At 39.5% G+C, this 60948-nt stretch overlaps 1 protein-coding gene across 1 annotated transcript; it reads right to left on the minus strand.

Moving 5' to 3' along the window:
• Positions 1–15294: 15294 nt before the first annotated feature.
• SLC17A6 (solute carrier family 17 member 6) lies at positions 15295–54059 on the minus strand. Its single transcript, XM_024559033.4, has 12 exons — positions 53385–54059; positions 50429–50681; positions 48694–48812; positions 31864–31978; positions 30312–30399; positions 29711–29797; positions 26713–26855; positions 22032–22181; positions 19086–19218; positions 18583–18693; positions 17962–18089; positions 15295–17312 (listed from the first exon to the last, which is right to left on the minus strand). The coding sequence occupies exons 1-12, from the start codon at positions 53468–53470 to the stop codon at positions 16977–16979; spliced, it is 1749 nt and encodes a 582-aa protein (XP_024414801.1). The 5' UTR covers positions 53471–54059; the 3' UTR covers positions 15295–16976.
• Positions 54060–60948: the final 6889 nt, after the last annotated feature.

Below are 60948 nucleotides of genomic sequence, written 5' to 3' on the forward strand. Positions count from 1 at the left end.
TGTCTATGCTGCTTCCCCATGCAAACCTGGCTCTGTAGATACATATAAACACACATTTTAAATATACACACATATTTAAAGCAATGAATAGAAACATCTGGAAATTATGGCTTAAATAAAAGCAAATGTTAATTTGCTTTTCCACATTGTGTGGGGTAAGCTCAAAAATTTACACTGGTTATTTGATGATTAAGAAATAATCATCTTGGAATATATCCAAAGAAACCCAAAACACTAATTTGAAAGAACAAAATGCCCCTGTGTTCATTGCAGTGTTATTTACAATCACCAAGATACAGAAGCAGCCCAAGTCCATCAGTAGATGAGCAGATAAAACAATCATGGGATATTTGCACAATGGAATACTACTCAGCCATACAAAAGAAGTTGCATGCTTTGCAACAGCATGGATGGACTTGGAGAATATTATGCTGAGTGAAATAAGCCAGTCAGAGAAAGACAAATACCATATGATTTTACTAATATGTGGAATCTAATGAACAAACTGAACTAACAAGCAAAATAGAAATAGGCTCATAGATAGAGAGCAGGCTGACAGCTATGTGGGGGGAGAGGATGGAGGGATTGGGCAAAAAGGACATGGACAAGAGTGGTGATTGTTGGGAGGAGAGGAGTATAAGGGGGCTAAATGGTAATAGAAAAAATACAATAAAAATGGCCAAAAAAACCCCACTTTCTATTTATAACAAAGCCAAATAGTAAATTTCTCCATGGTTAGCCCTGACATCTTAAAAGATTAAACTCTAGTATATAATGTATGTGCCTTTGTGTTAATCAGAAACACTATTCTGAATATTAAAAATGCTCTGGTGCTTAAATATTTAGTTTACCTCACTATATCACCATGTGCAGTCTCTCTGATTTATGGAATTTCTTCTCCTTATTAAATGCTTTCCCCATAAATTCAAAGAAGAGACATATTGTTGAATTTTATTGTCACTGACACTGTCAGCAGACCTAGAGTCTTACAGAAATGAAAAGATAAGAAATCGAAGAAAATTGCTGTCATATCCAGGCTCAGGATGGACCTCAGGAACACTCTGAATTTGACAAGATCTTCTGAGCTCAGACTTAACCACCTTCCCATGATGTGCCTAATGTTCTGTTTTTCTCTCTCTTCCTTTTCTCAAAACTTAACTCTCAAAACTTACATTCTCATTCAGATTTTATTAACAGATAAAACTTGAAATTCTATCTTAAACAATGCATTCTAATACTCCATGTCCTTGAAGGACTCTTTATATGGGCCCATCAAAGACCCCCAAGAATCTTGTCACTTGTCACTGAATTTCCAAGTCATAGCACCATTTTATACTAATAACCTTTGTTTATTTAGTACTTAACTATACATCAGTCTCTACCCTAAATTGTTAGTGCAGTCTCTCATATTTAACCTTTATAACGACTCTCATATAGATGCTCCAGTTATCCCTGCTTCATGGAGGAAGTTTCTGAGGCACCAAAGAGGTGTTTTTCTCAAGTTCCATAGCTTTTCACTGAGCCAGCTGAAGGAGTATGGGCCTGCTTCACATCCGAAATGGTGCACGTAAGTCCTGGGTTGTCTCACGGTCCTCAGAAGGTTTCCCGTGCAGGTATATTTAGTACATAGATTTTAACCTCAATTACCGGTTCGTCCTGATTAAAAAAAAAAATCTGTGGAAACCCTTAGCTAGAAAATATTCTCTGTGCCAACAGGACCTGGACGTCTCTCCTTTATTCCTGTTGTTTTTGCAAAGAATGAAAGCGCCTTGTGAGCCAAGGGACTAATTGTGACAGTTCTCTTATCATCATTTTATAGGCAATGCCATTCACATCAAGCAGGTTTGAAAAATGCCTGAACTTTAAACTGTCTGTCTTAATCAAACCTTTCTTTTAAATATACACTCTTTTTCAGTATTTAAAGAGCACATATTGCTGTAGTTCTTGAGCTTATCAAAAGGTCAGACCAAGATAAATTGTAAGTGGAACAGGGGAGAAATGGCAAGGGAGAGGAGTAGGGGTTTAAAGCGGAGGGAAATGGCAGACCCAGCGGGAAGGTATTTGGATCAGTGGGGGACAGACAGGGCTGATGAATGGAGGGAAGAGAGCAATCTAATGTCTATAAATGACCATGTTTGTAGGACTGGAAGGGGCAGGTCCAAAGCACAGTCCCTCCAAGGAAGGCTTTCTTAAAGTTTAGGAAAAGGGCCTGCCTAAAAGGAGTCTGAGTCCTTGTCATAAGCCCTATCTGTCACTTACCAATGTCTGGCCTGGGGGGACCGCATCAAACCAGGATAGGAGGCAGCTTGGTATAAAAGGCCACAGAGGCCAGGAAGCAGCAGTCTCAACATCAGGGTGCTTCTCTTGTTTTATCTTTCTTGGCTACCTTTTATATTATGTGTTTGGGCCTCCTTACCTCCTAGACCAAAAAAAAGGGTGGGGGGAGTGAATGGTTGGCAGTTTCCAGATAGCCCATCTGCTCTCCATTTTACCAAACATATATCAGCTTTTGGACCTAATTAGATTTTGCAGGCTCAGATTTAGAATAGAAAATTCCTCACCAATAGTATTGTGAGAGGTTTAAGCAAGATTCCTCTTTGTCCCTCACCTCACAATCCAATCCCTCAGGGAATCTGTCAGCATTTCCTTAGGAATATTCAGGAACTCTAACAGCTTCTCATCTTTATTATGGCTGCTGTCTTAGTCCAAGGCCAGCGATCCATCAGCTGGATACTGCAGTCACCTAACCGGCCTCTTGCCTCTGTTCATGCTTCCCCTACAATTTATCCTCCACAAGGGAGCCTCAAAACTTACTCTGAAATTTAAGACACATCATATCACTTCTCACTTAAAATCTTATAATGAGTTTTCCATAGCACTTACCAAACTACGCACGCATGTCCGGGCTCCCACAAACTCCAGCTGCATTTCACCCCATGCTCCACGTTCCCACTGAGCCCCAGGAGCACGGGCCAAGCTCATTCCCATGATGCAGAGGGATACGTGCCTTTCCTTCTGCCTGAAGTCCTCTTCTTCCAGATATGTGCATGACTGGTTCTTTCAGACTTCCAAGGCCAAGATCAAATATCATCCCCAATAGTGAATTTGGTTGGTACCTACTCAGATCCCCATTGCTATGCTGATGGACCCATCCCCAGCTGTAAGATGTATTGGTTGTGAACAGCTCACAGCTGCCACCCTTTACTAAGAATTGTCCTCTAGGCTGAGGTTGTGTTCACCCCATTAGGGTTTGCACCACAGCCAATGACTGACTGACTGGCTGGGAGATACAAAGGGCCAGCCCTCTTGCTTCAAGATGGTACTAGCTGTGTGGTGTAATTAATGTTCTAGAGCTCCTGGTGGAGCCAGGCTTAAGGGACTCACAGCTGAGATCCCATCCCTGTTTTGCTTTCTTTTCCCTGCCCTCTTTTTTTATCTAGTTCCCCTTTACTTGAAAGCATAATTTCAATAAACCACTCAGGCATCCCCACCTCAGGCTCTGCTTCTAAAACACCTTACTTAAGCTTCCTCCTTGAAGAGGCTTTCTTGAGAGGGGATCTAAGGTGGAGCTCCACGCTCCACCATCCTTCTCTAACTCATCACCCTCTTTTGTTTTTGCCCTAACACCAGCATTCTTGAATTATCTTTTTTCATACTTTTCTTCATTTTATTAATTTTCATTAAAAATATAAAGGTTTTTTCCTATGTTTTTCTTTTTCATCAAATGTATCGGGGTGACATTGGTTAATAAATCATAAAGGTTTCAAATGCATGTTTCTATGGTACATGATCTGCATGTTGCAGCGTGCCCACCACCCAGTCAGATCATCTTCCGTCACCATGTCTTTGGCCCCATTTACCCTTTACTGTTGCCCACCTCCTTCCCTCTGGGAACCACCGTACTCTTGTCTGTATCTGAGTTTCACGTTTATCTTTCTTATTTATTTACTTTTTAAAAATCTGTCTTCTGGACATGTAGCAAATTCAATGACATACATACATATGCTTCGAAAAGTACCTCCCTATGTGCGGTCACACAGTCAATATCTGTTGAATGAATGGAATGCAGGCTTTAAACTTGCATTCCATGGATGCAGCCAAGGGGGGTGGGATTGAGGGTTGGAGGTGGGCATGGGTAGAGCAGGGGAAAGTGGTGGTGGGAAAATGGAGACAACTGTATTCAAATATCAATTTTAAAAAGGTTTAAAAAAGGGGAAAAAAGGAAAAGGAAAAAGGAAAAAAAAATTTCCAAATACTTGGATGAAGAAAGACATGCTTTCTGTCTCAGAACTGCGTGCTCTCTCTCTCTCTACCTCTCTCTCTCTCTCTCTCTCTCTCTCTCTCTCTCTCTCTCTCTCTCTCTCTCCCTTGGCCTCCAAGATGGGTAGGCGTCTGTGAGCACAGCTGCAGGTTGAGGAGAAAAGGTGATCTCCGCCGCCCTGGGGACAAAGGCTAAGAGCAGGGTGGGACATTATCCCTAGGTCTTGCCAGGAAATCAGACCTGCAACGACTGTGGAACATCCTATAAGAGATACCTCAGGAATTCCCAAGTCACACAGCCCTGGAAACTGCCAGCCCAGATTGTTCCCAAGTGTGAGCCTGAGGGCCAAACTGGCCTGGAGATCTTTTGTTTAGCTGACATTATTAAGTTGCTATTATGTTTGCTGACAAGGAAAAACAAAAAAAGCAGTTGTAAGATGTCACAGAAATACCTGGGTTTGCAACCTTTGTTGAAACAAAAGTGACATTATTTTCACATAGCTGCAGTCAGCTGGACTGAGGAGTTGCTGCCCCTTTGGGGCTGGGAATGAGTTCCAGGTTAGCCACATCCCCACTAGCCTTCCTCCTTCGTTTACATAATGTGCTCGGTCCCTGTAAACCCTCCAGGTTCTAATCCCAGCAGTGACCCGTTGAAAACCCCTGTACTGAATTCTTCTGTAAACTTGAATCCTGTCTTTGATAAACCTATATAGAATCTTCAGTTTGTCTTGAGCTGCGCTGTAACTAAAGGAAAGATTACAGTGGACACTAGAACAAAGGGACAGCCTGAGAGTTTGACACCCTCCAGAACTCTGCATGCCAGACAATGTACCCTGACACCAGTGACCAAAAAGAAAGGTGTCCCTTTCAAATCTCATCTGCCTCATTGTAAGTCATTGGCCAAGAGCTGGCCATATGTAGAAGCTAAGGCCGCAGGGGATCAACGCCCACTCAGATCAGAGTGGTGAGAGCGTGAAGAGTTGGCACTGGGACTTCTAGCAGCATTGGGTAGATCAGTTCTCTGGCACCAAATACAGCAGAAGCCGAGTCAGTGACTCAGAAGGATAGGACAGCCCAAGGGAAGCTCCCTAAAACCCGAGCTGGGCATTGAGTCAGGAGTAGGCTTTAGGTTTAACTGTTATGTGACTTCATTAAAATCCAGAAGCAGATGACTTAGTTTCATATCTTCAATACTTTGCAGATCTCACATTGAGATATACATTGTTGTTGAAGGAAGGGAGAAAGAGAGGGAGAGAAACATTGATGTGTGGTTGCCTCTCGTGCACCCAATACGGGGCACCTGGCCTACAACCCAGGCATGTGCCCTGACTGGGAATCGAACTGGTGACCATTTGGTTCACAGGCCAGCACTCAATCCACTGAGCCACACCAGCCAGGGTTGTTGTTGAGTCTTAAATAAATACTTACTCTAAATAAGAGCTCTACCTCCTGCAGTGACTGAGTTGCCATTATACTGAATTGCTTCACTGAATTTTCTGAGTGATGTGAAGCATAGACTAAGACACAAACTGCCAAGTGGAAGAAATCAAACTTGTGAGTGATTTGGGTTACCACTCACACAGCCAAGTACACTTGTTTTATGCCTTTGTCTTCAGTGCTCATTTTATTTCTTGCCCTTGATCTGGGACTTCTGCTGTCTGAGGGGATTGACAATGTGTCTTGTCAGACCACCTCCTTGTCAGCCGAATGGCCATACCACATTTCTGTAGTATCTTCCTTGCTGCCCAGAATGCGAATTCACTCTCCCATTTCCAGCTGTTAGTGGTGGGATGATGCTAAACCTACCTTCACAATAAGTCAAGTGTGACAACATTTTGCAAGAGTCTTATTACCCATAGTAAAGGGGAGAAAAAGAGAGATTATTAAGAATAGCTGCTTTCTAGTCACTAATCACACAAGCTTTTAAAAACTGAGAGCCTGGTAGTTTCTCATAAGACCAAAGGGAGGTTGCTATGGGTTGAATTGTGTGCCCCCCCAAATTTATACATTGAAGTTTGAACCCCCAGTACTTCAGAAGGTGGCCTTCTTTGGAAATAGGATTGCTGCAGATGTAATTAGTTAAGATGAGGTCACACTCAGCCAGTCCCTAAGCCAATATAGCTGCTGTCTTTATGAAAAAATGGCATGTAAACAGGCCGACATGCACACAGAGAGAAGAATGCCAGGCGGAGACTGGAGATAGGCTGCCATCAACCAAGGAAGTACCCAGAGCTGGGAGAGAGGCCTGGAACAGACCTTCAGCAAGACCATGACCCTGTCCACACCTTGATTTCAGACTTCTGACCTCCAGACTTGTGAGACAAGAAACTTCTGTTGTTCTAAGCCACCCACTTTACATACTTTATTATGACAGTCCTAGGAAACTAACACAGAGATGTTCTGAATTTCCCTCCACTTGGTTTGGTATTTATTATGTGAGAGGCATAGTTTGGGTTCTGTGGGAATTTAGGAAATAAAGTGAAATTTAGGAGATTCCTGCCTTCAGTGAGATTGTTGGGGAGCGCAAATTTAAGCACAAAGAATAAGACATTAATGATGAAGGGCTACATGGAAATAAAAGTAACTTGCAGTCAGTGAGCAGAGAATAGAATGACGTACCAGCCTTCCAGACCCACCCTCTTCCTTCTCAGGCTCCCTTTCCCCTCACCCCACACAGGGCTTCCATTAAGTCACGTGGCTGCTCCTGCCCATGTGGACCCAAGGGTGCCCCCACTAAACCCCCCTCCCTGAAGAGCTGTTCTTTCCAAAGACCACCCATCTTGGGATTTATTTCCCTTGGGTTTATCCCATCCAAGAATGAGTGCTGTGGGATATCTGATTAGCACTAGCCCTGGGTTCTAGCCCCAAATGGGACAAATCAAAGGCTACCACTAAGTCTTTATTTTTTATTTGAACAAAAATGACAATAGGGACCTTTCTCCATTCTATGTTACAGCACTAGAGTGAGGATAGGGAGGATGTCTGGAGGCATTTTGAAAGTGTAACATGTCATAAAACATTCATAGTTGCTAATGGCCTGCTATGTTTACATCCAGTTACACACTTCCATTTTACTGGGAGCGTCTTGCAGAGAGCTACTCCCTGCACCCAAATGGAAGAACTAGACATCTCGGCATTTGCGTGGCACCTTATAAAGATGTACAAAGCTTACAAACCCAATGATTTTACTTGCTGTTTCCCCCCATTCACGGCGCTATGCATTGTTACGCCTGTGTTGCAGATGAGGATGCTGAGCTGAAGAAATGAAGTCGTTTGCTCATAAGAGGTTAAAAGTGTGCCGTAAAGCCAAATCCAAGGTTCACCTCATTGTGCTTGGCAACCCTTAGTGAGGGGGATGTGTTCGATCACCCGTCCTTTCTATGTTTTTAAAAATAAATCCTTAACACAAGCAACCATAATGTCCATCATTACTGATGAAGACATGTGAGTTTGACTGTGACAGCCCTCTAGTGATACACAGATTTTATTTATGTTTCCAGACACATCATAAAGAACCATGTTTGGTCAAGAAAAGAGAAATAAATACAGTGGGGAAAAAGCACAAAAAAGTGATGGGTATATGGTCAGAGCTTAAGCTGAATCTACCATTAAGACGAGCCTATTGTTCCCTGGGTGAGGGCATTGATTTCCTTGAGGAAAAACTAACTTGCAGATACCTCTGCAATAAATATGTCCCTGGAGACAAGAAAGAAAACAAACTGAAAAACTGAGACACTTTTTTTTCTTCTTGTGTATAACCTTGAATTTCAGACTGGATTTTGAGAGAGAAGAAAGAAAAACTGTGTTATCTCATAAATATTGTGTGTGGTTGCTTCCGTAGAGTTTTGGAAGCCTGAGACAAGCGGATAACTCTGACATGGGATGATTATGCAAAGGGCAGAAAGCATAAATCATGTATTTGTGAATGTGTTTTAATATCCACATCGGCTCTTGGGTTTGAGTTGGGTAGGTGTGGAAGGAATGACTCTGCCAAACTCTTGTCTTGACATCTGGAAAGCACCATGCCTCCCAGGGCAACCATCACCTCCCCCCACCCAATGTTTCCATGGCAGTCTTGTACCAAACCAGCTTCCAGTCTCTCCCCTCTCCTTGCACCATTTTGCAAGACAGCTCTGATCTCAGGCCCCAGTAAAAATTTCTTTAATTTTAAGATAGCATCTGAACACTTGAGTCTGGCATTGAAGGCACTGCACTATCAGCTTAGTTGTCCCACCTAGCCTTATATATGCTCCTCAGCACACCTGACAGTCCACCATACCGCCTGCTCACACCTCCATGCACGCCATGGTAGCTACACCTCCATGCACGCCATGGTAGCTACACCTCCATGCTCTGCTGAGGATGTAGCCACTGCCTCAATGCCTTTCCTGTACTTAGAAGGTGGATGAACATCTATTTCACTTTCAAAGTCTAGTTCATGTCTTTTCTCTACCTTTCTCTGACTTCCCTACTGAAAAAAAGAATTAATTTAATAAGGAGGATAATATTATTGTGCTTGCATATCAAATATGGTCATGCATTCTTCCATTCCTTAGTTGTTGAATTTCTAATCTACGTTAAACTGTAGATATAGCATGAAGAACAAGAGATATTCTCATGGCATTTCCAGATTAATTGAAGAAAAAATATGTTAAAGTCATAAACAAATAAATGCCCAAACCATGCAAGTTATAATAAATTACATGTAAAAGAGCTCTGAAAACTCTAAAATGTAAAATATATGTTGATATGCAGAATTTGCCCAATGAGACTTTCTCTTTTATCTGCTCTGATGACATTCTATAATTATTTTATATTTATATTTCCTCAAAGCCATAAGTTTCTCAAGAGCAGAGACCATGGCTATTTTATTTTTGTATCTCCATAGTACAGTGAATAGGCCAGCACCTGGTTTAATAGATGCTGAATGAAGTAATGATGGGCAAATATTGTAGCTCTTGAAAGGATGTTTTAGTATGTTAGATTTAAGCTTAGCTGATTAACATTTTCATATAATAAATAAATCCCACTTGTTCTATCAACTAAGATTTGGGTAGTGTTAACACTAAAATACTTACGAGTTCTTCCTTCCCTGGGGTTTTGGCATATACCATTTCCTGTTTCTGAAACTCTTCCTGTCACGCTCTGCCAGGCTAATTCACACTCACCTTTGAGGTTTCACATTATATGTCACACCCCCAAGGAAATTTCTCTCAACCCATATTCTAGATCAAGTTCCCTTTTGAAATTCTCAAAGCACCTATGCTCCTCTTTCAAAGCATCTATCACAACTGTAATTTATTTTTCTGTTCATTTTTTACTGTCAGTCCTACTGCATGTACAGTTCTATGAAAGCAGGATCCATTTAAGCTTTTCCCCACTGTGTTCCTAGTACCTGCCACATAAAACATTCTCAATAAAACCTTATTGCTTGACAAACTCTCTAACTTACTGAATGAAAGAGTGGTTCTTAATTATCTCAAAAGCACTGTTGTGAATCCCAAGAAGTAATCTCCCACTATTCTGCTGCTGCTAACTAGCTGGGTAGACTTTAACAAGCCACTTTGCTTTTCTAGCTGCAGCTTCCCAACCTACAAAATGAAAAGGGCTGAGCACGTATTTCCATCCTTCTCAATTCCAGGACTGTAATATATCCCATTAAACTAGTAAAAGTTGAGTGTGACCTGTTATTAAAACTTCAACTCATGTTTTTCCCACACAGGGATTGCAGGGTATTTAGTTAATGAAGGATTCCATGAAATCCTCAAATCCAAAGTTCTATACGAATGTGTAAGGGGTTCCATACAAGTCCAGAAGAAAGGAGCAACACGGAAAGAAGCCCACCAGGACGAGGGGAGCCTCCAATTTTGTCCATCCTGTTAGCTATTGAGATGGATGGCTGATTAAAATAAAGTCTGTAGGAATGTAGGCAGAGAGTAAACATTTAGTCTTGTATTTAGGGGAATCCTGAGAACAATCATAATATTTCTTTAAATTGTCTTGAGGAACTTAGACGTTTGTTAGCAAGAATAAAGTTAGAAAATTTCAGAGCTTCAGAGCTGGGAGGATCGTTAGGAACCAGCAAGGCTCACCCCTGCCTTTATTTTCCAGATGGGAAGCTGAAGCCTAGAGAGCTGACCTACAGGGCGGTGGCAGATGCAGGGCTGAACCCCAGACAGTTCTGCTTTTTCTGCTATCCCATTGCAACTGGGATTGAGAGGGTTAATATTCCTTTAGACTAATGACAGTATAATAATTCCCACCCTGAACTGATGAATGAGACATTTCTCCCAGCACCCCCTTTTTAAGTCTTTGAGAAACAGCGCAATAGAGTCTGACAAGATCTGTCAGAAAGAAGGCTTTCATCTGTGACATTTATTCTCATGCAGACTTTTGTTGGCTTTGTGCAGAAGAACTTCATTTGGATTCATAACCCTTTTCATAAATGTGAAAAAATTTACCTTTACCTTGACTTCATAAAATAAAAACATCTTCCCAAAGCATTGCATTAAATTATACAGCTTCTGGAAACTGTCAAGTGGGCTTAAAGATTATGGCAATATCTTCATTGGTAGCCCAAATATTTAAAAAAAAAAACTGGAGAGAAATAAGACTTGTGTTATGTGGGGAAAATATTGGATTAGGTTTGTTCATTGTTGTATTTTACAATACAGAAAAGTACCATGAAAATATAATAAAAAGCCATATATGAATTCCTAGAATAAACCAATATTGACATTTCTCATATTTGCTTCATATCTTTTCAAAATTAAAAAATGATAATTTTGAAATTGATTTTATGCTTTCTCAAGTTTATTCTCTTCCTTCCTCTCCAGATGCAACTACTGTGAGCACTTTTGTATGTATCCTTTCAATCCATGTCTTTATCCTCTATGTATATATACACTATATAGTATTTTACATTTTTATAAATACATAGATTATATTTTACATATAGCATCTGTAAATATAACAAGTGTCTATTGTTCTGTGTCACATGAAATCTACAGTACACAATTGGAAAAATTGTGGTATCCAACCTGAGCAATTTTTCATAAGAATATAAACATCTCAAGACAGTTTCTAAAATGGCCCATTGTGATGAATCTGACATTGAAGTTATAATCGCAGGGTTCGTCCCTTATACTTATTTAGCATTATGGGGAAAAGGAAGGGGAAGTCACATTTGTTAAACTCTCATTAATGTGCAGGTGCTGAGCTGACCACGTGATATGTTATCTTATTTCATTGCAAAGCAACTACTAATTTGGCAGTAGAGTGCCATACTACAGGTGAGAAACAAACCGGTCCTCGGAGACAGTAAGTGAACTGACCAAAGTCACACAGCTTCTCAGAGACACTGATGAAGAGTACAAGATCCGGAGCCGGAAGGCTTGCGTTCACATTCTAAATTTACTCCACTAACTGTGTGGCTTTGAATAAGGTACTTAACTTCTCAGTGCCAAAGTGCAGTTAACAATAGTACCTAACACAAAGGGTTATTTCGAAGATTAAATGATAGAAGTATAAATATAAATCCCTGAGAACAGTGCCTGGCATTTCCTATGCTGTACATAAATGATTCTTCTTCTTATTATTGGATCCCTCTTTCACTTCCTCCTTTAAAATAAAATCAAAGGTAAATAACAACTAAACAAACAAACAATGAAAAACACAAACCGAATAGAACTAAGGAAGGGAGAGAAAAACTGCAACTGAGCCAAAGAGTGCATCTCTAAATCTCCTTGAGAAGGAGACAAAGGAGACAGGCGGCCTCCTTTCCTACCTACCTATCGACAGTGCTGTGGTGCATCCCGACAGCAGGCTTCAAACTCCTAGAAACGCAGGGATCTCTAACTACCGCGTATTGAACAAAGTAATAGAACAGGCCCTCGAATGTGATTTAACGAAACGAGAGAGGTTTTTCATTTTGCTTGTACTTGGTGAAAGCAAGGTGGAAGGTTTCATTCAACAAGAGCTGCTGAATTTGCTAACCAACAGGGTAATACGTCCGGATTAGGCAACTTTTAGGTGCCTGGCTGTATTCAAGGGGGATGATAGGGGGAAGTAGAGAAAAGCTCAAGTGTTTCAAGAGACTGAATAGTATAGATCGACCTACATAAATAAAGTGCATTTGACAGCAGTTGAATGAAAATTCAAGTTTGAGGTCTTGCATGAGGATGGAGAGAGAAGAAAAGCAAAGCTCTCCCTGGTCGTTGTATCTCTATAGTAAGAATGAAATCTCAATGATCACTATTGGTTGTTAAAGCTGAGGGAAGCAGCAGGTAGATCGAGGGTGAAAAAGTGGAAAGAGAAAATGTATATGTTAGTAGGAACGCAGGGGAGAAACAGAAACAGATGGCAATTGAAAGAACTGGGTGGAAAATGTGCCTAAGAAGTTCCGCCTATCTACCTCCCCCTCCTGCAGCTTCCGCCACTGGAGAAAGTTGTGGCTGATCTTTCCCCAAGGCCTAGACTCCCTGCAGCATAGGGATGTCTGAGGCTGAGAAAAGCTTCTTCCCCTGACACTATAGAAGGAAAAAAAATGACAGGAGCTGCAGCTCGATAGCAGCCCAATGTTGGGAGTTTGGGGATTAAGGAAAATCCTTTCTCAGGTTGGTTAGCATGGGCCCCATGTCCCAGATCCTCTTCTTTGTGGCCTGACTGGGCAGCTGAGCATGCTTCAAACACCTCAGGGAGGGGAACTGGACTTCAGGGTCCATGCTAGTAGAGACTGGATCTGTTCTCTCACCAGTGTATGCCCAGGGACTTCCAGAGTATAGGTGCTTAATAAACACTTATTAAGTGAATGAGTAAATCAATAAATGAATCCCAGAAAAGCCAATAGCCAATAGTACTCTCTGTAGACAAATATAGAAACAGTAAGCTACAGATATCATTTAAATACCCATCATTTACACATGTTAAACATGTATATATGTCTTTGCATTTCCTCAAAAGACCCACCCATGCAAAAAATAAAGAGAAAACAATGCAAAGAAGAAATGTTCTTAAGTAAGTTATTGGATAAATAAATACCTTAAATGTAGCAGAATATTAGGCTGCAGAAGTCTATTATTGAAATAGGAAAATACACAGGCTAAACTGTCAACTGGTAAAAGTACGTTGCAATAATAGATCGAGTATGACTTCAAATTTGCAAGTTACAAAGTATATGTGAGTTTCCTGTATATGCATTTTTTATAGAAAACATTCCAGAAATCTTTTAACAGTGATTATGTCTGGATGCCAAGGTCATTGATTACCTTTATTTTTTATTTTTTTTTACTGTTCTTTACCTAATAAAGGTCCCCTCTTACCCCATACTACATTTATAATCAGAAGAGTAATGATGTGAGTTAAAAGTGAAAATGAGTTCATCTCGTGCGGCAGCCAGATCGTTTGTATTCTTGTTCCATCCCTGAATCTTTAGGAATTACACCCCGATCCACTCCCTTTATTTGACAAATAGAAATACTAACATTACTACGTGGCCTTTCAATGTTATAAGGTAGACGTGTGAATGAGATGGGGTAATGCTAGACACATATAATGAACCAGATGGGGATGGGCATTGGGATGAGGAGGAAAATGCAGAAAGGGAGAGGAAAAGAAGGAGGAGAGGAAGATGAGTTTGCATGATTGAGAAAAGAGAAAATGAATATGACCAGTGGTCATGTGAGGAGACATCCTTAGAGCAATTTTCTTACAGGGAGTGTAAATGCTTGTGTTACAGAATTGGGGAAGTGTAAATGCTTGTGTTACAGAGTCAGGGAAGTTATATAGTGTTAGCTTCAGGACATTTTCATTCCTGCCATCAAGTTATGCAAAGATGACATGTGAGCCTCCTTAAGAATTAGGTTTGGTCTCTGGCTACTTTTTCTTTGTGCAGAGGAAAGCAGGAGGACAAAGATATACTCCCTGATCTCACCCCAAACGCTATGGCCACACACTGAAGTTGTGCGAGTGCTGGGTATGGGATAGTGGTTGAAGCAATACATATCCTTCAATTAATTTCTTAAATAAAAACCTGGTTTATGCCCTGGCTGGTGGCTCAGTTGGGTGGAGCGTCATCTGGGAGCATCATCCCATACACCAAAAGGGTTGTGGGTTCGAACCCAGACCGGGCACATACCTAGGTCGCACATTTGATCCCTGGTCGGGCACATGCGAAAGGCAACCCATGCATGTTTCTCTCTCTCTCTCCTCCCCACCTTCCTCTCTCTCTGAAATCAATAAAAAAATAAAATCCTCACGTTAGGATTCAAAAAATAATAATAATGACAACAATCTGGTTTAAAAAGAAAATAAAAACAATAATATAGCTAACCATAATAACTCCCTTCCAAATCCATAACATCCTCTGTGTCCTCTTGATCAAGTCAGTTTCTTTTATTGACCTTCATCATCCTCACTTGTTAAATAAGAGCGTCAATGAAATCATCCCATAAATCCCTTTGAGCTGACTGCCTGCCTTTTCGGCTTCGGTTCATTTGTAATCTGGAGTAAAGAGATTCTTCGGAGGGTCATTGTGGAGTGACATCAGGTGCTCTACATAAAATGGTTAGGACCGTGCCGAGCGAAAAGTATATGTGCAATCAAAAGTAGGCAGTATACTGACCTGACAAGTTTTTAACTTTTTCCTAAAATTTTCTTTAAGCTTAGCAGAAATTGTAGAAGACTGCCATTGAAAGATAGAGTTGGACTCACAGGCTTATTTCTTGATGTAAAACTCTCTGCAGAACCATATCCCACACAATCTGAAGAACGCCATGTTCTTCTAGTAAATCTCGGGTGGCTAAAAAAAATGTCATTCTTGAGCCTCAATTGGGCTTCTTTGGATCATACCCATCTTAAATTCACATTAAAGCTACCATCTACGTACCATAAACCCAAATTAAGGTACTGTTTTGTTTGGGTTTTTTTACAAAAGGATAAATAGAGCATTTTATTAACACTTTTTTGCAGCAACAAAAATGATAATCCACATTTTTTTCATTCAACACGACAAAAGCTATGATCACACTACATCACTTGGAGACACAAAGCAGAAGATATTTTTATTTTCTCAAGGTCAGGAATGGTCCGCATTTTCAAACAAACTGTATGTTTCATGTTCGCAGTAGCAGGGCCTGCAGTCACTAGCACAGCACATCGGACAGGCCAAATATCCAGAAGAGACAATTCAATACACCAAGAGGACTTTGAGTTGAATTGGGAAATGCATTATTATCATTTTAGAACATTAAAAAGAGGTCTGATGTTAAATCTTTTTTTAAAGAAAAAAATCATTCCTACCACCTGAAAAGCTACCACAAGCAAAATAAAGATAATATACAGACAGGAAATTGTATGCATTGCACTTATTGCTTGGTACACAAATGTTGCAACTCCTGTTGAGCATTAGTAAGTGACAAGCAAAATGCCTCTGCCCCGTCTAAAATTCTATGACTCTATGAAAGTAGAAATTGCAGTTCCCTACCCCAACAATAGGTGTATGCTATTTTTGGTATTTTTGTGAAGATTGTTTATTATGTTTCTGTGTATGGATATGTATAAGATATACAGATATATAGAGATATAATTTAAATATAATTTATTGTCCTATAGAAGACAAATATATTTGAAACGGGACTTTAAGTAATAAAATTATCTACTTATAATCTCTCTATTAAATTTATCTTTTTATATTATATATAGCTCTGTGGCACAAGTTTTATATAGTATTTAATTATTAAGGAAGAAGAATATCTAAACCATTTTCTATTTCTTTTGTTGTTTAATATTGCGTTTTCAGGGCTCTATTTCCATAGCAATTTCTTAGTAGATTCTTTATGGTGTATGCATCTTTTTATTTTCTAATGCAAGTTACAACCTGTACAAAGTTGTAAGAAAAATACATTGAAGTCTTTTCTTAGTATTTTTTGCAAAAAAGTTATGTGATATGCTACATGAAAAGTCAGATTTATTAAAATGTGAAGTGTCTTATACTGTTAGGTAAATGAATGGAAGAACGTGAAGCATACCCCACACTTTACAAGTTCTCTTTCACAGCTACGTGTCTGTGCCCAAACATTTCGTGTAAACACTGCAACACATTCCCTTCGATAACCAACAAAACATTCCCCATTGTGTAATAACAATAATTATTTAGGACACCTTGCTAGTTGCTAGCCCACAATATTCTTCTCTAATTGAGATATCCCAACTTCATGATTTACACTCAATAAACGTTGTCAGTATCGGATGCGGGCAACATGACAACATTGCATTTTTGTTGGAACAGGACTTCTGCATGAGATCTTGCAATACAGTGTAACAAATACATAAGTGCATTTTACGCGATCAAGTAGCTTTGGCTTCCTAACCTGTGTAGGATGAAATGTGCCAACTGTTTTAGTTGTGCTTTAGTAAATGGTGATGAGTTTTAGCTCATATGAATCCGATGAAAAACTATTTGCCTCTACAGTTTTTGATCAGTCACCCTGTAAATCACAAACGCAAGAATAGATGACCTGAATGGAAATGATGGGATTTCACAACTTCTACAGATTGCACTTGATGGTAACATCATGAGTTTGCTTTTATTTCATTTTTACAGCAAGACTTGCCTGGTTGATATGTTTACTTGTTTACACCACATATTTTTAAAATTTTTGTGCAATCACAATTAAGTTAATCACAAACACTAAAAATAAATCCAGCAATTAGCTTTGTTATGAGTAATCATCTCGGTTGTTATAGGTGTATGAGTCTTGTCCTTCTTCTTGTACAAATTCCTCTTTCTTTTCCCAGCTATTGGGCCAACCTCCATTGGCCTGTGTGGTGGCACCATAAGACTTGGCGGTACCATAATTTATATAATTTTGAGTAATGTCCCCTGTTTCTTCATCAAGTTCATCTTCATGGATAAATCCACATTTTTCTTCACTTGTTTCCTCAGGGTCTGCCCAGGGTTGCTTCTCTCCTGAGGCAAATATTGCATAAAATATAACTCCGCCATAATGGACGAGGGCAGCGATCAGGAAGACATACTGCCACTCCTCACGGGACTGCAGTGACAAAAGCAGCGTGTGAGACAAACAACCCGAGTCTTGGAGGAAACCCCTATTCTGATTCTCTGAAGCAAATCCTGTGACAGAAACTTTCTCTAACATATAACTTTTATCATCTTAAAAATTTAAAATCTAATCTTCCAAAATAAAACTCCAAATATATTTATGGTCTGCTAATGCCAAAAATATTTATAATTGATTAACTTAATATTTTTCTCCCACTCTCTTTATTTGTTTTCTTCTACTAACCCATAATTTTGAAGCTGTATGTATAAGGACAAATAGCTGATTATTATATTCTTCCACTGCTAACTGCAGAGCTGTCTGAATTGAGGTTTGTAAATACAGCTCAGAAGATTTCTGCTGGCCTATTCTAATAAGCTGGGAGGAAAAGGTTTTGTTTACTTTTATCTACATCAGGGATATCAGAAATATTAAAAGGTGTGGAGGAGCATGTTGCTTATTGGTTGGGAAAAGACACTCACTCAGAGTTCTTAGATATTTTCCTCTGAGCCTCAACCTTCTACCCTCCTCAGAAGTATGGTGAGTGGATCAGAAAAGAAATGCCAAAGAGAGTATACTAACCCTTTCCCCAACCGTAAGAGAGAACCTCCTACAACTGAACATCTATTTTGTTCCCTCTTACCTTATTCTTCGTCATTGCACCAACAATGATAGGGCACACCATCCCTGACAATGTGCCCACACCATTCGAAATGCCCATCAAGATGCTGGCATATCTGGGAGCAATATCCAGGTGGTTAACGTTGAAACCTGAAACACACGCATACCCTTTGACTCAGAGAATCCCAAGCCTCGTAGATATGCTCACAGAGTATTTTCTTCCACACTCGCCACGCTCTTTCAAAGATACTAGGTACACAGCAAGTGCTTAATAACTACTTTTTTATAATTTAGCTCAGGGATATAATAAGAATATAATGAGGTATAATTTCTTTTCTAATACTTAGTATGTGATGCTAACTCCATAAAAGGAAGGAGATATGTTCTCTCAACCAAAATAAATAAGTAAATAAATAAAAAGGGTAAACAGTGAGAAAGTGAGGAGTAACAAATCTAAAGAATGGACTCTAAATGTTTTATTATTTTTATTTAATTTCTAGCAGAAATGTGTTGACTGAACTTTCTCAACAGTCGATGTATTTAAAGTGGAAAGTAGAATGTCTGGAGATATATAGATAGACCAGCTTATCATCACCAGCCACAATCAGATGCCACAAGCGCAAATTTTAAAAATGTGTATTACCAGATATAGCAAATCCGCTGAATCCCACAGCAAGTACCAAGAACGAGATCGCTACCCCTCTGGTGTGAGAATAGCCGACGACCAGAAGCAGTGTTGCTTCCATGCCAAAACCTTCAGAAACAAACACGTGAAAACATGTCAGAAATTTGTGTGAGTTTCCCAATGAGCCAAAACTGCTAAAAATGCCCTAGCAAACCACTTCTGTTCGTCCATCTCAAAAATAATCATAACAGTAATAATTTATACAAAAAGATTACTGAAACCTTGCTGGTGTTTTAATACAAATACCAAAAACACCTTAAGTTTCAATGGTGAGAAGGGTTAAGTTAGCTATGTAGTTATTTAAATCTAGGAATTAGGAAAACCTAAAAATGGGAAAATGATTCCAAAAGAACAATGCAGACACATTTATCTGCATATTTGAGATGTATAGAAAAAGCTACTTATGTGAATCAGAACTTCATGAACTCCAAACATGTTCCAAACATCACTTATATACTTACCCCCACAATTCATGATCTTTCTTACTGTGGTAGTTGAGAGAATTTGCTTGCTTCTTAGAAAGTCTGCAATCTGCCCGCCAATAGGCACAATAATTGTCATCACTAAGTGTGGCACTGCAGACAGCATACCGACCTGAAGAAAAACAAGAGGGGAGAAATATACACGATCACAAGTAACGTGGGCAATTTAATGAACCTGGTTTTCTGGACCCAGCGGATACCCTTGGACAAAGGCAGGAAAACTATTGTCTCCACGTGACCACTTATTTCCTAGAATAAGTAATAACTTCCACACAATGAGCGAGAAAAGCTAAGAACTTTACTTTGATCCCTTTTTTCATATTCTAGAAGAGAATACTGTTTTTTCTATTCTATGAGTCAGTAAATTTTCAGTTTATGAATAAACTATCCTGAGTCTTATTAAAGACTGATTCCCATTTATGTGCCCATTTTATACTCTCAAATATGTTTGCAAAAATTTATCATTAGGAAGAAGGGTGAGTAGAATAGAGAGATGGAAACAGAGTCGGAGGGGAAATATATTAGATAAAACCTTAAGGAGGCTGTATTTTAAGGCTAACAACCTAAATTGCATTTTAAATAAACATCTCTTATGAGTTTTATATTCAGTTTCTCCAAATTAAGAACCTAGAAAATGTAGATCAATTTTTTAGGCATATTCATGTCAAATATCAATGTTGCCATACAATGAAACACAGTTTCTATGCAATCTAAAATCTAACCCACCAACGTCAATTCAACACACATTTTTGGACCAACATTTATATGCAAGGCACTATTCTCTAAGCATTATGGAGGCAGAAAATATAAGTAAAATGCATTTTAATTGTGTATTACTATGTACATGGACTTAGTAAATTTTGAATATTCAATATAAACATGTAAGGAAAGGTTTTTTTTTTTTTTTACTAGGTATAATTTAATTGCAGTTCCTGGTGAACAATAAGTACAGGTAAGTTTATTATTTGATGTGAACATGTTTTTCAAATTAGATTATTGAAGCTTCCAGAAAAAGATCGGGCTTTATTTTACAATGGTGTATAGTGTGGTGTCACAGCTGTGGACTTGAGTTGTGTTGATGATTAATTGACATAGTGAATGACTCTAAACTAGGTTAGATCCCCAAACTATTCAATTCTCTTTTACTTTAGATGGAAGTGTTTTATATTATTATTATTATTATTATATTTTATTGTAGAGTTTTGTTTCTAAACCATGTCAGCCTAGGTCCAAAGCCCATGGCGTATTTTCTTCTTTACCTCCTTTACATGTTTTTCAGGTAAGTCAAGAGAATTTTATTTTTTTACCAGTATAATCAAAATCTTCAAGCCAATCTGTGTGCGTGGAATTTATTTACAATTTTAGTTAAAAACACAATAAGTGAATCAAATCAACCCGTCCAGTTATTATATTTAGTTTTGTAAAATATCATTGTGTTTATTCAAGCATTTTCAACGACTTGGAGCTACGGGGCCAGAGCGACCCTGCAGTTTCATTAGCACCGGTTGGTCCCTTCACTCCCGCCCAGGAGACGGGACTTTGTCAATAGCCTCTCAGTGTCACATCTGTCCTAGATTATGAAAATGAACTCGCACCTCCAGCAGCCTTTGTTGAGAAGTGTAACACCTCTCAGAGCTCCCAAAGGCTACCCTGCAATGTTTGATCAGCTCCAGAGACAAGAGCCCTGTCTAACGCAGCCATTCTTCTCGGCAATGGAGGAAACAGTTTCCTTAGAAACAGGGTTTACAAAAGAGCTCTTAGAATAGCTACTCCTAAACTCAGGCTTCCTTCAGTTCCAGGCCTCAGATAGTGTTTCAAGGAGAGACATAACATGAATAGTGAGCCCAGCTGGACTTATGTAATGACATGAAGAGGAATGGCAAGTCCATTGCCAGCACAGACAAGTGCATTTGGGACTCAGCAAAGGGCTTGGCACAGAGATGGGATTTAACAAATACTTGCTAAATGCTTAAATTATGGTTTACCTGAATTCAAATGGCATAGTAGAGGGAACTGAAACAAACCAAAGGATCGGGGCTTAAACTTGACTCTGTCGTTTATTACACCAGCTTGGCTTCAGGCAATTTAAAAACCATTTCTAGTTTCTACATCAGTTCAAGAGAAATGGGGATAGTTATCCCCTCCCTGTTCAGCCACACCAGGTTGTTCATGAATATGACGGCCTTGTAAATCTCAAACCCTATATAAATATAAAGTGGTGTTATTACGTTTATTTTATCCTTATAGAAAATCTCAAAAGTGATTATATGTCCATGGCGATGAATACACGTCTGTAGCTGTTAGCATACTGTGCTATAACTGTTACTTACTTATTTTTTGGTCCACACCACCAAGCTGTGCACCCTTGAGGGCAGGAAACACATTCTTATCTTATTTCTGAATCTAACACAAAACTTCGTATATCATGTTCAACAAATGATTGTTTAATGAATAAACTAAATAAACAACATACAAGAATGTTTTCAGATATTTTTTCTATCTTCAAATCTTTTAGCCAGACAGGTTTCTGAGAGCACTGGAGAAGAGTTAGATTGGTAGTTACAATTCCGCCTTAATAAAATACTTTTTCATCCACTGTTACATTTTCTCTAACCTGACATTTAAAAGAAGTTATGTTAATTGCAGACAAAAGGCAACACTGATGCCCACCCCAACAGAGATATAAGCTCTATGAAAGCAGAGACCCAGTCTCTTTTGTCTGCATTTCCCACAACAAAAGCAGTTTCTAGCAGATATTTGAAGGCAGCTGACAAATACCTTCCTTAGTCTTTGTTTCCCAGAAGGTATTCGTTGACTGAATAAATAAATACCTCACAGAACTTAGAAGATAAAATCTTGGCAAAGGAACTTAATATTCACTTAAATACAAAAATTGTACACTAGTTAAAAATAATTTTTACATACCTTGCTGATTTCAAATCCAAAGACTTCCTCAAAATATGCTGGCTGACTAATAAGCAATAAGTAAAAAGTCCAGCTTCTGCAGAAGTTTGCGACAATTATTGCATAGACTGGCATAGATGTAAAAAATTTCCTCCATGGAGTCTTGAATTTCTGAAATCCCAAAGAGAGAGCCGTTCGGACCATTTAAAATACATTCTAACTTAGTAGGAATGAGAGGTGCTTTGTGTTTTCAGGATGGGTGCGTTGGGGCATGCGTAGGAGGTAGGCAAGAAGCAGTGGCTTGTTAATTGCAACATTCCAATTAGCCTTAGCTGTATGAATAATCATTAGTAGAGAAAAAAAGGTAACATCCTCTCATTCTGATTAAATTGTTTCAGTGCTGGGAATATACAAGATTCCATATTTATACAAAACTAATTCCAAAAGCAGAGATCTCGGTTCCCAAGATTTGGGGGGACGGGGCAGCGATAGACCATGTATCCGCTAAAACTCACTGACAAATCAGTGACCTTGTTGGTCTCCCCAATATTTCATCTAAAATGTTGAAAATTCAACATTCTTAGGGAAATAAAAATAAGAGAAATGAAGAGTGCAATAATCAAGACCTTCTCCAAAGACAATGATTGCACTTCGTATCTACCAACACCCCTGATAGCGAATGGATGTCAGTGTAAGTTCTGTGACGCTGGAGCGCCAGGCTCTGTAAAAGTCACGTGGCTTACATCTGGTTAAAGCATCTGGCCACCCGGCGCACCACAGGCACACGATAGGCACATCGTAACCATAGTCGTGCATTGCATGGCACCACTTTGGCCAATGATGTACCACAGATATGATGGTGGTCTGATAAGATTACAATGAAGCTAAAATAATTCCTATCGCCTAGAGTCACGGTAGGTGAACACATTACTCACATGTTTGCAGTGCTGCTGGTGTATCAGGCCTGCTGCGTTGCCAGTCATACGAAAGTATAGCACAAACAATTACAGTAGTGGGCTATATGCCACCTGGGTTTGTGTAAGTGCACTCTACGGTGTTCGCACCGCGGCTAAATCCCCGAATTCCTAATTTCTCTAAGTGTAACCAGTCATTAACAGGCGCATGACTGTAGTTATTTATGATATTCAAGACATTCAAAATGAACAACCTAAATATGATTAGCTTTGCTTATAACACCTATTAAAAAAACATCCAGTATACTTCAAATCGTGTATATGCCCAAATATAAAACAAGTATTTGAAGACTAATTTTTACACCTTAAAGTATTTCTCAAGTTTTGAAACACTTTTTCCCTTACTTTATTTTGAACACCAAGATACTGTTTGGTGAAGAAACAATAACCTAAAATAATCTTGTTTAATGCTGGCTTGGGACCAAATTAGTAAAAGAGAAGGCACTCATATGGTGGATATAGAACTGAAAGTAACAAGTGAACAAACAAGACACACAAAGAAACAGAAACGACCCCGCCCACACAGACAATAGTATGGTGGTTAGCAGAGAGAAGGGAGGGTGGGGAGTGGTAGAAAAGGGCACAGGGAGTCAAGTGGGTGGAGAAGAAAGGAGACCTGACTTTGCGAGGTAAACAGTGCAATATACAGATGACGTATTTTAGCACTGTACACTTGAAACCTATATAATTTTATTAGCCAATATCACCCCATACATTTAATAAAAATTAAAAAGAGGAGGCAAACATTTTTTATACAGGTTTAGTAATTATCCTTGGATATAGAACCTCAGCATTGCTATTATTGATTGTGACTCTAATTAATCCTTTTGCAGATCACTTTATAAGCAATTCAGTAGAAACTTATGCTGTGGTGATCACAAGTATATATGTGTGTGTGTATGCATACATATATATACACACACACATATATAGATATGATTGAAAAAACAAAATGACACAAAAGCCTGTCCTAATAATATGTAATGAGTTCTATGGTTTTGGATAGAAATTTCAAGTGACAGCATCATAGATGGGCTTAAAAAGTACAGAGTTTTTTTCTTAAATTCAACATGCTCTGGGAAAATGGTGCCAGATGGACCTATTTATTCACTGATAATGAAAATAGCCAAACAAGGAATGTCTGGATGATGGATATTTGTATAACAAATAGACTTAGAATATTATTAGAAGTAAATAACTTTTTCCTGCTGGTGTGGTATTTCTTCTATTTAACAGGGATTATCTCCACTAAGAACTTTATTCCTCAGGTTGCAAAGCACTTCCTCAAATATAAGAGAAAAGCATCTAGTTTTACACCTTACAAAGTGGGTGGAGGCTGTGGCAGGGTTTGTGGTATTCTGATAACATTCTGCTGACTGGGCTGGCTGTTCGATTCCCAGGTGCAGCTAGTGTGTAAAACTTCAGCACGCTGTTTGTTTATGATTTTGTGCATTTTTCTGTATGTATATCATATTTATTTTTTTTAAAAAAAGAGACATTATAGCCCCGGCTGGTGTAGCTCAGTGGGTTGAGCTCAGGCTGCAAACCAAAAGGTCACCAGTTCCATTCCCACTCAGGGCACACGCCTGGGTTGTGGGCCAGGTCCCCACTGGGGGCCATGTGAGAGGCAACCACACACTGATGTTTCTCTCCCTCCCTTTCTCTCTCTCTAAAAATAAATAAATAAAACCTTTAAAAAAAGAGAGACATTATAGTCAGCTGCAGCATGTATGATCTTGAATTGGACCCAGACTCCTAAACAAATAGTTACCAAAGGCATATGACTACAGACTAAGTACTAGAATTTGGACTGGATATTAGCAATTTGAACGTCTAGGTATCAAATAATATACGGAATTATTTTTAATTGTATGAGGCTTGACAGCAGTACTTAGATTGCCAAGAATATTTTTATTTTACTAGAGATACTTGTGAGGTATTGGTGGATAAAGTTTTATGATATCTCATTTACTTTAAAATTATTCAGCAAAAAAGCATGTGAAATAATAAGGCCAGATGTTAACAACTGTTGCGTCTCTGCAGTGGACACGTGGATGTTCCTGTTACTGTCCTTCTATATTAAATTTATTCACAATAAAAAGTGCAAAATAGAGTATAAGTTCTACTCCTACCTGATCTCATTTTGAAAAATTTACTTTGAAGCTACAAGTATAAAATATTCACAAGATATAAAGTATCATGTTTAAAAAGCAGTAAGTTATAGAAAATGAGGATTTTAAGATTATCTATGCTCTGTTGGGGGTCATTTCAGAACTTGACATTTCACTTAGACTAAATCTCTGATTGTTTTAAAAAATGTATGCCTGATGTAGACACACATTCTCTCAAGAACTGGTAAATAAAAGAATCACATTGACCTTGAAGTTATAGGCTAATCCGGTTGTTTTTGACTAGAAATTGAAACTGAGCCTGAACTCACTCTGATCAGCCTATATTTCACGTCTGCTTGTAGCAAGAATGGCTGGCGGGACCAGAGCACAGGGCCAGCCCCCGGCCCACCCCCTATCACCACGTGTCTTTTGAGTAGCCACCATTAGGAAGAAATTATCCATCCATTTACAGAAGAAAATCGGACGGGGAAAATCCTAATGCCAGTCTATTTGGCTCACGAACAACTGTAATGTAAGGATTATTTTGAAGCACTGAAGTTTAACTTCTGAATAACACCCAGGATGGAATTTTTCTCATTCATGAAAGGTCAAGATACATATCCATAGCAACAACGAGTGACAGACCTTTGTACCTACAATGAGATGTCAAAGACAGGCCTTCTCTAACAAATGAAGTAGAGAAGCAGAGCTGGAATAAAATACAACTAGAGTGTGGGGAGGGGCCTTAAAAAGTGAGAGGAGACACATAGGAGGGGCACTGGTTCTGCAGCCAGGCACGCTCCCCTTCAACACTTAGCATAAGGAAATTGAGTCACTGATTAAGTGTTGAATTTCTGCACCTGTCTAAATACATTTCTTTTATGTACCAGTTTTTAAATAGTATAATATGGCTATTTACTACTTACTATTCATGATATATTAATGTAACATGGCCTAAAATATTGGTGTTAGTGACATAACACTGCATTTCACTTTTGATAGGCATATCCTGACCCAAAAAACAAATTGTGATTGGAAGAAAGGCTTTACAACATTATTTTTATAATACTTGATCTTCATAATAATAATCCTGAGAATGGTAACATTTCATCAAAAAAGGATTATATTATATTAAGAATATTATTCACATTATCTATTTGTGGCATTCTAATGCTTTAGTATTTACTAAACCATATATAAGTACACATATACAAAACCTACGTTTAGACTATTTAATGAACAAAAAATGGTCTTTTCCATGACCGTGTTAGGAGATTTGGTGATTTGGCATTTCCTACAATCTAAAATTAACTATTGGTTGAATTTGTTTAAATTATGGACCATACTTGAACTGTTTTTCAAACTCATTTATGTTTACAGTCATAGCGATAACACAGGGCAAGTCTGAAGATCCTTAACAAAGATAAAGAAAAGAATTATAGATAGAAGAAGTAGCAAAAATTCCTAAGTAAGTCAGGGAATATAGATGAAGTCCAAAAAAAATGATGGATACCAAGTTAGTTTCATTGAATAGGGACATATAAAATAATTGGGCTGGTTGGAGGGAGATGAGATGGAGAATAAGAATAGAAATATACACCATAAGAAAATTCTTACTTCCATTGCACCTAAAAGATTTGCACTCTCTCCAATGCTTTCTTCTATGTACCTACGTTCTTCATCTGTAATAGTAGGATGCTTTGCAGGACTCTCATAAGACACCAAAAGCCAAAACATGTACCAGATCATCCCAAAGCTTCCTGTAAGCAAGAGTTCAAAAGGAGGAAGTCAAAGAAAACCACTGTAAATGCTTCCACTTAACAGTCATTTGCCGGAATAAGACTACACATATCTTGTGACAAACACACACTACAGAATGTCAATTTGAGTTTATGTTTCTACAGCTGACTTCAGCTATCTCTTCTTGTCTTTTGTCACCATACTTCAGTCTTTCTGAAAGCTTATCCTGTATCTGTCTCTCTTTTTTTTGAAATCATGCTGATATACACACAATAAATAATGATCGAACGGTGTGGTTTGGAACATGTTCGTATATCCATCAAATACTGACTGAGCAGTTACTTTTCCCGGCACTCTGCTAAGTGAGAAAAATATGGTGAACAAGACAAAATTTCTATCCTCAAAGGATTTTATGAGGAGGAGTTACTGGCCTATCTTGAACATATGAGAGTGGCTTGTGTTTCCACAGAAAAGAAACGGTCATTTACCTCTCCTGATAGCACTTCCAGATCTAGTAAACAGACTATTAAATAAAACCAAGAAAATAATTGTAGCCTGAGAGACGAGTGGACATTAAAAAATGGGCTTCTATAATTCACGTAGTAACATTTCCCACTTTATGTGACTGCTGACCATATTATTTTCAGTACATGCTGCTGCCTATGGATCATTTGGGGGGCACATGAAAGTTATAAATTTCAGAAAAGTAAATGGTTTGTAAATTCTTTCCACCCCCTTCTTTATTTAGCACTCACCATTAAAAAATGCCTTTATTGTGCAATATAAATCTGGAAGCATTAATAATAGAAAGAATTTCACGGGATTTATTCTCATTTCTCAGCAGCTGGCCATTTCATTTTTGCCTCATACTGTTCTTTCTCCCTTGAGTAACAATCTGAATGTCCCTGGCCTTCACAATACATGTTTTTGCTTGCTCAGTCTCTAAGAAGTGCTCCTTAATACCATAGCTGCCGATGTGCCATGCTTCTGTTAATTACTGAACGTGACAGCACACCCAATTTGGGGTCAGATAGTGGAAATCCCATATAGTGCAGAAATTATGGAATATGGCTCTCCCAGATTCAGATCCTGGCTGTGTCAACCATTAGCTACACCATCTGATCAGGAACTGAATCTCTCTAAACCTCCACTATAAAATGAGATAAAAATTCATTTTTTATGGCACGTGGCAAAGAAAAGTTAGAGGAGATAATGCAAAAAGCAACTACCACAGTGGGGGAGCTCAAAATAAGAACTCAATAAATGAGGGCTCTTACAATTCAGATGTAATTATCACAGCCACTCTCTGAATGCATCAGAAGTGCCAGATACTCAGCTAATTGTTTTTTACAGGGTGCAGCAAGAGCAGGTTTGTAGCTATAAGTACACGAAACACAGTTTATTCTCCTGTTATTATTCATTCATTATTGTATTATTTTCAATATGAGCAACTATATACCCACTTTTGCACCACCCTGTATGAATTATGTTTTTAAAACTTTAGTCACTGTGCAGGTTTTATCTTACTAAGTTTTAAACTATCAATATTAAATGTGTGGCCCAAAGACTCAATTTTCATTATACACAGCAAGTAAGCAAGTACTATGATATGATATTTTCAGATTACCTAATATTTAAACTGTGTCTATTCAATGGCATTAAATAAATTATAACTTGAAATAATGAGACTGGTTTTTTAAAATACTTCATGGAAATTAGTATCCTTACTTTGAAGCCATATCATGTCTTCAGTTAAGTGACGGACTAAGGCACAAAACGGAGCATTTAATGGATGGCTACCTCAACTTGTACCATAAACCTGATATATAAATGGTTTAAATTTTTTGAATTATGAACCTCTGAAAGTCTAATGAAAGATATGGATTAAAATCTGATAAAAAAAATACCTCCCCAGAAAAAAAATATGTACAAATGCATGTACGGCTTCAATTTAGAGCATTCCTACATCCAAAAGCCCCACAGGGCCTTTGAGCCAGGCCCAGCATCCCTCCTGTAGAGTGTATTTAATAACATTCTACAAACATAAGTATTTGCTCTGGGGAGAACGTTTCAAAATGGACATGGATCGTGGCAAATTTGGAAACAGCCAGATAACTGTTCTGTTTGACCACATGACTTCATTAATCTTTCAGAATCTCATGCCCATGTTCAAAGAGATGTTAATCAATGACAATATCAGCTGGAATCCATCTCTCGTATACTTTTCCTTTCCTCATTAAAAAAAAGTGTTTCTTAGAAAGAGATTTTAGGTGTACTTTCAAGTGGTAAGCTTTCAGCTTCTAGTTACAAAGTAAACAGAAAGGGAAATTGGACTTAGGGTTTCTTGTCATTTTTACATTTCTATTTGGGAATTGAATCTCCTTTAATTCAGAGGAAATGAGGACAAAATGTGCTCCTGCTGCAAGAGACTGCTAATATTTCACCACAAAACTGATTTGTTTCGTTAGCATGCCTGTCACTGACCAGTTTTCTAGTCCTATTCAGTCTAGAGGGGGCACGATCAGGGAGCTGGCCAAGAGAACAGCGGCAAAGAGGAGAAGTGGGCGCTGCCTAGCTCTTTCTTTTTAATCAGCTTTGAACCAAGAGCTAACTTCATTTTTTATTCATAACTAAGGGCAATATACATCATATAGCACCGAATGTCCATTAGCAATGAGTCTGCTTTTTTAAGCAATATATAACTACGTAGGGAAAATCATAGACATAGAACACTTTCCTTGACCTCCTCAGAATATGAGGAAAGAATTCTTAATGGGAAAAAAATAAGTAAACTAGAAGTATATTTAGTGATCTACCTCATTGTGTTAGATTATGTACATTTCTTTTAACTCTATTGCATAGAAATGCAACATACCATAGACATAGAATACTGAAGACCAGCCAGTGTACTGTACGAGAATGCCAGCTAAAGGCATTGCAATCACAGCTCCAGCGTAGGAACCTGAAGTAGAAGGGAGAATAGGGAAAGGTCTTGACTTTTTATCTCATGTTCCTTGGTTCACTTACACAAACACATACTTGCACACTTGGGTGCATGCACACTCACACATACACCTCCAAACACACGTAGATGCCTACATATTCAGCCAGGAATACAAGACTACACAAGTAGATATAACTTACCCAAGACATAACAATGGTTTAAACATGAGACTATAATAAAAATTAAATTTTAAAAACTATAATAAAAATCATTCATAAATAGTCTGAAAATCTAGATGAAATGGATGAAGTAGAAAAATACAAAGCACTAGGAAATAGAGGATTTAAAGGAGGCCAATAAGAATGACATAAATTGAAATAGTGGTCGGAAACCTTTCCTCATGAATACACCCACATACAGACAGACACACTCCGCAAATGGTTTTACGGGTGAGCTTTACCAATTTTCAACTCTTATCCAAGTTGTTTCTAAACTTTCACCCAACATAAGTACATCAGCACACAGCACTTACCACAAAAGGAGGTGGTTGCCAACCTACTCCTCTCTAGAGGAGGGGCCCATTTGCTCCATATCCCATGACATGCTGGGTAGGTGACGCCCTATGATGGGGGAAGATATATATCACCATTTAGGATCCAGGGTCATTGGAAAATAAGCACATTCCCTTTCTGATGCTGTTCCCTTAGAATGGGCACAAAAGAAAGACACTTTCATGGGAATTTGCTGATTCCCTGAAATTCCATTTCTAAGACTTTGATCCCAGACCAGGTAAGACATGGCCTCTTTTTAGTGACCTGTTCAAAGTCTCCCCGCCCTTCAAGCATTATTACTACCTCACCGTTCTTCCGATCCAGGCGAAATAAAAGATTCTATGTTACCCAGTGTATCAGCAATCCTGAACAGTTTGAGAAATTTAGAATGCCTTTTTGTGAGACATTACACTCAGTGACTCCCAGATATAAGGAATCCATGCAAAGGAAGGTAAAGCTTAGATCCTTGAAACTCACACTTCCTCAAAGAAGTGTCTAGAACTTAAGGCCCTTAAAATACAGTCAGCCCTCTGTAGCCACAAGTCTGCATCGGCAGATGCAACCAACCTCAGTTCAAAGATATTAGGGGAAAGATGTTACCTTTGTTGCTGACATGTACTATTGTAGTTGGGTCTACCGTGGTTGTGTCTGTACTGAAAATGTGCAGACCTGTTTTTCTTGTTTTTATTCCCTAAACAATAGAGTATAATCACTCTTTACATTGCATTTACATTGTAGTAGGTAGTATAATTAATCCAGAGATGGTATAAAGTGTGTGGGAGGAAGCACACAGGTTATATGCAAACACTAGACTGTTGTAGATAAGGGACTTGAACATGCATGGATTTCTGCATCCAAAGTTGGGAGGGGGGAGGGGGTTCTGGAACCAATATCCTTTCAATACCAAGGAGCAACTGTCATTATCCTTTCTCTGGTATTTCCATCTTATCAATTTTTCCTTCTGTTTAGAGAGAGGAAATTGTTTTCAGTGTCTTAATACTTCATCTGATTTATCTATTCTCACCATACTTCATATAAAAAGAAGGGGCAACAGGTAGGCCAGTCTCAAGTTTTTAATGCTATTCTTTCAAAGGCAGCAGAGGAAAAGTCAGTCACTAGTGTTAGATGCCCAAAGAATATATTCAATGAAATGCATTAGTGAAAACTCAAATCATGATTCTAAGCCAATAGGAACTTGGTATAAAACCCCCAAAATATGTCAGTTCAGGGTTATCACCAGCAAAGGGCAAACTCAAAAATTTTTATCACGATACAGTAACAAAAGTGCCTATTCTTTTTTTAAGTCAAATAGTCACTAAGCATTCCCTTAATCCCATTCCATTCTAGAGAAGGAAAGCAGTAGTTTAGCATCATTTGAAGATGAAATATCTGATTGCCTGATTTTTCCAATTTTTTAACATGGTACAGACACAACCAAATTAAGACAACTTATTTGTAGATCAAGACAGAGAATTTCTGCTGGTTCTTTATAACACAGCAACCTTCAGGTGCTGTTGTCCTGCAGTGCCATACCTCCACAAGTCCCTGCAGTATCCTCACAAAGATGACACACCCATAATGCACTCTGGCTGCTGACGGGATTAGCATATTCAGGGTAGAGGTAAGAAGTATGGCAGCTCCAAAAACCCTGAAAAACAAAAGGAGTTAATAGATCGAAATTTCCCAGGTTAAGTTCAGCACAAGCAATTTAAAAGTAGAATGTTTTTTTTCTAAAAGAAAAAGATATGTTCTGAACTTGATTGGCTACAGCCATTGGAAATGGTTTTGTGGACTACCTTCAAATACTAGAAATATAAGAAATAAAAGAAGAATTTAGTAAATTTGATTATACTTACTTGTGTTTATTTTCTTCATAGATGCAATTACAAATTGCAAACACTTAATGAATCATTGCATACGTTTTTGGCCTACATTTCAGTCTACCAGGCAAGCTTCTTAAGGGTCAGAGCTTGCTTTCAGACACACTGTATATGCCCAGGACTATGTGCCAGGCACATAGCCGATACTCACCGAAAAGCTGTTGGAAAAATAATAAGTGCCTGAGTGGAGGTGTACCCACATTATACAACTACTTTCAACTTCCTTAAGTCAGAACAGTCTTAACAATTTTACAGATGAAGTCATATTTTAAATGGCCCAAGAAATCTCATGGTAAGATTCCTATGGCACATGTTTCTGTAATCGAAATAATTATTTCTATACCAGTCTCAGGGTTTCTTTCTGGTGTGTGGTTAGGTGGAGAGATTGTATCACACCACGAGGTGCCGTCACCACTAGTTGCATGCAAGTAAATAATTATTCCAGAAAAAAATCGCAAAAATACGATGTTAACGTTTTTATACATCCGCAAGTAAAAAGTACATTTCATCATTTAAGAAATATTTTATGCTCATAGTAAATAAGAACAACACCCCCATAACTGGGTAACTTTAGAAATATTCTCTTGCATGGAAGTTTTGGGACATATTGTCTCTAATGAGCTTAGCTGTGTGCTCTGCACAGGCTTTCTCAAGTCAAATACTGAGTTATTTATTTATTTATTTATTTATTTATTTATTTATTTATTTATGTTATTGTTCAGTTACAGTTGTCCCCATTTTTGCCCCATTGCTCTCCCCTGCCCCGTCCAACCCTCGCTCCCAAAGACAATCCCCACCTGTTTTCCTCGTCCATGGGTCCTTTGCACATGTTCTTTGACTTGATCATTTCAATTCTTTACCCCATTATCCTCCTCCCCACTACCCTCGGGTCACAGCCCATTTGTTCTTTATTTCCATGTCTCTGGTTCTTGGTTCTTTTTTGCTCATTTGTTTTGTTGATTTGGTTCCATTTCTACGTGAGATCATATGATATTTGTCTTTCACTGCCTGGATTATTTCACTTAGCATAATACTCTCTAGTTCCATCCATGCTGTTGCAAAGGTAGGATTTCCTTCTTCTTTTTTGCTGTGTAGTATTCCATTGTGTAAATGTACCACAGTTTTTTGATCCACTCATTTACCGATGGACACTTGGGACGTTTCCAGCACTTGGCTGTTGTAAATTGTGCTGCTATGAACATTGGGGTGCATAGGTTCTTTTGATTGGTGTTTCAGGATTCTTAGGGTACAATCCCAGCAGTAGAACGCTGGGTCAAAAGGCAGTTCCATTTTCAGTTTTCTGAGGAAATTCCATACTGTTTTCCACAGTGACTGCACCAGTCTGTATTCCCACCAACAGTGCACTAGAGTTCCCTTTTCTCCCCAACCTCTCCAAGCATTTGTTGGTTGATTTATAATGGCCACTCTGACTGGTGTGAAGTGGTATCTCATTGTGGTTTTAGTTTACATCTCTGATGGCTAGTGATGCTGAGCATCTTTTCATGTGTCTCTGGACCCTGTGTATGTCGTTCTTGGAGAAGTGTCTGTTCAGGTCCTTTACCCATTTTTTAATTGAATTCTTTGTCTTCCTGATGTGGAGTCATGTGAGTTCTTTATATATTTTGGAGATGAAACCCTTGACCAAGGTATCATTTGCAAATATATTTTCTCATATGGTTGGTTGGCTTTTTATTTTGCTGATGTTTTCTTTAAATGTACAGAAGCTTTTTAATTTGATGAAGCCCCATTTGTTTATTCTTTCCTTTATGTCCCTTGCCCTAGGGGACATATTGGTGAAAGTATTCCTGCATGGAACACCTGAGATTTTCCTGCCTATGTTCTCCTCTAGAACTTTTATGGTGTCACAATTCATATTTAAGTCTTTTATCCACCTTGAGTTTATTTTGGTGTATGGTGTAATTTGGTGCTCTTATTTCCTTTTTGCACATGTACTTGTCCAGATCTCCCAACACCATTTATTGAAGAGGCTATTTTCTCTCCAGAAACATTGAGTCTTTTAACTCAGTCAAAATTGGTTGCCTCATAGAAGCTCCAATTCTTCCAGGGGTATGTTTAAATGTAACCGTGAAGGCCTTGAGTTTCTGAAAGGGAGCCGGGATCATTTTTCATCTACTACTGAAATTTGAGAAATGGCATCACAAAGGCTTGAAGTGGATCAGCTCTTTCTCTACAACTCATAGACCAGGTCAAATACTTGTGTTTACTTGATGCAGCCTAATGCCCCCGGCCTCAGAAGTTTGTCTCCACTGAGGTAAATGGTGACTCAGAAGGTGACTATTCTGTTCCATTTTCCCTCTGTGCTGTTTGCTGAAGAGATAGCTTTGTGTTTGTGTCAAAGCATAATTTATTTCCTGTTTGACACAAAATAGAAACTTTCTATTTTTAGAAACAATTATGCCTGTGAAATGCCACACACATGGTGACATTAAAGTTCTGCCAAATATTGATTTATTTTTCAAAAAATAAATGCAAAAATCCCATAACTTGTCTTTATAAAAGAGAATCCAAAGTTATTATAAAAATTGGTTTAAATTGTATTTTATTGATTGATTTTTTTCTTTTAAATTGAAAGAATGCTCACTTCTCTTAAGTCCACAATCCAAATGTTTTTGTGTGCATTTGCTGGAACACTGTGGAGGTTTCTTTTAGGGCTGACAGGTAGTAGGAGGGAGTGTATGGAGTCTGTTTCCTAGACCTGGTGGTAAATAGTGCATATTCCCAAAGGCCAGTGAGGCGAACGTACCTTTCCACTGTTCTGGGAGTTTGAATGTAGTACCTGTGCAGCAGGAAGAGCGAAGGTGGGAAAGGCTCTTCAGACACAGGAGGTCTGGTCATATGAGCAGGCTGTCTGGATACTGGCAAACTTGTACTAACTGTCTTTCTGTAGATCCACCCAATTTTGTTTATTATCATTGATAATAATGAGACCGACTGCACAAGGCTTTAAGGATAAAGAGAACCGGAGCTACCTAATGCTCCAGGATTTTTGACAGTATTTACATGAGTTATGCATCTGCTCTGTTCAGCCCTTTGGAAGAATTCTTTCAAACTGTCATCTACAAACCAGCTGCATCCGAATTCCCTGAAGTGCTTATTAAAAATGCAGATTTCTGATGGTAGACTTTTCAAATCACAATGTGCTGGGAATGAAGCCTGGAAATCTGGATTTTAATAAGCATTCCAGGTAATAATTCTGTGTAAAAATAAAAATAATAAACAGAAGAGTTTTATTCAGGTTTATCTCACTTATGTGTTTTATTTTCTAATAATTATTTTGAAGGTATGAAGCATGAAGTTCGTTTTCTATGAATATACCTTCTAAACATCACTTTATCCCTTTTGGAGGGTTTAACATACTACTCTTTAAGGAAGCTAGAGGGATGAATTTTACCCATCCCTTAGCTTGTTTTCTCGACCTCCACACCCCTATCTTGGACTGGACAATTCTTTCTTGTGCAGCACGGTCCTGTGCATTGTATGATGTCTTGTAACCCCCCTGGCCTGTACGCACTAGATGCCAGTAGCATGCCCCCACACCAAGCTGTGACAACCAAAACTGTCCCCAGCAACTGCAAAGTGTCCTCTGGGGAACAAAATCACCCACCAGTGGAGCTAAATCAGTTATGAACTATTTGTTGAATGCCCACTATAGTCAGATCTAAATTTAATTAGTGTTTATTCAACTTGATATAGACCATTCTGACACTTCATGTGTCATAAAATCCACAACCACTTAACAACCCTATTCACCAACGACACTGGCGGTATTAATATACCCATTTTACAGGTGAAGAAACTAAGCCTTAAGTAAGCGAAATCATTTACACAAGTTGTTAACCAGTTCTAACTAGAGGAGCCCTATTTTAAATCTAGTCTGATTCCAGAGCCAGTGGGTTTTGTCACGAGGATTTATATCTGACGATGACCACATTATGGCATTGGTAGTATATTTCAGGATTCTAATTGTAAATTTAAGTAATAATTTCTACAAAGCTACTTGAAATCATCCTACTATTCCTAAAATAAAACGTTAGTAGATCACTTTAAATGTTCACTTTCCACTCTTGCCCTGAATAGTGTTTCAAATTATATAATATTATAACATTTCTAAATGCTTCCTACTTTTAAGTTCCTTGATTCCTTTAGTCATATTTTATTATTAGTGGCCATAACATCATAAAAATGATGTGACTTTTTTCTAATTATAAGAATAAAATCCATCAAACTTTTCAGAACCTCATCTTCTTTTTAAATTTTATATACCTGGTATACAAATCAATATCCAAGTAATTAAAATTCTGGTTATCAAAATTCTTGCCCAGTATGGGAAGCCCTTACACGTTTTCTTGCTGCACTACACACAGCCAAACTGAAGCAGCCACTTCATTCAACATTCGTTTATGCATTCGCACTCCAAACCCTCCTGAGGCTGTATTTAGAGCAGGGTATTGTGCTGACAAGGAGAAGGGGGTTAACATTTACATACTTACTATACCTTCTCTGTACATTAACTATGCATCAGTTAATTTAATCCATGCAACTCCTGAGTTACATTTATCTCTCATTTTGCAAATATGAAAATGCAGATAGAAATACTGTACAAGAAAAAAAATCAAGCAGTGGAGCCGAGATTAGAATCCAGGGCTTTCTGACACAAAAATCTGTGCTACTAGGCACTCAGAAAAAGATAAGGATGGACCCTGGGGGAGTCAGAGAGAAAAAGAGAGAGGTAAACAATTTATCCAAAAGGCTGTAACAGGTGGACAGATGGAAAGCAAAGGAGGAAATCCATTCCAACCAGGGTGATCAGGAAGCAAGCTGGGCCTTGGAAGATGAATACAAAAAATATGAAGAAATTCCAAAAAGAAGAACTGGGTCAGCAAAGGTTCCAAAAATGGGAAGGATTACATTATACACCAGAAACTAGGGCACTCTTGAAACTGGCTGGACATGGTGGTGCAGGTGGATAGAAGTGAGAACATCAAGAGTGAGATGATGAACAAGGATGGTGGGAGGGGGGTTTGAAGGAATGTCCGGTAGACCAGTTAGGGGAGGAGCAAAGTCCATTAAGTCCATGACACCTAGGAAACAACAGGGTTCAGGGCCATAGAGGATAACAGAAAAGTATGCCCCTAAAGTGAAGTAAGTATAAAACTTACCAGAATTAAGGAGAGAGGGATCTGAGACCAGAGAGCTAGTAGGTGATCCGGACTCATATAACTTCAGGCAAGACAGTATCTTGCAGAGGAACAAGGGGCCAAAGTCATTAATGGTGGTGTAGAAAATAAAAACAGGTGACATAAATACTGTATGGAAATTGTGGTAAGACCCTAGCTTTGTTTCTTAGTGATGGTGTGACTGGAAAGTTACTAACCTTCTAGGCTTCTGATATTTCTCTACAAAAAGGGCAGTGCTGTGTAATGGTCAGAGCATGGTTTCTAAGGTCAGACTCCCCGAGTTCAAAGTTCACTTCTGTCACTTATTACTTGAGCAGTTTATTTTACTATTTATGCTTTATTACTCATCAACAAAAGAGGGATATTAAAAGAAACTATAAGTTACTACAAGTAAAGTGCCCAGAAGAATATCTGGCATACCCTAAGCATGGAAGGGGTGTTAGGACTTGTACAGGGATAATATTAACATATTATATTTTGTATGATTGCTGTGAAGCTAAATGAAATAATGCACCTAAAAAGTGCGGCTGATGCCTGACACATGAAAATAAATCCATAAAGGAGTCAGTGAAGTAAAAATAAATATAGCCAATCATTACTGAATTGTTAATCTGCACTAGTCACTCTCCTGAATTCTTATTTTAAACCAACAACAACCATATGAGGAGCTACAACACTACCCTTATTTCACAGATTGAATGGCCAAGTCCCACTGAGTTTAAATAACTTTTGAAGGTCACATGGATACTGGGTGGAGAACTATGGTTTATATTTACTTGGTCTGGTTGTAGATCCTAGATACTTAACTGTTAAACTCGACTGCACATTAATGGCAGCAGAACTAATACTAGCACTAACAGTGCCTGCAGCAGCTGACAAAATAACAAAAACTTTGCAAGACAAAAAATTTATTGAAAGATGGATAGTGACAGAAATCAGGAGCAACAGGAGGACTATCCCCACAACTCATGTTTTGAAAGAAGTAGTTAAACAGAAGCTCATTTAGAGAGAGTTTTGTCTTTTATGAACAAAGTTTAGGATTCAGAAAAGAAATAGAAGTAATAGTAGAATCAAGCATGGAAAAGAAGTTCCAGAATGTATAATAGTTTCGCGAGGTGGTACCCAGGTTTATCCCATGAGAGAATGGCTGTCGGGGACTTGCTCAAATGCAGACAGCTGGGCGCCAGAGCGTCTGAGTCTGTAGGTTTCTGAGGGGACTGGGAGTTTGCATTTCTAACAAATTCCCGGGTGATACTGATTTACTTTTCCTGATCTGAGAATCATTGACTTAGCAGTGTGGTGATAGGTATTGCCCCTAAACATCACAAAAGGGACAGATCTGGGGTAAAGGCAGGCTTAGAATGAAGAAATCTAGAAGAGCTGAAATAAGAGGCTTACCTTTTTTTTTTTTTTTTTTTTTTTTTTTTTTTTTTTTTTACAGATGGGAGTGTCAAGAGTGGAATGGAATCACCTAGGAAAAGGGATGGTTTCCCCGACAAAACACAAATCTTAATTAGGTCATTTGATCAAGATTTAAAGTGAATTTTGCTGATCTAGTTTTAAACTATCCTCATTGACCAAACTGACTAAGCAGCTGCCTTTTTTTCTTTTAGTTTTTATTTATTGATTTGGGAGAAAGAGAGAGGAGCATTGATTTGTTTTCCACTTATCTATGCATTTATTGGTTGACTCTTTTATGCACCCTGACTAGGAATTGAACTCACAACCTTGGCATATCTGGACAATATTCTAACCAACTGAGCTACCTGGCCAGAGCTGCTCTAAGCCTCAGGTTCTACATCTGTAAAATGAAGATACTTTTTCAGACTTCAAAGGAATATCATGAAGATTGAGTAAATTAACTATGAAAGCAGACAGTGTCTGGTTCGTAGTAAATGATTTATAAACATCAGCTATCTTTACAGAACTTTAACACTGAATAGGTTTCAGAAAATTGTTATTCTTTGTCCCTTTCTTCCGGAATGTTTTTGACCTGATTAAATAATGCTATTTCTGTGACAATGGTTTCAGAGTTGTTCCACGTCATCCTGAAATTCTAGCAGCTTATGGTCCATGAGGACACGTAGTGGGGATGCTACCTCCCATTTTGAAGGCACACAGAATTAGTCAAGACCTCTTCCTCAATAGTAGAGCTAAAATATGAGACAGGAAACAAATTTTTTAAAAAATAACTGATAGCCTTTTCTAAATGAATTATACCTGTCTTGGCATAATTCGCTTTTACCCCAGTGCTTTCTTTACACACACACACACACACACACACTTCGCAGCTAATGTCCTTTTACAGATACTCCCAATGCAGTATACTGAAATTGAGAACAGGTTGACAGTGACCAGTATAGAGCACTTTTATGGGACTTAACCTAAAATATCATGTGTTTCTCCACCCCTAAGTTGTCTGAATCTCTTGGAGACTATAGTCCACATCTGTATTCCACTTCTGCAAATCTCGTGATGCCAGCAGAGGGCTTTATATATAGTATGTTCTTATACTTTTGTATAAGGACTTCAAACAGAGGGCAATCATAACTTCCTTTCCTGGGGCCTACGTATGTGATAACAGATATGTCTTCTTTGAACCTGCTTTATCCTGGTATCTTTTTCAATCACTTGACCATTTATTTGTTCTTGAGCTTTTAATGGGGACGCACTGCCGTTCTTGGTAACCTAACTATCCTAGGAAGCTGAGTGACTCTCATAGAATTACTGTAGGATGGCAGCCATGGCCAAAACTCCAAGTACCCCTGTGGATAAATCCTCACTTGAGATAGTTGCTGAGTTCAAGTACATGGCCCAGCCTGGCCTCATCCTTAAGTCTTCCAAACAATACCGTAGAACCTCCTGAAACCAGCCGCCATTACCCTTTCAGTTCATCACAGCGTCCTGGTCACCCTCCGAGACCACCGTCTCTGCAACACTGCTTTCCAAATCCAATTAGGTCACGGTGCTTCAGAGGTGACATATTCTCCTCTTAAAGAATCGCAGCATTTATCAACACTTAATGTAATCATGCACGTTGGATTATGTTAGACAGTCACAATCTTTATTTGGCCTGATGTTACAAAAACAAACAAACTGAGCATTGAACATGCTTTTGATATCTCAAGAGACAGATGAAAATAGATTACATACTATGAAACATTTAATATTCTTGTGACTTTTATTACCCCAAGCATTGGTCTCAACTAGGACACATAGTTATGTTTCCCAGCATCGCTGCCCTGAAAACAGTATCCACCTCAATAGGCTTTGCGAGGTTATCCCCTTATCAAACGACTTGTCTAAAAAGCGAAATCACGCAAATAAATACAATTTTAAATTATCCCATAGCTCCTTCCAACGGACCTAGCCTAGCTTTAAGTAATATAGTAACTTTTTAAAAGAGACTAGGAAATAAATATCTTTAAAAAGAACATGCATAGTAAAGCTATTCAATAGGGGAAATCTGTTTAGTAAGGAAGCTCATCATTTGAAATCAGACACACAGGGGTTTGGAGTCCAGATTTCCCTCTTACCAGCCAGGGGTCTTTGGGAAAATAATCTGCTACTCTGTTCAGTTCTCTCATCAATAAAACAGTTGTCAGGATGCCCGCCTTAGAGAGTCGCTATGAGGAAGGAAGGTTAAACAATAACATAAGGGCCACTTGCTTATTGAGATTGCTTTTCATAATGATAAACCCTTGAAAGCCCCTTAGAATTGTTGTTTTCCTCATGATTTCCTCTGCAGCAAATGACACACTAAAATGATTTCAATTTGCTTAGTTTCAAGTTCAAACCTAATTTCTCCGTGTTTTTTCTGCTCATTACACACACATACACATATCAGAGTTTTAAAAGGGATTATATGAAAGAGAGTATCATCGTTTCACACTGAAAGACAAAGGACAGGGAAGAAATGCGTGTGTGTAGTGAGCTCGCTGTAGGAGGCTCTGTGTTCCTAAACAGAGCGCCAGATCGAGAGGCGGCCGATACAGAAAGGGCTGGAAAACAAATGCTGTAGTTGAAAGCCTGCGCCCCGCCCTGCCTGGCCATTACCATTTGGTGCAGCCCAGAGAGAATTCGCTGTGAAATTCCCAGTCACGTCCTGTTTCTGTGACCACAAACACCCTCACATATCAAGCCCAGCCAGCACGGATTTCCCTGGAAGTGGTGACAGAAACACCAGTGACTTGTCACTCCTACAGATTATATCCATTTTCCATGAATCAATCCATCAATCTCCATTTGGGCTGCGGCTTGTCACTCAACAAGGAACTAGTGTTCCTCACCCCAGGTGTGGCACTAATCCTCTCCTGGAGGGTCTGCGGGAATAGAGCGAGTCAGGCTGTTTAATCTATTCACTCTAATCAAATCAGTGCTCAGGCACCTCCCTTTGTCACATCTGATGCCCTACGCCCATATGAAATAAGGAATACATGAGCACAAGCCAGCCCTCCTGGTCCCTTGGTACATCATTAAGTCGTAAGAATGACTTCATCCCTCATGACAGAGAAATGAGACAGCTCCAACAGTGGCATATGGCAGGGGGAGAATCATTGTACCAGCTGCCCACCTGACTCTCTCCCCCCTCCAATGATGCCCCCACCCCCTCCAGAGGCAGCCTCTTCACGCGGTAGTAGGATGTGGCAGCCGCAGGGGAAGCCAGAGCTAGTGAGTAGGAGAGAAGCCTGTGTCAGCAAACCACGTGCAAGCCCTTAGGGACCCCTCCCCCTCTCGAACCATCTATTCATCTTGTGGAAAGGGTATTTTCTTTTGTCAGAAAAGGGAAGGCCTTTTCTGCATTGCCCTAGATACCTAACCTATAGGGCCCACAATGGAAAGGCAGCTAGATGTTTGATAGGCGGCAAGACGAGTGAGATAGAAATAGAAACCTCTGGCCCCGGAAGACTGGAAGACTATTAACTGTTTTTCCATCTAGGAGGATAGTGGTCCCTTGCAGCAGACTTTATGTCTGTAGTCTGAATTATTTTTTCACACAAAAGGAATTTGCAAATGTTTCTCACCTGAAAGGTTAAGGAATCCTAGCTCGCAATGAATGTTGCAGTAGACAGGTAAGTAGAGAGGGAAAAAAAGATGACAAAAGCTAGAATAGATAGATAGATAGATAGATACATAGATAGATACATAGATACATAGATAGATAGACAGGTAGATAGATAGATGGATAGATGATAGATAGATGGATAGATGATAGATAATAGATACATACATAAGTAGACAGAGTGTATTTTTGTGCATATTTGGTGATAAGACTTAAGATTTCCAATATATGCTTATTCTAATAAATAAAGCACACCTTTATTGTTTTATTTCTATGAATGAAAAAAACAGAATAACTCCAGCAAAATCATTTCTTTCTGGGTTTAAAATATGAAGGTATTGTGTTTAAAATATCTTTGTTTCTCGCGTTTTGAAAATCATTCTCACCAGAGGATTTTTCATAATTAGGTTAGCCAGAATATTTACCAAAATCACATCAAATTTCATTTTTATATATGCAAATGCACATAAGTAAAGTTTTAAAATCCATGCCTTTGAGCACTGGCTGGTGTGGCTCAGCCAGTTGGAGCATAGTCCCACAGACCAAAAGGTCACAGGTTTGATTCCTGTTCAGGGCACATACCAGATTTTGGGTTCAATCCCTAGCTGGGGCATGTAGAAGGGGGCAACCACAACCAACTGATGTTTCTCGCTCTATTGATGTGTCTCTCTCTATCTGCCTCTCTCTCTCTCTCTCTCTCCCTCCCTCTCTCTCCCTCAAGCAATGGAAAAAAATGTTCTCAGGTGAAGATTAAAAAATCCATGCATTTGAATCTGTTCATTTTTATGTATTAATTACTCTTTTATATTAGTAGTATGGATCGAATTGAATCATTCAAAATCCCAAGGAAGAACCCTTCTTCTTTGCAGACAAAAGGTCAAAACTGCCCCCCAGCCAAGCTCAAACCTCTGCAATCTTCTAGGAACCCAAACTGCCAAAGGGGCTGGTTTGTCCCCTACAGATAATCACACTATTTGTTTAAGTCATTATCAAGTTTGGATGTTGCATTTTACAGAGAGAACAGAATCACTCATGTTGTGGCCAAATAGTTTGGGAGCCAGTGAACACACAAAAATACAGTATGTTTCTCCTGCCACAAAAAAAAAAAAAAAAAAAAAATCTAAGCATCCCTTGGGCCTACTAAAGGCTTCTCTGTCTAATTCATGGATTTCTGTGCAAGGTTTGGGGCATGATAGATTGTGGGCACTGATTCAGAGAGCAGATGGCTCAGCTTGCTGATGAATGAGAACTTTGCAATGAAGCACATAATATCAGGCAGAGATGTGAAATTTCAAATAGATGTAGCCTGTGGTTATGTACTATGGGCCACCTGAGTTTTAGACTCAATTATTTCGTGACCTTGGGCAAGTCACCACCTCCCTGATTCTCTAGTCCCTTTCCTGGCCTGTAAAAGGAGAGGACTGGATCGGATAAGCCCTGTCCAGCTCTAACATGGGTTCTTTCTGTCACCGGGAGTGCACACTACGTCCCAGACACATGCGATCCTCAGTCTCTTATTCAAATAAAGAACTATCTTTCTTTAGCAAGAGTCAAGTTAGAAACCCCAGAGGTATCTGAAAAGACAAAAGTTGTACTAGGAATTGAACCTTCTTGAAATAAAGGATGGGGGAGGGGAAATAAACAGTAACTTCCAACAGAGAAGTCTAACCTCCAGCTTACATGTATTTCTCTAAGTGTACGTACAATGCCTGGTTAGCATTCAAACGTCTCATGCACTGAACTACTAGCACTCTTAATACTATTGGCTGAAAGTATTTTTTAAGACAACTCTTTAAAAGCCTTCCAATGAGACATGACATTTCCAGTGAACAATATTATTAATGATGCATATGAGAAAATAATTTTAAAGACAGAAATCTGACATGTGAAAGGAAGCATTTTGATCATCATAAAAATAACCCTTTGTATTACTAATACTTAAGGTGAATTTAAACACAGGTAAAGCAGAATGCTCATAAGGTATTTCCTTTTAATGTCTTTTTCTGAACCTAAGATTTCATTAATAATGAATGTTAAAAGGCACTTGTAAAAAATTTTACACATGCTCTCTTTTAGCTGTCATAACAACCATGTCAGGTAGGAATTTTGGTTTGTACCCTTTTACAGAAATATAAACTGAGGCTCAGAGAAGTTAAATAACATTCAATGTCTTTAGTTATTAAATAGCATGTTCAGGAGTCTGGACCCATACAGTTTACCTTAGCACCTATATCTTAACCAATATGCAATATTGTTTTTTGTTTTTAAAAGCCACCGACACTTTGTTGTGATGCCCATTTTATTTATTCAGCTAGAATCTATCATGGGCCAAGCACTCTCTGAGATGCTAGGTATAGAGCAGTAAGAAGAAAATTAGCAAAACTGCATGTTTTGTCTTGAAGCTTACATTTTACTGGAGACAGGTAGATATTAAAGAAAAAAATAAGTAAAATATCTATTCAGCCTGTGGCAATAAGCGCTCTGTAAAAAACTACAGGAAGGTTGGGAAATCAGGAGGGCAGGAGAAGATTAGGGAAAATTTTTAAATAGGGGTTAAGTAATATTGCCACCTAGACTGAAGAAGCAAGGATAGTCTTCATGGATATAATAACACCCATTAAAAACTTAATGTTAGCCAGACTTCCTCTGGTAATTCTGACCTTCTTTGGTTATGCCCACTGCAAAAATTCTGTTGTATTTCACATTAAATATTTGCCCAGCAAGGTTCTTTCTCACTCTCTCAATAAAAGGTAAAAATAGTCCTTAGCCATTCCATACTTGTAAATACCTAGATTGATGTAAGCTCCATGCCCTGTACTGTTTAAAGACAAAATTAATTGTCCCCAACACCTTTTAATCACTACATTAAATATGTTCTCATCTGAAAACATTACAGATCTTGTGTGGAATGTCTCTTTGATTCCCACCCCAAGGCCCTCCATGGAGATGACTAGATGCTCCCTCCCAGGATGTGCAATGGCCCTTTAAGGAAAGACAAAGGAAAAAATGATGCAAGGGCCATCCTGGGGAACTGAGATTTCTCTCCCCAGTGCTCCCTCTTTCCTGCTCACCATAAGCAGGAAAGCAAGAATGCTTAGAACTTGACCAAAGAACCAAAGAACCAAGAACCTGTATTCTGCCCAAGTGTGGGGCTGCTTTTGCTTCATCCATAACATGGCGGTGCCAGACATCACTGCTGTTTGTTTTTCATGGAGAAATTCACCTGGCAGTGCAACCAGGAGCACTTCCCTCTTGAGGAGCTGTCTCCACACACCTCAGTCCCTCTACTCCAGCTCTGCCCTTAGCAGTGATGGCAAACACTTTCCAAAGTGAGGTCTTTTTCCACCTAGAGGTGAAGGCATCTGTCTCCAATTTCCCACCCAAGGGAAATTTTGTTCTATTATTCTATGGCCTACAGGGAGAAGTTTATGTGAATGGGCATACAATACTTGTAGGTGGAAAACTGGGCTCACTGTGTTGTTTTTACTGTTCTCACTGTGAATATTTTGAAAGGGATTATATGATAAAAAAAAACATACATTTGTCAAACCAATTCTAAAAATCCCTCTGAGATTTTGTGTGTTTTTTTAAAAAAGCCTTATAAGATAGAATTTTATACAGCATGTATAGGCCTAATCAGACATTCACCAACATTAATAATAGGTGTTTCTGGTGATTAAATTATTTATGATTATTATCCTTTATTTTTAATTACTTTTTATTTAGCATGTAGTACTTTTTATAGAATTTATTGGGGTGACATTGGTTAATATAGGGATACAGGCTTCAGGTACACAATTCCATAGCACGTCATCTGTATATTGCATTGTGTGTTCACGACCCAGAGTGTAGTTTCCTTCCATGGCCAGTTATCCCCCTTCGCCTCCTTCTACCTCCACCTGCCCCCTTTCCCTCTTGTAATTTCCATCCTGCTGTCTGTATCTGAGCTGTTTTTCTTTGCTTAATCCCATCACCATTTACCTTTTTCAGTTGGAAAAGGGAATGCTACAGAGTTTTAAAAACTGTTTTCCTAGGAGGCATAACAGGCTTAAACATTTGTGATGTTTCATTACATTTTTAATATGTAGCAGAGATGTCAAAATCCTAAGATGCAATAAAGAAGATAGTCTATAATCTTCGATCTGTTCATATATTTTACAATGAATTTTAACTTAGTTTTCTCAGGCTTGTAGAACAGAAAACATGGCATGTGAAAATATTAAGTTTCTCTCTTTTGAATACTCATTTCAAGGTCAGATGAATACAGATCCAAAAAAAATCTAAATTTGGAAACTTTTCCTTCAGGAAAATGTACCAAATAAATTAGAACCAGAGTCAGCATCCGTCTTTTCTTTACTAAACAAGACACCAGTGGTAGCAATGACCTTGCTTCTTCTTTTTTTTTTTTTAAACCAGGAAAACCTGTTTACTGACCTCCCAGTTTTACAACCAGCAAAGTGGGGCATCCCTGGTGGTTTTTTTCTTGGCAGGAAAATGTCAGCATTTTAACATTTGGCAAGCTGAAGGTTTTGCCTCTGACAAAACCTTACAGGCACAGCCATTATGTTTTCATTTTATGTTTCATTGAGTTTCCTGTATCACTTTTGGGTTTCAGTGATTTGTTAGATATTTATCCCTGAAGTGAAAATATTTCCTATATGTGTGTTTGGAGTTTCTTTCCAGGAAAGTTTATTTTGTATTAGAAAATATTTTATATAAAAAATCAAAGATTCCGAACACCATGTATTATGGATATGAAAGCCAAAAATGTACCAAGTTCATTACCAGGAAGATTTACAGGAATATTTCCTTTAGAGGTTTGTTTGTTTGTTTGTTTGTTTGGTTTTTGCCTAATATTGCTTATTCTTTGATTTACCCCATTTCAAAAAATTGAGTTCTCTACACAGTTAACGCTTTTCATTTTAAACTAATTCCTTTTTAAAAAGAGTATTTGTCTCTTGATGGGCCTAAGGGCTGACAGCACTATTCTTAATCTATCGCACTCTCCTCTGGACATTTTGAAGGACTGTCCAAAAATCTTCTCTCTGGAATCATTAAGCCGGAAATAAACTTCCAGAAATTCCTTCCTAGACCTTGGCAACAACTGGGAAATCTTGGGTAGGAAGACACCGCTGGGAATGGGATTGCAGATGACCAAAGTCGCAGGAAGTGCCCGGGAAATTACTGAGAGATGAAGAGGGACCAGTTGACAAAAGCAGACAGGAGACCAGACTAGAGAGGTGCCCAGTTCTAGACTACTTGCCACCTTTTGTAGGAGGATGGAGGGGGTGAAGCCATAGGTACAAGGTCTGAAGGAAGACCCAAAGTCTCTATTTGGGGTCTCCAAGAAGCAGTACCTAGAAGGGTGAGTGCATTTGTTCTTTACCAGCTTAACAATTCAGATTTAAGGAGCACTGAGTTTTATGTGCCATAATGAACGCAGTAAAGCAAATGAAGCTGTCTCTCGCCCTCCCCTCGGATGGCTGTGCTCTTTGACACCCCCGCCCCTTTAGTTCACACGCCCCAAAAGTCCGTGTGCCTCCGCAGGTGGGGCTTGGAAAACTCCCGGGGGCTGACCCTAGGACCTCGGCTTGCAGCCACCACTGCAGCAGAGCTGGAGGCAGCAGGCCACAGCTGAGCGCCTTCTCCGCCCCGCCCCTACTCGCCGAGCTCATTAACAGGTGGAATCACACCCCGGCTTGTAAAATCCCGCCTGCCTCCATAGAAACAAATCCTTCAGACGCAGAGGACCATCTGCGCGGGCTCTCGCCTTCAGGGCTTTCCACTCGCCCTGCGGGGAGGTCAGTGCCGCAGGAAGCCGGGGCACCCGCGGGGCATGCAGGAGAGAGCAGCAGTGACGCCCCCACCCCTCTGTGGACCCCGCCTCGCAGTCCCAACTCGGGCTGCTCACCGCCAGGCCTCAGCTCCTTCCAGGCCCAGAGGCACGTCGACTATTTTGTTAAGGGACAATTCAGACGCCGCGGAGAGGAAGCGACAACGTGCGCCCGCCCGGGAAAGCCCAGATCTTTTCCAGCGCCTTATTCTGGAAGGAGGCCCCAGCAACTTCTGCTATGAGGGGGGGGGGGGGGGTGCCAGGAAATTAGGAGACCTGCCCAGGAGTTCCCGACCCGCGCGGGGCCGTCGCCCCTGCCCACAGTCTCCGCTGCCCCTCTGGAGGGTACACGCTCCACGACCCCGAGCCCGGGCCTGCCCCGCACGTTACCTGTTGGCTGCCAGCCGAGACGCGATGTAGCCGCCCGGAATCTGGGTGATGATGTAGCCCCAAAAGAAGGAACCGTGGATCATCCCCACGGTCTCTGGGTCCCAGTTGAATTTGGCTTTCTATGGGAGTAGGACAAAAAATATTTTTAATAAATAAGCAAATAAAGTAAAATTTAAAAACCGAGGTGGACGGAGAGAGTAGAGTCAGTGCCTGGGTTGAAGATTCACTTTCAGTAGCTCTCCATCCAAGGAGCGCTTGGTCCCCAGTTACTCCCTGTATTTTGAACTTGGGGGAAGGGAGGTCTTAATTTCCGTTTCATAACAAAACAGAATCGATACCTTCTTATAGAGAGGCAATGCCTCTTTTAACTTAAAAAAAAAAAATCGTGCTCATTTGAAATGCGTTGTGATTAACAGCCAGGTTGGGCGCTCTGGCTTTGCTCTCGGAACTGGTAGGCGGGTCGGGTCGCCTCGGGGAATGAGGGATCCTCGGGGCTCCAGTTTGGGAAATTCCGACTCCCGGGAAGAGATTCCGTTAGCTGGCTGGGGGTAGAGAACACCCGACTGGGTGCATTTAGCGGAAGCCAGCCAGTGCGGAGAGTAATGGAATCTCTTGGAGAACCGAACTCAAAGCGGGAAATTCTGGAGAAGGAAGTTGGGGAGCTTGGGGTGGAAGGTGCGAGGAGGTCGGAAGTATTAGGAAGGAAGATGGTCCCAGCAAAACGGGGATGGTCGTGGGCCGGAATGACTTGCAGTAGCCCGGGAAATTGGGGGAGTCGATGGAAAGGGGGATGTTGCTAAGGCGTGGTCGTAAGAGGCCGCGAGGGGTGTGTCCGAAGGTCGGGGCCTAACTCCGCCCTCGACAGCTGGGCGCCTGCACCAGGTGAACCTTAAAGTAAACCAGGAGGAAATAGCTGCAGCGGAAAGGGGAAAGAGCGCTTATTCCCCCTGAGTGGCCCGCTTTCACCCCCTTGAGTAACATTTTGACATCAGGCGCAGGGTCTCCCAGAATGTCCACGGCTGGTCAGCGCTCACCGCTTCCCACCCAAAGCGAATGAGGAATTAATCCTCCCAAACCTCACTCTGCCTGGTTTCCGGCCACTCAGGTCCCTAAACAAGAAATACGGGCCCACGGGTTTCTGTGACCTTGAAATTGACCCTTCTCTTCCCAGGGGTTACCCAGCACGCCCATTGTAAGATTAACGGACGGGATTCCCGAGCCCCCACGATGTGCCTGCGCCGCAGCCCCTCTCCTGGTCAGCCAGGGCCACCGCCCCTAAAGGCCCCTGGGAGGGAACTGCCCACGTGCAAACCGTTCATTTGGTTTGGTTTTCGATTTTGTTTCATTTGCATTACTAAGAATGTTTGGCGGGGAAATGGAGGGATTCTGCAGAAATTGTAACTAATACGGTGCCCTATTCCTTTGAGCAAAAAAAAAAAAATGTTTTGATTTCGATTTAGCAGCATTATTAAGCACCAATTTCCTGCTTCTCAAAAACCGATTGAGATACACCCTATTTCCACTTCGCAGGTGAGAAAAGGAAGGCCCAGAGAGCAGAAGCGACTTGATTCGGTAGAAAAAAGGCAGGTGATCCTAGATGGGTGCATTTCGAAGGGTAGTATTAGCAGGGAGCTGAGGGAGCATCCAGACCTTCCTCATTTGGTAGGGGAAGGGAGGGAACCGCACTCATAAACGGATGTGGCTTTGCGCGACCACCCGGCCAGCTGTTGCCCACCTCCTTGATGACCTTGCCCCCGCGGTGGATGGTACTGTTGTTGACCATGTCCACGATGGCCACGCCCAGGTTGCAGCGGATGCCGAACGAGATGCAGAAGCCTAGGCCGCTCATGATGGCGATGATGTAGCGGCGTGGCAGGCCGAAGCACGTGCAGTCGCACAGCGGAGCCTTTTTCTCGGGCACCTCCAGAGGCTTCCCATCCTCCGTCAGCTCGATGGTCTCCCCGGCTTCTTGCTTTTTCTCCAGCACCCTACGCGGCAGAGCGGGGGAGGGGGGAAGGCGAGCGCGCCTGGGGTTAGGCACCCCAGACGCCCACCAGTTCCCAATTCCCAGGGCCCGTTAGGGCTGAGGGGAGGGGCGCTGACCAGCTCCCCCACCCTCCGGGGTGAGGGTACCAGACCAGACAGGAGGCTTCAGGACCTCCCGGGCTCTCCAGCCTCTGTCAGTACCCTCCCCGAGAAAGCATCTCGTCGACTTTAACACCTCTGGCCTCTGGCATCCAGTCCCCATTCTCTCGGGATCGAGCCCGCAGCACCTTCATTCATACACAGGCCGCTTGGGCCTAACTTTCCTGCTGGGTCTGCAGTTTATGAAGACGCCCAAGGCGCCTTCCGAGCAACTGTGTAGACGCTTAGCCGCAGTGCTTTACCCCGGAGACAGGGTGTTTTATTATCCAGCCCCCCAGACTCCTGCCAGCCGCTCAGCTGGCCGGCCCAGCCATGGCCTCACACCCGCCCTGCCCCTTCCTTCCCGGGCAAATTAAAGCTTTCCGAGAGGAGGACGCCGCGATCCTGCCCCCCAACTAAGCCCCGGATCCCCGGGGACTGAGGCCTCTGCTGTCCAGTGCCCTCGCGGAGCAGGTCTGTGAACGCTCTCTCTGAAAGATTCGAGCGCTCTGCGGCCCCTTCCTCCGGCCCCAGGGTGCCAATTCAACGTTTACTCTCGCGTTACACGTCTTACTTTTTTTTCTCTGATACTCGAGTTTGAAACAAAGGCCTCCGCAACATATGGCCGACACCTAAGCTTCCTACTGCCAGAACATGAATAATTAATTATTCACAATCTTGCGTCATTACTATCTCGGTTACAAACACCGAAAAATATCACGGGCCCATTTGCAAAGATTTAAAATGCGACTCCCAGGTTACAAACGCGCCCCCAAATCAACTCGGTGAGAGGTTCCATACCCAGGTAGAAAGTATCACATTTAGTTTTTGTTTTATGTTTTTTAATTTGCATAGCATTTCACAAGAGTTCACCCTTCCGATTCAATTCCTTTTAGGCTTTCATCCTTGGGGGAAGGGAGTAGGGGAAAGCGGAGTGATAGAAAGGTTTTACTAAAAACCGATAGTGTTGTTCTAGTCCACAGTGTATTTATGAAATTTCTAATTTTTTAAAAAAGATGAGGGATGTGAAGGATAACATCATCATGGACCCTTGAGATGGATACTTTCAATGTTTAAACAAAAAGCCTCTCCGTTTACAATTTGCAGGTATTTCTAATCTAGCATATAATTAATTTTTATTGGTACCATTTTAAATGATATCTCCAGACACAATTGTCTTCCCACACACGGGCAAAGCCAGTGAAATTCGAAGATCAATTCCCAAAATGCATAGCTTGGGAGATGGCTGTCAAGCAACTTGAAACTACCAGGGGGGAAAAAAGTCAGTCTTCCAAATTCTACAGAATAACACCTGGGAATAGGTCACAAACATATCTGCGACTCCTGTTAATCCTTGTTCCTAACGTCCAGTCTCACCTGGAGAACACAGGGCAATATATTCTGAGAGAGGAAATTTTAACTAATGAGATTTGATTTATTCTTGTACATTGGCTTCATATACTCAGCCTGCAAAGTTGAACTCTGCACCTGAACTCCCCACCTGATGACAGTTGGGCTGGGAAAGAACAGCTCTGTCCCAGGCAGCCGCGGGACTGCAGGGCCCTTGCGGTATCTACTGCCGCATAGGTGCATGATCCAGCCTGCACGAAGCCCACCAGAGCCAAAGAGATTTGGAAGATTGGGAGGCGCATTGGTCATTTTCTTTACATTTCCTATACATTTCCAAAGGCTTCGATTTCTCAAATGTGAAAATTAGCGCTCTCTTTGAATCATATATATTTTTTGTTTCTGCCCTCTCTTCTTGATTTTGCTCATTCAGAAAAAGTGTATTCATACAATACCTTGAAAGGATTTCAGATTATGAAATTTACAGCATAACTGGTACAACGACTACAGGGAGGATAAAGAATATTTTAAATAATTTCCAGTTTTCAAAGTCATTTTGCTGGTTACTATTATGGTTTTTCTTATAAGTACTGTGACCTCTTCCAAGCAAGAAATAGACTTTTAGGAGAGGTCAAATGATGAAAATTACATATACATTGTTTCAGGTTCAGAGAGAAGAACTGCCTCAGCTACCAATTATTAATATATTTTGATTCCTCTTCCTTCTTTACAGAGGATGATTCCACTGGGAGATTCACTACTCAAGTGGTTTTGAAGCTAAGACATAAAAAAAAAATTTTGCCATTACTCTTTGGAATTTCTTGATTAATTTTAAAGGCTTGTATTTTTTTAATTCATTTGTCTGCATCAAAGGAATTGAATTTGGTGTCACTATAAGCACCAAAAGAAAGGTTCTTTGAACCTGTACTGGTCATTTTCAATTGTAAAAAAGACAAATCCTGGGTAGGAAAGGGTGAGAATCTGCAGGTACCAAACAAAAATCACACACACATACACAAAGCAGACAGGTTCTTTTAGTGCAACATTCCTGAATAAATAAGCAGGTTTCCAGAGTAGCCCTGATCCAGCAATGAGCAAGAAAAAAGACTTTCCGATCATATTACATTACAATCTCTCTAAGCAACCAGGGTTTACGGAAATAGCCCTGCAGATTTTTTTCATGCTGAGCCCCAGGCAAATATGGGTTTGCTTTTTCTTACCTGTAGATCTGGCCGAGGGATTTTCCAGCAAAATTCTTTAGCCCCTCTTTTCCTGGGGTCAAAATCCTTTGTTTTACCGACTCCATTCTTGCAAAGACTGGTGTCGGGCTCTTGCCAGATTTAAATAGTGATCGCTATAAAAGGCGAGAGTTGCGCATATTGTCTTAACCCCTTAAGGTAGTTGTGGGATTTTTCTTCTCAGCAGAATAGCATTGATGTGTCTCCAGCAAGAGTGCGAGTGAGAGAGGGGAGGCAGAGTGAGAACAGAATACAACAGAATAGCTGCATGCAACCCACGTTTTTTTTTTTTTTTTAAATAGGAGAGTTGGTAGACACAATCAGAAAGTCTCATTGGAAGGGGAGGTTCCGGTGGCAAAGGGCGCACGCACTGCCATGGTATTTGGGCGGGTGCCGATGAGACCTTGTCCTGGAAGTCAATCCACTGAAAAACAATGTAAATCCCCGGTGTTGAAAGCCTTATTGCTGTCAAATCTTCTGGCTTTTAAATGGAAGGGTGGAAATAGAACAGAACCCCTTTGTAAAGACAAAGACAAAAAGAATGGTCGTTTTAAAAATATGTGCATATGCTGTAAGGAGCAGAGCACTTCCAAAACTCATGGGAGCATCATAGGTCTCAGGTGAGCGATGCTGCTGTTAGTTTTTTCTCCTTGCCTGCGATCTCCTCCCATCACGCCGGCGCAACTCTGCTCTGCGGTAGAGTTGAATTAAGATGGAGAAAGCTTGCAGCTCTTTGAGGAGGTGAGTAAATAATAGATACACAGATCTGATTCGGGCAGCGCCAGGGAAGATTTTTTCAGCACGGCTGACAGCGCCGTCCAGGCGCGTCTCTGCAGAATGGTTCAGCACCACGGACAGAGTCAGTTTCGGGAACTGGGGAAGCTTCTTCCGGCTGCCCAAATTGCCAACTTTCTGGAGGAGCTGGATCACCCTAACCAAGCACCCTTCTGGGGATTTTCAGAAATGGATGCTATGGAGACCAAGTGGGAAGATGTCATCATCGCCAGAGTTTTCAGGGAGAATGGTGCCTTTGGCTCTGCAAAGGAGGAAGACTTCATTAAAAACTGACAAGTTACTTCTAGTCTACCTTTTACGCAGCACGCTGACAATGTATCTGTTGCAAGGAAGATTACAACATATTTTCCTCATGTTTGTGGTATTCTTGAGCACCTGAGCTCCTTTGGATGTAAAATATATTTACACAAAATGTATACTTATATTGTTCATGTATTTTGTTTTAACCCTAGATAAGAAAGTGGAAGGAAGGAAGGAAGGAAGGAAGGAAGGAAGGAAGGAAGGAAGGAAGGAAGGAAGGAAGGAAAGAAGGAAGGGAGGGAGGAGGGAAGGGGGTGGGAGACAGAGAGGAGAGAAAGGGAAAGGAGAAAAAAAATGAAAGAAAAGAATACCTGCAACCTCAGTGCCCTTGATTAAATGAAAAACAGGTAGTTTAATATATATTCCTTGGAATTTTATGATTCTTCACTCAACTAGTCACAGCACGCTACTGAAGTGTCAATGTACTGATTAAATTTGTGCCTATACATTGTGCTTGTCAATAAGCAAACACTGATGATATTTTCAAGATTTATTTTAAATTATATTTCTTTAAAATATAATTTTTGTAACATTTTCTCCTAAAACATGATTATAGACATTCAAGTAAGACATTTGTTTTCACATATATAGGTATAGCATCAATAAATTTATTTCATTAAGTAAAGCAAGAAAAATGTCAGCTTTATATTAATTATTAATGCTTTGACACAAATCACAGTCCTTTTTTGTGTAATTCAGGGAAATGACTACAAAACAGTTTGCCCTTGAACCACATTCTCAAGGTTGAAATGTTTGGATTTTATTTAAACCAACAGGGGGAGTAGATTTTTTCTTAGGAATCCAGGGACCAAATCTCACAAGTATAGATCTAAATATAGAATCATGTAAGAATGTTCCCTGAATAGTCTAAAAAATACAATAGCTATGGATACACAGAATAGATACCTGAAAAATTATCAAAAGTAGCTAATGCTATCTACCATTGTTAAATTTGATAGTTGTCATATAAATATCTATTAAATATATATTTCCTATAAAACAATGAACCATATTTTTCTAAAGCTCTGGAATGCCTCAAAATAATACCCATCCCCAAAAGTGAGCAAGCATAAGTAGGAAAAACAGACACTAAACTACCTCCTTCCAAACGGAAGATTTGAGGTAGGTAGTCAGGACGTGACTTATCTAGGTGCTTTTCAGAATGTCTGGTTTTCAAATCTTTAGTGACCACATTCATTAAATGTACTTCATTTAGGGACACCCCTGATTTTAAAATTCTGGAAAGTTATGCAAAGAGAAAAGAAGTTAAATATCTGTGAAGCTTGGATGGTGATATAAAAATGGTTCTCCTAAGCAGTCTTGCTTAAGTTCCACCCCGAATGTCTAGAGATCTAAACTACATAATTGCTAAGTCTGCATTAAATACATATATATATTTAAATGATATATATATATAAAGTGTGTGTATATATATATATGCACTTTATATAAAGTATATACATAATCTGAGGGGGCACCAAGCAATACAAATCCAGCAAGATCTGAATGACGTAATTGCTAAGTCTGCATTAAATATGTGTGTGTGCGTGTGTGTGTGTGTATCTGAGGGAGCACCAAGCAAAACAAATCCAGCTTGAAAGCATTGTTTCTATAGTAAAATAATTACATTCACCTTTGTTGTAATACATGTCAACTGGATCTCTCCTCCATTCTCTTAGTAACAAGGTGAGTGCTTGAATAAGAATTACTGCTAATATTTATTTATTCAGTCTAAAAATATTCATTTTGTGCCTAGAATTGCACCAGATTCTGGGAATGTGCCCTGAAAGTTCTCACAAGCTACATGGAAAACAGACACATAAATAAAATTACAAATAACTATGGGTGAAATTGGACAAGTAACCCGGCCTAGGAGTGAAAGTGTAGAGGAAAGATTTTAGGAGGCAATGTTTCCTTGCCTGTCTTAATATTTTAAGAGAAACTTAACCCTGTGAAAATGGTGGCAGCCTAGTGGAACGGAGTCGGTATGGGTGGTGGTACTTGGAAAACATTTCAGCCAGGGGGGGACATCTTGAGCAAAATCATAAACAAATGGAAATGCTGTATGTGGAAAATTACAAGAATTGTTACTAGGCCACCTGAGACCAAAGAATGCCATTCAGGCTATTCTTAAATGAATAGCTACTCCCAATATAAAAGTCCTACATACAGACACTACTTACTAATCCGACAAACTGCCTTCAGGTGTGGTTCCAAAACCCAAACACTGAACACGTACTTTTGTGACTTCTAGTTCACCAGATTCATCTTTATGCCAGGAAATATTAGTAGCTATACACATGGTATTAATATAGTGATATTTAAAAAGCCTTTCCTTCTCTGGATACCCTCCGTTACCCCCATATCTTCCATCCAATTTTAACAATGTCTTAAGCTGAATTATTGGACAGCTCTTCCTGTATGACAATTATCCCCTCTTCCCCAGCACTCTTAAAAATAAAAGGAGAAGATTTCACCGACTATAACTACTGTGCGTAGTGTATTACAACTTACAAGTGACTTTCACTTACATGATTTTATCTATTTCTTATAACTGTTCTTTGAAATAAACTTGTTTTATTCCAATTTTGTTGAGGAGGAAAATGAGATTCAATGACTTGCCTGACATCACGTGACGAGTGATGAAGAAGCAGCATGTGTTTCTCACCATTTGATATCTTGTCAAAGGACAGGTTCTGGCTCATCAGGTCTACAGAGGAGCCCAAGACTCAAAGATTCCAGTGAGTTTCCAGGGTCACTTACTTGCCCATGGACCACACGTTGACTCTCAGTGGTGTTGAGAATGGAATGGAAAATCAGCTCACCTGGGTTGGAGTCCTGAATTTGCTGATTATTATCCTTATAACTTTGAATCAATCACTAAACTTTAATAAACTTCAGTTTCCTAATTTGTACTAATTAATGCTTGTAGTAAGTGATCTCTATCACCCCTTCTACTTATAAAATTCTATGACTTTTTCATTAACGTATTCATCGATGTAAAGTCTTTAGGGTAGTTTTCTTCTACCCTAAGATTTCCCTACTGTGTATGAGCTAAATGGCTAATAATGAACTGAGAAAAATGCCAGTAATATAGAGAAATGTGCTTCATATATTTAAAGAAGAGTGAATTTGTTTCTTATTCTACTATGAGTAGATGTTAATTTTCATATGCAATTGTTTAAATAATTGCCTCATAGTATTCTTTGAAATTCACATAAGATAATACCTAATAGCAAGCACTGTGATGAGCTTTCATTTGTTTATATCCTTGTGTGAGGAAATACTTTTGAGAGATCATTTAAATGTCTTCAAATGTTGCCCTCTGGTGGAAGGATATGTTACCATTTTGGAAGCAATGTAATCCCTAATGGTGTAATTAGGACTGTTTCACAGTTTTCTTTTTTTCTTTCTTCTCCTTATCCGCTTCTCCTTCTCACCTTCCTGTGCCCTTTTCCTTTCTTTCTACCCCCCTCCTCCACCTTCTTTTTGATACTTGTTAAGTTAAAATCTATAGCTAAACATATAAAAAATCTTTGTGAGCAATATATGTGCTATCACATGACCAGGAATTAAATGTCTTTTAGAAATGACTTCTTTTTATGAGAATCCCTCAGTTAGCTAGAGTTATTATAAGAAACTTTACTCCATTAAAATTTAGCAAGGTAGTCATATGGGGAAATGGCTTGAAGTTTCTAAAATAATAGAATGAATTGTGATAATTTTATGAATATTTCAAAATGGTAATGTTTGATGTTTCCTTTTCTATCACTGTGTGTTTATATATACATGTATACATATATAAGCCATCATATTTAATGCTATTTATAAATTATTGCTAAGACATTCTTAAGGAAAATTTATTTCAAAAAAAGTTTCAAGGTGTCTAATTCTGAGGATACTTTGAATGCAACATTTTTATTTATTATTATTTGTATTGTATTTTTCCATTACCATTTAGCCCCCTTATACTCCCTTACCCTCTGCAATCACCACACTGTTGTCCATGTCCATGAGTCCTTTTTTCTTTTTGCTCAATCCCTCCACACCTCCCCCTCCCCCATAGTTGTCAGCCTGCTCTCCATCTATGGGTCTGTCTCTAATTTGCTTGTTAGTTCAGTTTGTTCATTAGATTCCACATAGGAGTGAAATGATATGGTGTTTGTCTTTCTCTGACTGGCTTATTTCATTCAGCATAATGTTCTCCAGGTCCATCCATACTGTTGCAAAGGGTAAAAATTCCTCTTTTTTAATAGCCAAGTAGTGTTCCATTGTGTAAATGTCCCACAGTTGTTTTATCCACTCATCTACTGATGGACACTTTCCATATCTTAGAGATTGTAAATAATGCTGCAATGAACATAAGGGTGCTTATGTTCTTTTGAATTAGTGTTTGGGTTTCTTTTTTTAATTTTTATTGCTATTCAATTACAGTTGTATGCCTTTTCTCCCCATCCCTCCTCCCCACCCGAGACAAACCCACCTCCCTCCCCCACCTCCACCCGCCCCCTTGATTTTGTCCATGTGTCCTTTATAGTAGTTCCTATAATCCCCTTTCCCCACTGTCCCCACCCCACTCACCCCTGGCTATTGTTAGATTGTTCTTAACTTCAATGTCTCTGGTTATATTTTGTTTGCTTTTTTCTTCTGTTGATTATGTTCCATTTGCAATAGCATGGATGGAACTGGAAAGCATTATGCTAAGTGAAATAAGCCAGACGGTGAGGGGCAAATACCATATGATCTCACCTTTAACTGGAATTAGTGTTTGGGTTTCTTTGGATATATTCCCAGAAGTGGGATCGCTGTGTCAAATGGCAGATCCATTTTTAATTTTTTGAGGAAATTCCATACTGCTTCCCACAGAATCTTTGCCAATCTGCATTTGCACTAACAGTGCACAAGGGTTCTCTTTTCTCCACATCCTTGCCAGCACTTGTTGTTTGTTGATTTGTTGATGATAGCCATTCTGACAGGTGTGAGGTGATATCTCATTGTGGTTTAATTTGCATTTCTCTGATGATCAGCGATGAAGGTGAGCATCTTTTCACATGTCCATTGGCCATCTCTATGTCCTCTTTGAAGAAGTGTTTATTCAGGTCCTTTGCCCATTTTTTGACTGGACTGTTTGTTTTTTTGGTGTTGCATTTTGTAAGTTCTTTATAAATTTCAGATACTAACCCCTTATCAGATGTATTGGTGAACATATTCTCTCATTTCGTGGGGTGTCTTTTTATTTTGTTGATGATTTCCTTTGCTGTGCAAAAACTTCTTCGTTTGATGTAGTCACAATTGTTTATCTTTTCCCCTACCTGGGGAGATATATCAGATAAAATACTGCTACATGCAGTGTCCGAGACTTTACTGCCTATGCTTCCTTGTAGGATTTTTGTGGTTTCAGATTTAACATTAAGTCTTTAATCCATTTTGAATTTATTCTGTGTGTGGTGTAACAAGGTGGTCATTTTTTCTGCATGTATCTGTTCAATTTTCCAGCACTGTTTATTGAATAAACTATCTTTAGCCCATTGTATGTGCTTGCTTCCTCTGTTGAATATTAACTGACTATAAAGGTGTGGGTTTATTTCTGGGCTCCCTATTCTCTTCCATTGATCTTTGTGTCTGTTTTTATGCCAGCACCATGCTGCTTTTATTACTATAGACTTATAGGATAGTTTAATATCAGGTAGCATGATTCCTCCAACTTTGTTCTTCATTCTCAGGATTGATGCTGCTATGCAGGGCCTTTTGTGGTTCCATATAAATTTTTGAAATATTTTTTCTAGTTCTGTGAAATATGTAATTGGAATCATGATAAGAGTTACATTGAATGTATAGATTGCTTTGGGTGGTGTGGACATTTTAATGGTGTTAATTCTTCCTATCTATGAACATGTTATGTGCTTCCACTTATTTGTATCTTCTTCAATTTCTTTCTTCAGTGTCTTATAATTTTCTGAGTACAGGTCTTTTACCTCCTTGGTTAGATTTTCCTACGTATTTTATTCTTTTTGAAGCTATTGTGAATGGGATTGTTTTTTTAATTTCCCTTTCTGTTAGTTCATTATCGGCATATAGAAATGCAACTAATTTCTGGATATTAATTTTGTGTCTTACACTTTGCTGAATTAATTCATTTATCAGTTCTAGTAATTTCTTGGTGGAATCTTAGATCTTTGTGTACAGTATCATATCATCTGCAAATAAAGAAAGTTTTACTTTTTTCTTTCCAACTTGGATAGCTTTAATGTATTTTTCTTTTCTGATTGCTATGGCTATTTCAACTCTGCAAATATTTACTTAAGAGATATTTGCATCTATTATGGGTTTGGTCTTTTTCTGGGTAAGTGAACTAATTAATTCAGCAGAGTTTTATAACTTTGATAATAAATGTAGAGAGTTTTCTTAAAGAGAAAATTGCTTTGAAAAAGCTTTTTTACAATATGGCTTT

Source organism: Desmodus rotundus, chromosome 5 (assembly GCF_022682495.2).
Source record: "Desmodus rotundus isolate HL8 chromosome 5, HLdesRot8A.1, whole genome shotgun sequence".
NCBI classification, from domain to species: Eukaryota; Metazoa; Chordata; class Mammalia; order Chiroptera; family Phyllostomidae; genus Desmodus; species Desmodus rotundus.

What these genes read in the sequence shown, in the direction of transcription:
- SLC17A6 (XM_024559033.4), bottom strand. Translation starts at nt 53,470, where the DNA reads ATGGAGTCGGTAAAACAAAGGATTTTGACCCCAGGAAAAGAGGGGCTA. An exon ending in TACTGCAGGGACTTGTGGAG is followed by an intron (nt 30,400 to 31,863) that starts GTATGGCACTGC and finishes CCCCCATCATAG; the next exon opens with GGCGTCACCTACCCAGCATG. An exon ending in TTCAGTATTCTATGTCTATG is followed by an intron (nt 26,856 to 29,710) that starts GTATGTTGCATT and finishes TCTTGCTTACAG; the next exon opens with GAAGCTTTGGGATGATCTGG.